We start from the raw sequence: 71,467 nt of genomic DNA, 5'->3' as shown, positions 1-71,467 counted from the left end.
ATTTCTTTTCTATCTTTTTATTTTTTTTAATGTCACTCACCCTATTGGTGTGTCGTCTATAGGGAAGACTTAAACCACAGATGGTGGCCGCACATGGACCGACAGAAGCAGCCATTTTTCTCAGGATTTCTTTGCTCCTTCTCACTCTGTTTTTTCCCTGCGTGTGCGTCAAAAAAGGAACCCACACGTTTCATGAACAGGAAGAGATTTCCTTCGCTTTGTGAAACAGTTCAAAGACGTGTGTGACAGTGCAGAGGGAGGCAGTGGGTAAAGGTTTGATGAAAAATTAAAGAGATGGAAGGTTATAAATGGAAGAATGGAGATAAAAACTGGGAGGATATTAAAAAAAAGGGTCTAAGATGTATTTGTGTGTGAGTTAAAAAAAAAAAGACTAAACATGTAACGGAAAGGCTGATAAGTGACCAAAAAAAAAAAAAAAAAAAAACCTCAAAAAAGGAGTTTGAAATCCTCTCTTGCGTGAACACAAAATCCTAATTAAAAAAACCACTCAGACACAGACACAGCCAAGGTTGCCATGAGCAGTGACCACATGAAATACACAGTTATTATTCAGTAAGTGATCCTAACACTTAGCATGCAATCAGTTCATCTGTGTGGCATTTCATGCAGGATGAAGGCCAACTAATTCACGCATGCTGCACAACCCACTGGTTTCCCTGAGAATTCACTGCTTCATGTGACAAACATGCTTGACTAATTAAATTTGTACTTGCATAAAGACAAAACTCATCAATATTTCAAATCTCTCTGCTCCACTTTCAATTTCACTACTTTAATTAAGCTGCTAAACCAAATCATATTTTTATTTTCATAAAATCATAGTGTATGCCTCTTAAATAAATGAATGGAATATTATTTACGTCAAAAAAGAAAAGGAAAAAGGGTCAAAATTGGTGCTTGAAAGTTTGTTTTAATCCACCGTAAACACCTTTTTGTTGAAAATTTCATGCATTGCATCATGGAATGTGGTACATAGAAGTGTTTTTACTTCATTCTGATATCTTGGTGGAAACTGGCAACAAACGAGAAGAACACAAATGGTGTCAAGTGCAACACTGACCTCCTTGTGTGATGAAGATAAATAAGAAAGCACAGAAAGAATAAAGCGAAAAACACTAAAAACAAACTTTCAAGCGGCGATTTTGACCTTTTTTTTATTTTGGAGTAAATTATGTTTGATTCCTTTACCTGAGAGGCATACACTATGATTGTATCTAACAAAAGCATGATTGTGGGTTGATTTTACTAAGTTTTGTGTTTAAAAAATGTTGAATTAGCTTATGTTTAATCACCATAGTCGTATCAAACACGGAATCAAAATACCTCCCTCATAATTCAAGGAAACATATTGATTTTATTTAAATAATTTTCCACTATCTGACCATGTAGAATTCCCTCCCTGCACTGGAAAACTAAATTCCTTTACTTGGAGATGTCTTATGTTGCATGATAACAGCACGTTACCTAATCTATAGGAGATGTCACGTGCTCTTTTGTCCCTATAGCAACTACATGTTCTGCTGCTAGGTGACAGGTTTCTATAGCAACTGCCAGCTGTGTGCACATAGATGACAGGTATATCAGCGAGATTGTGTTCTGTCATCATAATTCCATCTGTGTGTTGGGATTTATTTAGTAATATGTAAATGTGATGGATATGGAGTTTCCATCACAGAGAAGGGGATTGAAACAGGAAGGACATACATAAAGAAGTCAGCACGGTGTGATTAGGTGCGATCGAACAAGGATTACAATGGTAGGGCTGGGCGATATGGACCAAAATTCATATCTCAATATTTTCTTTCGCAAAATGCCGATATACTATATAAATCTGGATATTTTTAACTCAATCAAGTCTTTCCGGAAATAGTATTCTGGGTTAAATTTGCTGATGAAGCATATTTATAAACAAACAGCTGCACTTTTAGCTTTTTCTTCTGTACGGGACAGCATGTGTGAGTGAGTTCTGTAGTGTGGTTATTTTATGGGAAGGTCTGCGATAGGACGCACTCAGCTTATCATGCTGTTCTGAGAAGTACCAAAAGCAGCGACTCCTAAAACCAGTATTTTAATACAATATGAATATTTAAGCAATACAGTACTGTAATTTTGCCAAAATAGAAAACTTGATATACAGTATCTTCTCTTAAGAATTTTATAATTTGATGGCACTCTGAGATGACTATTGTTGTAATTTACGCTATATAAAGTTGAATTGAATTGAATTGAATCTTGATATATTGCCTAGGCATACACAATGGAATTATTGAGTTTGGACGTTGAAATGAAGGAAATGAAGAAAGTCCAAGGAAAAGATCTCTGTGGTTTTGTTTAGGGCAAAGTGCAATTTATTTTCTCAGTTTGCTTTAAAATCACCTAACTAAGGAAGAAAACACAAGGAAAAGTTGGTTAGATAAGAAGTAATGTGAATACTTGGGACTGCAGGAGGAAGACACACTGAAGCAGAGTCACAAAAACTTCTCTCAGGAAAATTTGCATTATTTTCATTGACCTACAGCTAAAGCAAAGGCATTTAACTTGATCTCAGAACCATGGAGGAAGACATGAACAATAACAGAGGTCCCACCAGGCTGTCAGTATGTGTTTGTCATACTGTATGTCTGTCTGCAGAGGTATACAGTATAGCCCTGGCAAACAATCATTTACCTGAAGGCATTACCTAGAAATTGTTCGTACATTCCTCCCTGACGTCTTTAAAATCTCTTTAATAACTTCACCGAGAAACATAATCATCAGAATTTTGCTCCAGTGTGCTCTATTCCCTGTTTTGAATATGAATGAAAATATTAGGCAAACCAATCCAAAAGGTGATATTTGGTCTGCTTTCCTCTAAGTGCTAATGAAAACCACCGAACGTTAAGGCAGGAACAGAACATTACGATGATTACAGTGCAACCTGTTCTTGACACTGAAATCAAGGCATTTCAAAGCTCCAGTCACGTTAGTTCTGTTTAAAACACAGACACATGCTGCAGTCAGAATAATTATTGCTGTTATTTTAATGTCTACTTTTGTCGGAATTCATTTTGTCTTTTTAAACTCAATATTCTGAGTACAAAACAGATTTTGTTTAAGGAATCACCCTAATTAGTTATGTAACAGACAAACTGAAGTCTATGCAGTCTACAACTATACAGTTACTCTATTTTAGAAATAGTCCTTCATTAATTAAGTTTACGTGATCAAAAATACTGTAAGTGACTTTTGAGAATAGTGTTATTTGGCCACTATAGACCTCTGTAACGCAATCTTATCGTGACAATTATGCATGTTTTATTCGTGCAAAGAAAAGAAAATAATACATTTATTATACTGCATAACTGTGACCACTGTCACCAGTCCTCCCTAAGGATGAATAAACTAGAATTTAGGGGGAAGATATAAAAAGAGAGGGTAGTGTAACACATGGTGAGGGGGGAAATACAAGGTTAAAGGAGCTAAGGAGGTCAGTACAAAAAAGGACAAGGAGTGTGCTGTTGGTATATTATGATAAAGGCATATATCATATTCAATGAAAAACCTCCCATTGCTCAGACACTATGAAGATAAGAGTGAACAGAGGGAGTAGATGTGTGCTTACAAGCGTGACAGAGCTATTTGGTGCAATCAATCGTTTCCAAGTTATGTCACAACGTAAGCTATCCCGAAAGCTAATAAAAATGGTTGTCAAAACTATTTGAAAACAGACTTCGATACCAAAGTGCAGCAGCATATCTCCTGATACTTAGGACTAGATGTAAGAGACACCATGGACTATATGCCAGTCCATCACAGGACAAACACAGGGAGACAAACACTGGATTAACATTGATGTAGAGACAAAACAAGCTGCAAACTTGTGTGTCCAAAAGAGACATTCCCGAGTGGTGACATTATAGATGAAAAGGGAAAAACCTTCCAAACACCTTCGAAAGAGGAACTGTTCTTGAACTGGAGGAATGCTAACAACGTCTGGCAGGGAACAAGGCCAACATGAACAACGATAGAGAGGAGGAGGAATAAAAACAAGACAACACTGACTACAGATGAGAATACACAAAAAAGGACTGTTCAGAACAACTCAAGAATGTTTGACCAGAGAGACATGTAAACCCATGTAAATTTGTGATGGTAAAACAGGGGACGGGACCCAGATAAGCAAACTGCTTCTCTCGTCTCCTTTTTCGGCATGTACAAAAAAAAAAAAAAAATGTAAAAAAAAAAAAAGTGAATGTAACCATGTCGGAAATAAACTGAATAAATAAAAAAAATAAATAAAAAACTCTTTTTCTCTGTACTGTGTACAGGCCTATGTGTGTATATATCTTACATTTTTTTTATTATTCTGTTTATGTATCTACTGCTGCTGAAACACTGCAAACGTACCCTGTGTGGGACAAATAAAGGCTATCATATCTTGTATTATCTTATCTTATATACGCATATACTCAATAAGATACTCAACATATGCTCATCATTCTGATTGTGAGAGATACAGTAACTCATACGAAATTAGAAAAAAGAACTGAATTATTTTAGAAAATGAGGTTGTGACAATTTAAAAGACGCTAACCAATGATATTACTCAAATAAGGCAGCCTGTGCTAATAACATACAACGTCAACAACATTAGTTTACCTGTTTTGTCACCATAAGTTAGTTGTGTCAAAGAGCTCTTACATAGCACATACAGCAACAAAGCAACAATGAGCGCCGAAACACGCAAACAGCGACTTAAGCACCAACCTCTCACCTGAACGATGACCCCTTTCAACCCACTGAGTCACAGCTGCAGTAAGAGTTAGAAAGAAAAGTGGTGTAATTACCTGAGATTTCTATTACTGTATATTTAAGGTCAACAGAAGGAATGCACTCATGCCCTGTGAGAACTTGTTGACTCAAGTGACACAGAACCCAGAATCTATGCACAGAGACACCAACCAATGTGTCACCAAGCCTTTAGCTTTGTGACAGGTGGAGCAAAAATAGTATGTGAAGTTCCACCTCCACCTTAAATCTGATTTCTGGCCCCAGTATTTGTGTTTTTCCAGATCATTCCACAACATTCCATCAGCTGCTTTATTGGATTCACTGGCTGGTTTTTGTCTTTGTCTTCAGTGTGGTCTTTGCTCAGGTTCTGCAGCTGCTTTGCATCACCTGTCATCTCTGAGTTTTTACAAGGAGCTCCTAATATACTGAGACATCTGAGCTTCTTCACTGAGAGTCTGTGTGGACAACCTGTGGTAACTGACAGTGACACGAGTTTGAACCATTGGCCCAATCCACTCCCGGGGAACGACTTGCCAGGTATTTGTGTTCTCCAGTGGCAAGGACTATAGTTGTCTCTTTATGGTGCAGGTGGTGCCAAATAAAATAAAAAATAAAAACAACAGAGGAGGAAGAGATTTTCCATTTCCAACAATCTGATTCTAGAGTTTGGCAAAGCTGGAAATAAGGGATGGAATTTCCAAACAAGACCAAGATGAGCAGAGCTGATTGAGGAGTAAAAGTAAACATTTCCTCAGTGTTGAGAGTGTTTTGATTTTGCCCTGGTTTAAACCTGGTGGTATTGTATATGTTTGAACTATTGCAATCTAATTTAAGCAATGCAATGGGGCGCCGATTGTAAAGTTGCGTATGCTAAAATAAACAGCAACTTTTTGCAACATTTAGCAACAAACCATGTGAATTTGTTTTATGTTACTTTGACTAGATTTACAGCAATACTTGTGAAAATATAATGTCAACGTTAAATGGAAATGTTAAATCTAAATCTAAATGTTAAATCTAAATATCACGGGTGAAACTAAATATTTAGCTAATATGCAAATTAACCAGAATGAGCTTTTATGTTGTTACTTCCGATTTAGATTTAATATTGAGATTTAGATTAACATTTAGATTTCGATTTAACTTTTAGATTTAGATTTAACATATAGATTTCGATTTTTAACATTTAGATTGAGATTTAACATTGACACTATATTTTTACGAGAAAACAAATATCACAAATTTCACAAGTACTGCTTTAAATCTGGTCAAAAGTAACATAAAAAAATGTACACATTGTTGCTGTTTATTTTAGCATGCACAACTTTACAATCGGCGCCCCATAATGCACACCTTGCTTTTCATGCATGACCAACATTTATTTTGCATTGCATACATCATATGTATGAAAAGTAGTGATTCACCTAAATAAATACCAGTGTACTTCCGACCAACATACAAGCACGACTGCCCGGCCATTTTTCACAATTAATCTGCAAAGTTTAAAGCACCAGTACAATTGTCTCAGAACTAAATGGGCCTTTAAGAATGATTAGGAACACTTTATTATTTTGCTTCTATAATTTGTGTGCACTCATTACTTGATCAGAATAAGTGGCAAAAGAGGATAAAAGGATGTGCCAGCATTTGTATTAAGAAAAATCTGGCCAAAAAGACATATTTCTCTCAATAAAATGTCAGGTGTTTATCCTATAGATCATTTTGTAGACAAAAAAAACCCTGTATTACTATAAGACATTTTCAAAAAAAATTTTTCAACTGCAGTAAAGATTCCAACTATTTATTCTGACATTGTAAATAACACTGCCGGAAAATCATTCAGGTTTTAGAGCAAATCCACCCACAATTCTCTGTATGTGGCATTCACACAGACAGCACAAACACATTCACAGCCTTCATAAACATTTGTGAAACCAGCCAATGAAAAAAGGTCCGGCCAGGACACCTGGCAAGTGAAAAAGTGCACATTCAGTATTTATGAACAAATACTCACATTACTGTAATTAAGTTGCTTTTCTGGGTACTTGTGCTTTTGTGACTATATTTATAAATTACTAATTTTACTTGTACTTAAGTACCTTTTAAAAGAACTACAATCATTTGTTACATATACCCAACCATTACTGAGTGCATTAAGATTTTTTGTGATTATTTTTTTATTTATGTTTCATGGTCAGCTGGATATGAATGCACATTGAAAATAATCCATATGTATATGTCGTGCTTTTTCTGCCACTTTTTTGGCTTCAGGTTGGGGTTTCTAAATGTTGTTACCCACATGGCACGCTTGGCATGGTACTGTTTTAGAGTTCATAAATTTAGCTTTTTTTTTTAATATATATATACAGATGTCTTTGTGGAAAATAAATGAAGGGTCACACTTTATATTAGGGAACACCTATTATCCATTAACATATTGACTCTTAATTAGTCATTATTTAGTACTTGACCTCTTTATTCTGCATGGCCTTATTATACAACCAGTTAACCATTAACTAATAGTTTTCCCTCAATAACCTCAGAATTCTTACTTATTAGTTGTAAGTAAGGAAGTTGTTGTACATGAATTAGGATCTCAATATGCTTAGGTTAGAGTTAGAGTTAGGGTTAGCGTTAGGGTTGACGTTAACATTAACCCTAACGCTAACGCTAACCCTGCTCGGACTGTGAGACTAAAGCATTAACAAGTACTTAATAATGACTAATTAAGAGCCAATATGTTATGGTTAATAGTAGCGATGTCCCAATTCGATATTGATATCGGGTATTGGTCCGATATCAGCCAGAAAACGAATATCGGATTTTATCGGACTGCGTCTAAAATCTCCGATATAAGCGCTCCGATAAAATTTTCCGCTTCCGCACTTCTATCCATAGGTGACTGTGGTTCACACTCCAACAAAGTAACCCTTTTCTTTTTAAGTTTATGCATGAGATGTTTACTGTGTGCAAGGAAGCCGTGGCAAGATTTATTACCAAAAATAAACATCGGGGGGTGAAAGTAACTAGTATCTTTTGAGTACTATTTAATTCAGCTGCTTTTTCCCTTTTACTTGAGTATTTTATGTACAGTATGACTTACTTGCACTTGTACTAGAGCAGAATTTCAATCAAGTACGATACATCAGCACTCTTTCCACCTCTGTTTAAGTGTACCTGTGGTTAGGCAGAGATAAAGCAATATTTCCTGTGGGGCTTCCTCATATTTAAAGAGTTTTCCCCATATTGCTACAAATTACTTGGAATCTGGTTCCTTGATACATGCATTGATGCTATTCCATGGAGAACATAGAGTGCAGACCCAAAGGGTAAGCATGCAGTGCTATAGGTGTTGAGTGTTTGTGCAGGGCTTTACTCCAACATGGTCAAGAGTGACTCATCTTCTGTCTGGAGAATATGTCACTTTATGTTTTTTTCACTGACCCTCCAGCACAGCAGCACAGTTTCAGATGCAGTGTCACATCCCGCTGTCTCTTCACCATCTTATTTTTTTCTCCTCATTATCTGGAGGATCTGTGCAGCAATTTTTGGTCCCTTCAGTCTTCTGTCATTCACATTGAATCATTGTCATTGCCTTCGAGAGATAAATTCAGGTCCACTGAATTGAATTAAGGTTTGAATTGAATCACTGGATGCTCATGCCATGCGTGTGTGTTTATGCAGTGCGACGAGACCCCTGTTGATTCTTGAGAAGTGACTCATTTAAGCATCTCCTCCCTGAATGCCACTCAGTCTCACATAATCAGCTAAAGGCACAAGTTGTTGCCAATTACCCTTCAGTGACGGTGCAAACTGGACGAGCATGAAAAGTCCTTTTTGTTGTCCTCTAAACTTCTCTATTAGGTCATTTGAAATCATTTATTTTTCTTTCTTTTTTATCATATAAATAAAGATTTATCAGTGTCCCTTGGTAGCGACAAAGTGAAGCTGACCTTCCAGGAGGACGTTTCCACAGGATTATCCAGTTAGCATGATTTCCATAAAGGAGGATTAGCTGAATGTCATATTAGACACAAATCCATTTATGTGAGAAGCTATACAGTAGTTTAATATGCCACTTCATCTGTCATTTGGCTCAATATTTCATGACTTTGTTCTTCACAAAGCCCTCGAGGTTAGAGTTTGCTTTGAAAGCTCTGACAGAGCTCCTTGTGTCTGGTATTTCTTCCTTTGAATGGTTTACCCTGTTTTTGCAGAGCAGTTTGTGCCACTTTTACACAGCATGGCTGATTCTCATTCCCTGTTTTCTAAGATCAGAGTAAAGAGGAAGGACAGGGAAGATTAGACAGTATTGGAACAACCACAGTGTAATAGCAGCAAACACAGCAAATAGACTTGACCAAAATTCAGTTTCCTTAAGGCATTATTTTAAGTTACACACTTAAATGATCCAAAATGGATAACATAAGTGTGAATTTGATCTGATCAAATATTCTAGTCAAAATGTTTTGGCATCTGTCTTTGTTTTTGACACAAATTATATGAAAAAACCTGCTGACAATTATTGGAAGGTCATTATTTGACGGACGTATGCTTCTATTAATATTTTAACAGCCATTTAATTATCAATGACATTAAAACTAATGAATTATCTGTCATACTTTAAAAAAAAAAAAATTGTCCTTGTCCCATAAATTATAAATATTTTCATTGTAAAATCCATTATGAACACACTTAACATGGTTTCTCAAGTTTGTGGTTTTGCCAAGTGTTTAATGTTCCCTGCTGTGTTATTTAATGCATTAAATGTATTACATTGATTTTGGAGTTAAGTGTCATAATTTTCTGCACCGACAAGAGCCAATGAATTAAGTGATATACGATTAATAGGATTCATACGTGTCTGGTTTGTTAAAACAATTCATTTTAGTTTCAAGCATTGATAAAGGTAGAACAGAGGTGGGCACAACTTGTTTATTATTGCTCTCTAGGTTGGAAGAATTGATGGATGGATGGATGGATGGATGGATGGATGGAAATAAGAAAAAATGGGGTGTGCAACTAACTATTTCAACTAATGCCACACAATATTTTAACCCCCTCCTTGCCTGTGTTGCAATAGGGAGTTTATTCCTGACCATGTACCATAAATCATTGGTCTGTTATCCTTATGACACTTCCAGGATGAACACTTCCCTGTAGAGGTTGTAAATCCTACTTTAAAGGATTGACATGAGAAAACGAGAGCTGCCAAATAATATAATGTAATATAACAAAAAATATTAATATGTAATGCAAAAACGATTAAGCACAATAAGTGGACTAAAGGCTCATATAAGTCTGAAATGAATAAATTAACAATAAACACGTGTACAATGTCTCCTATTTTAAAGGTTTATGGAAGTCAGTCAACAGCATTCCTGCAGGTATTTGTAGCTGATAGTTAACTTTCCTCTTGAAATATGGACTATTGATTTGCAAATAAAAAGTAAAAGTTCTCATGCAAAATGTCATGGGTATTGTGTGTCTTACCTTGATAAAAGGCTGATCACTCTCAGTGTGACATTAGGGTCGCAGAGGGATTAATCTGTAACATGGAGGAAAGGAAAAAGCCATCTCCCACTGCCAAGGCTACTTCTACTCAACTGTCATACTGGAGTGTAAATGAAGATGAAAAGAGGAAGTCATGCTCTTGTTCAGACTGAGGACAGCAACAGATTTTTTTTTTTAAAGCATGACAGAAGTTATGTATCCATTTGGATGGCTTGATTTACCGGGGTGCCTCTTTTACGCAGGGCTAATATAAAAAATTTAAAAAAACGCACAGCTTTGTCAGAAGGAAAATCCCTTTAACAGTAACACATGCTGTTTATATTGGAATTTTCAGTTGTAACTCCTCAGCAGAAAAATATTTCCAATTCCAGAACAAGGACGGAAAGTGCAGCTGATGTGTCGCTCCTCTGGTCAACGGGACGCGTAAAACTCCATCTCCCCAACAAAGAAATGTGTGTCCAAAACTCTCGACTTTAGATCAAAAAACAAAGAAGGAAAGGTTGTTGTTTTTTCAAAAAAATTAGATTAAATGCCTTTTATTTCACGAAGAATATAAAGATGAGTAAAGCCGCATGTAATCCTTAGAGATGGATGAAAAGATAGCAGCTCCAACGCTGCGGCGCGTCTCTGTTGTGCGTCTCTGTGTTGTGGGAATGTGTGTGTGTGTGAGAGAGAGAGAGAGAGAGAGAGAGAGAGAGAGAGAGAGAGAGAGAGAGAGCGCACAAGCGAATGTCGAGTTGGATGTGTGCGCACTTGGAGGACTGCAATGTCTCCCATGTGCGCATTGTCTCCAATGCGCATCTACAGAAGTCAGTGAGCCACGAGCAGTGTATAGCGCTGTTGGGTGACAAAAAACGACAGACTGTAACAGAAAACTGGATAATCATGTAAGTGGTTCCCAAACAGGGGTATGTGTACCCTATAGGGCAGTTAACCTGAATTCATGTACCTCCGACTCCTGAACGCTTAGAAAAACACAATGATGTAATGTCATGTACAATGTAGCCCTACAATGAAATGTATCTCTGAATTTTACCTATTCTGTTGATGAATCATATATAACTGGAATATTTGCATTTCCTAAAGAAAATGCAAGTGAGAATGTAGGTGCTGGCCCACATCATTGAACACTGCATTAGCTAGCCTTAGCCTAGCATTACTGTTAGCTAGCATTAACATATCATTAGCATTAATTTAATATTAGCATTAGCCTAGCATTAGTACTAGTACCCCCTATGACAATCTGCCTACCCCTGGGGTACCCGTACCCCACTTTGGGACCTAGGCTATAGGATTTCTATGGGTTTGATATTTGTTTCTCCAGTGAGTGACCAGGTTGTAATACAGTATATGTGAACATATCATTAAATGTAGAAACATCTTTGCTGAATTTATTGTCATAAATGGCCTGATTTGTTTGAAGTTCTGTAAATTGAACTTTATTGTATTAGCCGTGAGTTTAATGTGTTTTTTAAAGGAGAGTGTTGAATCCAGAGTGACCCCGAGATACTTGAACCCCTCAACAAGGTCAAGCTCAGTGTCTCCAAGGAACACATTGGACCGATCCAGTTTAATAGATTTTTTTGTGAACGTCATTGACACAATTTTCTTTTTATTTAATTGTTGGTGAGCCACTGCTGTATGTCTACCAGGGCTGCTGTGAGGGTAGATGATGCCTCCTCAGTTGTTATAGCAGGAGTAAAAATTACAGCATCATCTGCGTACATTTGAAAGTGGACATTTTGACAAACATTTGGATATGAAGACGGGGTGCACAGGATTTGACAAAAATGCAAAGGGGGTACATCGGACAAAAAAGATCGGGAGCCACTGCTGTAAAGGTAATAATGCATACGACATTAATGGGGACAAATGCAAAGTGAAAAATCCTGTTTTTAAAAAAAGCTTGTCTTTTTGTGGGATTCTCGTTGTTTTCCAATAACCTCCATGTCTTGTTTCAGCTCGACTATATTCTCTTTGCTTTCACTTACGGCAGCAAAAACATTACAGATGTTGGCATGTGTGTCATTTCCTGTGTTTACATGCTGGAAGTGATTCAATGAAAATCTAACAGCTGGAGCGGAGTATAAGGCTGGCTTTTTTTTTACTGTACATTCTTTTTTTTTCGGGGTTAGGGGGGGGGGGCTTGAACAATAAGCTCCAAAGTATGTCTGTGAGAAGAAAAGAAAAAAAAGGGGGCTGAGATTAAGTTTGAGGATTAAAATAAAGTGGAAGCAGCTGAGGTGAACACAGCCAATCAGCGTTCTTTAGAGAGGACCATTGTTTGTACTGCTTTGATGGTACGCCATCGTTCAACATTCATGTAAAACTGTGACCCCAAACGTACACAATGCATTTAAAGCATCAATATGAAAAAAGGACAATGTTTGTGCAGCACTTTGTTGCTTTTCTGAGCCACCAAAAACATTCCTTAATATGTCTTCACAAGCTCTACACATTTTTAACAAAATATTGGAAAACTCTAGTGGAAAAACTTGGGTTTTCAGAAATAGAAAGTACCGGATATGCATGTATATTTTCCATTACAGTCAAAACAATAGCAATGGTACAGAGCATTCTTTGTGCTACAGATTTTTCTGAAGTTAACAGTGCTTTTTTCCCCCAATAATGTATAAGACATGCATGAGTTTGGTACCCATCGGCTCACATCGTGCTCAAGACAAGGAACGCCCGCAAAATGCCAGGGAGAGACGCACAAAATCACATTCACTTTTGGCCATTAACTGACAAACATTATCACCAACATGTTCTTGGACTGTGGAAAACAAAGAAACACCCCAAACATATAGGTAAACATAAGGAGAACATGCAAACTCCATGTGTAACGGTCCCAGTTTCCCCCCCCCCCCCCCCCCCCGGAAGACAAACTGAAATAATCTCTTTGCCGTAAGACAGAAATGACTATATTATGCATAGCCATGCAGTGGCCACGATAAAGTAAATGGCATTGATTATGAACATGTTTCCATCTGTGCACGTGTGTAAAACTTATTTTGATAAACAGTCACAATTTGTGGTTCTTCTCATGCATTGCTTTAATATTTACAAGCTAATTTCAAGCCGTTATAAGCACAGACAATAAAAACCCAATGAAATACGATATAATATGAAATACCATCAAAGGAAACCCACATCAAGAAATCCTACAGTTCATGGTTTACAACTGCTGAGGCAAAGGGGATTTTCACAGTTTCAACCTGTCAAGATATGCCCACAAAGACGTTTACTTTCATTCATATAGTTTTCTTTTTATGTGGTGTGACTGTCTGGTTTTGGTGTACTGGTTTTAGACTTTATATGCACGCCAATAATAAGATCTTGGTGCAGTCGGTCATTGTATTTACAGTACATTCAATGAAGCATTGAAATAAAAACACACTGTTGGAGGGGCCGAGCTGGAGGAAATATGTGGAAAGACTGTTTGTAGGAAAAATGGGGAGAGGGAAAAACAATGCCTTACATTGTTGACTGGTTCCCATTTACAAGCCTTTTCAGGATTACGGGGCTCATAGAATGCGTTGACTTTTTTTGTTTGTTTGCTATGTTTATTGTAAGCAGCTGTGCAATTGCGTCTCATGCTAAATAATCAAGAATAATGTGTAATAGAAAGTGCTTTGGCAATCCAAGGCAGGGAGAGAGTGAGGCAAAATTAGGATCAGAAAAGCTTGAAAAAGGAATAGTTGAACACATTTTTCTCATGCAGTCAGAATGAAGGAAATGTTGATGATTTATTGTTAACATCTTCACATGCAGCACAACTTTCCAAACTGAGACAGGAACTCAGACAAAGAATGAAGACAATAGACGAAATACAGTCATATGTCATCAACATATAGATTTAGGTGTTTTTAATTTGTGGATGCACCCGTGTTTGACACACATTGTTATGACTAGGTCATAATAGCTTTGATTCTGCACCTAAAACTCCTCTGGATAGCATACGATTGATTTGCTGTTTTGGCATTTGTACCAATATCAAACTAGCACTTCCTCAAAGATTGCACCAGAAGTTATTTTCAATACATAAATTAGTCTTCTAAACTTATATGTGTACACGACTGAAGGTTTACTACATCTTTCTGTACCACCTCAACAAACAACTTACTGCTTCCATAATCTAATGAATAGTCCATTCTTTTTCTGCTTTGGGACTTTATAATTACCAGAGTTTTGGAGATGTGCAAACACACAGAAATAATTACAGCCTCTTCTCCCCTAATGCACCATGTTGACATGTAGGTCAATGAGCCACTGTACTCTCATGAGGATCGCTCTGCTCTCAGAGTTCCACAGACTGTTTGAACTCACTCATATGGTGGAAACACCCCCTCTAGACCCATATTTTCAAACTCATATCAGTCCTGGAACTGGTATCAAGCTTTAGATCAATAATAATAACGTCCTCCAGCTGTTCCATTTATCAAGTCTTGATCAACGACGGCAAGACACCAAAAAGATAATGTTATTTTCACTTGGATCTCTTAGAAAATAATTTCTCAGCTAAGGTTTAAAGGATTCGTAACAGCCTGGACTTGCTTATGAAATATCTGTAGATCTGAAATATTTTAATGTTACATATATAATTTCTATTTGGGTTTTCTGGTTGGGGCAGTAGCTCTGAGGTAGGATCCGTAGCACTGTTTGTGGTGAGTTTATAGGTTCTTTTTAACTAGGTCCAATGGGTTGTTCAGAGGAAATACCTCGACGGGTTCTACAGGCACGAACGGAGGTCCAGGCAGATCATTGGGTAGTTCAACTATAGATTACAGTGAGATACAAAAATCACTGTTGGCCGTCCATACACCCATGTTCTTCTCACTTTTGTCTTGCCACCACTGGATGGACAGGGACATGTTGAACACGTGCAACTCTACCTGACTTTAAACAAATTAATGTGTAAGTCATGACATCACCATTTACCACCTTAAAAGTAATGAAAGAAGTCGGGGTCTTCTTTGCCTCTGAAGAACAAACAATCATTACACAACAGTTTTCAGGTCTTTGTCCACCCATCCATTTTCTGACCCGCTTATTCCTTTTTCAGCATTGCGGGGGTCTGCTTGTGCCTATCCAGTTCTCATTAGGCATTAGGCGGGGGTACACCCCGAACAGGGTGCCAATCCATCACAGGGCGGTTTCAGGTCATTGTCTTTATTGTAAATACAGAATTGTCATAACTTGTGTGTCTCTGTAAGCCCTGCAGTATTTAGGAGGCAGGATTTTTACCCTATATCTACACTCAATGATTACTGAGATTGGTTTTGACTCTTGTGACCCATACAGGACCAGATTTGACTTTATTTGTGTGGAAAAACTAAGGAAAGGTAACCTCATGCATAAAACAAAAGATTACAGTGGTGTATATAAACCGCGGTGTGTTCACTTGTTTAGTTTTTTTCTTCTTTTTTCTAAAAAATAAAATATCCATGGACGTTTTGGAAGAAAAAAGCAGCAATACTTATTGACACTGAAAATGTTTTGTCGTCTAATGGCTAATTTTTGCCATATTCTGACACTTTAGTTGTTACTTTTCCGAGACATGAAGGTTTAACCTGGGGCATGCAAGTAATGTGCGTTTTGGATTTCCTGACAGACGTTACTTTTTTACTTTTTGGTTAAACTGGGTTTAATTGAAAATTTTAATTTTACATAAACAATTTAAATGAACTGTGCGAGGCAAATGTCAAGTTTATATCTATGGCACTGGATTATTACTTGAATGTCTGCAGACTTTTTGAGTTGTTGTTGGCACAGTAAGTCATTTGTAGGAGTGCTTCCGCCACTAAATGTGGAATTAACTGGCTTTGAGGCTTGGTGGTGCAGCTTATCACAAATACATCAACTTTAACATTTCAAAGAGCGCCAAACTCCAGAAAAACTACATCAAGAGTGTCTAGATAACCAGAGCAGCTTGTACACTGCCCTGTGGAATGAATTAGAAAGAACGAGCTGGACACACACACACACACACGGGGGGGGGGGGGATATGATGCCTCCCCTCCTACTTCCTCTATCACCATGGTTACACTGATGCAGGTTACCGTGGCAGCAGCATCAGTCCCACACAAAGCACACGTGCTACGGCGCTCGCGCTGACATACGCAGGTTGTGACGCTGAATATTTGAGTTGGAGTTTATTTTTGGAAGCCAGACAGGGATGTGCCACTATGGTGATTTCTCTATTTATCTCTATCCATCACTCTCAGTCTCTATGACATATGTCGTATTTCAGCCAATCCTGAACATGTATGTGATTTCACATGTTTTTAAATCAGCCATGTGGATTCAGAGGCGGCTGCTGCCACCTAGTGTTTGTGTCTATAACTCTCAGTTACATTCATTTGTAAAATAAGAAATTCAAAATTATACAAGAAAATATTTGTTGACCACTTCAGAAAGGATGAAAGGGCAAAATCCATATTTAGGTATTTTTAATAGTAGCAATTTTTTTTATGTAATAGTTATGTATGGAAGTAAATCTTTATTCATAATTTTAAAGCTGAAATTTTTTTTTAGCATCACCTGCAACAAATTCAGTGTCAAAAAAATTTCAGTGTAGATATATATTGTAATGTTAATCAGCGAGTATTCCAGGTGTCAGGTAACATTTATTGCTAATTCTTACAATGAATGTTTTTGCAGGTGAATTTTTGGACACAGAATTATTTTATGTGGAATTTTTTTTTTTTATGTTGAATTTTTTATATGTTGATTTTTTTAATATGACTTTTTTTTTTTTATTTTTTTTTTTTTACTTTTTTTAAAGTAAGTCTCAGACATTTTTGAAAATTCTAAGTCTGATTGTGATGCTAAAAATATGCAGCTTTAAAAATACGAATTCAAACTCTGATGGATGGCACAGATTTATTTCCATAGCTACAGTATGCTTCTAAATGTTTTATATAGAGATCCATTCAGTGGGTAAAAAATTAAAGCTGATTAGATATGAACATTTTTGATTCTAGAGTTGTAATGTCTGTATGCAGAGTTTTCAACCTTGCACTCTTCACGATGCTTATTTGAACACGTCTTTATTACAGTTTGCTTACCTTTATCCCTTCTGGGATCTCTTCAAACTACTTAGGAGTAATCCCATCCTTCCTAATCCAAGTCCACAGAGCCTTGGTGTATACGACACAGTTGGAGCTCTCTCAACTATGCTCACACATTCACATAGCCTGCATTTCCCTATTTAGACGAGCCATTCTTCATGTTGTTGGAATACTGCTGTCGTTGCTGTGGATACACACTCATAAAACGCCATGGACCCTTCACCTTTAAAGGCACTCCCAGTGATACCTGGGTAAGGATGGAGCAAATCTTTTGCAGTAGACAGTTCAACTGATAGGCATGCTGTTTACATGTTTTACCATAAACAGGAGCTGACTGCCTAAATGAACAGGCCTCGTTATCTGTTCATTTTTTCAGTGGCATGAGTAAAAACATAATAAATCAACATGCATTGTGTCGACCACCACTGGCACTCAATTTAAATTTACTTTTGGATATCATCTGAAATACAGATACTCTAGTAACAAGTGGGGGAAAAAAAATATGAATTAATTAAATTATTAGTTTATATTTCTGCCTTTGTAGTTACACTGCATTTGTTTTTTTAAACTATGTTGACAGTCACGCTACACCCATCCTCTGATGTCCATGGAAGCAGTGGACATAGGAACAAACAACTTAGTGCCATAACTGGGACAATTTTCTGTATTTTACTGTAACATTCATATTTGAATATATTATAGGTCATCTAAAAACAAATAAAGTTTATGTTGCTGTGGTAACTTTCATATTTTGTTTTTTTTTTTTTTAGATTTTTGAATTTACAAAACATTTCTATGGCACCAATTACAACAAAGGCATTGCATTATGTTTATCTTAGCAAATTTGACGATGTAAAAGATGTAAAATTTAAATAAAATAAATAAAAATACTAGCTAATAATAATAATAATAATAATAATAATTTCCATATTAGCAAGATTGTGTAGAGGTAAAAGTCTCTTTAAACTGGAACAAACTGTACACCCAGACTCAGCTTCATTGTTGGGTTTGATAGAAATAAATTACATTTGTATATTTTGATTGGCAGGTTAACACTAGCTTTTTGTTCTGCTAACCAAAATGGTCAATGAAAAGTTGGTATTTGGACTTATTAGCAAGACCAAGATAACAATGACCTCGATCCTTTTAGGTGTTGCGTGTAATCTTGCAGCACACTGGCTTTACCACATCTGACTGGATTGATGCCTGTTTGCGTAGTGCTTAATCCAGCCTGTGCGTGGCATACTGAAATGTTAACGTAAAAAGAGGCCTGGCACCTTCCTTTCAGGGATGTCAAAAGTACAAAAATAGCTAAGGCGCCACAAAAGGCTGCAGTCAATCATCTCTGAAAGGTTTGAGGCAGCAGACACTGGCTGCCAGTCAGAGGGATTGTGTTTTTGAGGTCATATAGGAGGAGGAAGTGGAAGAGAAAAGCAGGACATCTATTTTTGATGACACCTTTTCAGGTGAATGTCTTCCACGTATTTCTTCCAGAATAAAAATGGTTTCTGTTTCACTTGTTTTCTATAGGCTATGGTTTGAAGAAACTCAGGCAGGATCGCAGGATTCTTTATTTCTTTGACTTGAATATATTTTCCTCATAGGTTCAAGGAAAAAAAACATTTTATTCTATTATTTGAGGTCCATGTTTTCTTCTTCTCTGGTTGTTCTGTTTTAGGTTGTTCTGCAAAACTTGTTGATGTGCATGCTGTCCTTCTACTGCCTCTACTACATCGTAGTCAGTGTCTGCATTGGACTCCTCAGGTGAATGTATATAGATTTTTTCACACTTGCTGGGACAAACAAACACTTATAAACATATTTTCTTGTATTCACAGGGTTCATGAGATCAACAGTTTGTTGACTCCTTTTGACTACACAACACAACCATCATGGCACAATCCCAAATATTTGGGTGAGTGACACGTTCTCCCTGTTCTTGTGTGGGTTTTCTTTGAGTACTCCAGTTTCCTTTCACCAAAGGGTTCATAGGATTCAACAGATTATCAGTAGTGGATGGGAGTGCATTGATAAGGTTGTTGTCTGTCTATTTGTGTTTGTCCAAGATGAACTGGCATCTTGTCCAAGAGAGCTGGAGATAGACACCAGCAGACCCTTGCGACCCTGAACAGGATAAGGCAGGCAGAATTTTAATGAATGAATGAGTTCTGTGCTTCATTTTACTATTTATTTTATTTTCTCTATTTGTTTATTTATTAAGGATCCCCACTAGGTGGTACCGTAGTAACCAACTGGTCCACAGGAACAAAAAATAGAATAAAATAAAAATACAGAACAGACTTTATTGCCCCATGTACCCCTTAGCCTTTATTTCTTATCGCAAGTACCCCTTAGCTCATGTTAAACATTGTTTATTTGTGTCTGCAGGCTCGTCTAAACTATTTCCTGTGTCTTGTCCAACATTAACCTTGAATTAAGGCATTTTTATTCATTATTTCTCAAGTTTTGCCACAAATAATTATTGATGGATGAGAAACAAAAGTGTGTGTGCATGTATAAAAAAATATATAATGTTAAAAAATAAACTGACAAATGTTTTTGTGTACCTCCCGATTACCCCAAGGGGTACACCCACCCCAGTTTGGGAACCACTGAATTACAATATGTCAATTTACAAATGCAATTAATAGTATATCCAATTTTTTTGATTTCATATTTAATGTTCCTCATGAATAAGAAAAATAATTTTCTGAAAACAAAACAGAACCACTCAACATATGCTGTTTACTTTCAACACGACACAGATAGTGAGGCAGATTATTCAATTATAAAAAAGCAAGTCATTTTATTTGTTAGCAGTGAGAACGTTGTCTAATGATTCGACTAACTTGTTGGTTTACATGAATCATTATTTGGATTTCAATTAACAATTTCCATCATTTCTATCTTAACTGGGATATTGCAATGTAAATTCACTACCCTGTAGAAAAAGAGATTCTTTCATGCCTTTATGAGTTGTGTTTGGACATTGTGTTATAGCAGGAAAATAACTTATTGTTGGCAGATGAGACCAGGGACACAAAGCAGCTGAACAGTCTGAGTTTCCCGCAGGTATCAAACGTGGATGAGTCAAAAATGAGTTTCTTTTTCTACTTGGGAACATAGGGCCCTCCGGTAATCCAGAACTCTGAGCACAAATAGTTCCTTGGGGATAATGTGGCACTAACAGGTCTTTGAGGTGTAATTGAGTTTAGGCTTAGAGTGTTTAGAAGAGTGAGCCGCTGAATTGGTTCATGAACTTGTTTTTGGTCACACAGACGGAGGTAATGTCTTGATCGTAGCAATATTACTATTAGAGAAGTCATTGATATATGTCTTCGTATTTATTACATTTATTTATTTATTCAAATGTAAGGTCATGTTGCAATACAAGGACGTCACAGATGAATGACTGCTTCTGTTTGTGTTCCTTTTGTTAAAATCTAAGAGAAGGAAAACATGTTGGATCATTAACTTGTTTAGTCCCACTAAACGACCACTAACCTCAATGAAAAACTAGTTCATATAGTATTACAGTGTCAACCATCAAGAAATATAAATCTGTGATCTATAACAGTGATTCTCAACTGGTGGGTCAGGACCCAAAAGTTGGTCGCAGACCTGTACTGGGTGGGTTGCGGACAGCTGGTCAAAAATGAGTAAATAATTAATGTTGCTCATGTTGGAGTTGTCTTATTTTGAAAGAAACATTTCCTTTGTCAGGCATGCTGTGAAATGCATGTTGCACAGGAAAATATGGAGATTTGTTTTTAAAAAGATTACATATGTGTGTTTTCAACAGCTATTTTTGAAAAACTAAATTTGATTGGTTGAATTCTAAAAAAAAAAAGAAAGTGGAATGACTGTGGGTCCCAGAGTTAAACCAGTTGAGAATCCCTGTTCTATAAAATGGGAAAAAATAGGACAGTTGATCAAATATTCAGATGTCGAGAGTTAAAAAAATAAAAAATAAAAGGATACAGTAGCTATCACTTTGTTCTTACTTTTCCTTTTCTTCCCTCTCTGCATTAGTTGGAGTGATATCCACAGAAGTCACTTATGTGTTGGGCGGCCTGATATTTGCCTGGATCGTGGAGGAGTGGGTTTGGGATTACGCAATAACTGTCACACTGCTGCATATTGCCATGACAGTAGCAGGTAACACACACACACACACACACACACACACACACACACACACACACACCGCTAATACGATTAGAGGTTGATTATGTAACAGCACTTCAATCAAATATAAATGAGCAAATGAGCACATTTGTCTGCCATTATTAAATTGTTGTTGTCATTCAGTCTTAGTGAGTTTGCCTCGTCATTTAAATGAGAAGAAGATATTAAGTCAATCAAACCATTGCAGTGTGTGTGTGTGTGTGTGTGTGTGTGTGTGTGTGTGTGTGTGTGTGTGTGTGTGTGGGTGTGTGCTTACAGTGATGTCAGACTTCCCCTCAGCAGAGCACTGGTGGATTGCCCTTGGTGAGATTTTCTACCTCTCATTTCAGCATATTATTGATATGTTCATATTTTTTTTTTTACCAAGCTGTCTCCACAGGTTCAGGGCTGGTGATGATGATATTTGGAGGACAGCTTCTGGCCTACAAACTCTTCAGGAGTAACTTTGTTTATCCAGCTGACCTACAGAACTTTTAATGAAAATGAGCAAAGCCTTTAAAGTGATTACCGGCTCATCCCTGGTATCTGCTTGCCACTGGTTCACTTTCTGTTTCAACCAATGTTCTGTTTAGATTGGTTCAACCAGTTAAAATATCTATATTTTTCTATCTATACATCACGATGTGATTTTCCTTCTGTGCGAGTAGATCTCTACCTTACTGTAAATGTCATACTGTACAAATCCAATTTAACTTTTTTTTTTACACATTCTATGTAAATTGTTTGTATTTATTGTAAAAGTTTAGCAAATTCGCACTCAAGTATTGTCAATAATCAGTTTTATACAACAGCACTCATTCCTGTTTAAAGCTTCATACTAAAGTTTTTCTAGAATGAAAAATAAAGCAGATCCACCTGCTGTGTATTTATTAAAAATGTGCATAGTTAGATATGACAGTAAATATTTCATGCAAAAGAACTCTGTAACATTGTGTTTTTTCATAGGCCTGCCAGTGTGTGTGTGTCCCTGTGTGTACATATCAGACCGATGTCCAATATCAACATTGGATCAGGACACCTTTAAGTCATATCCATATATCTATACCATGTATCTGTAGATATATACAAAAATCTATTATATAACGTGAAGATTAACATTTAAAGCGATTATCCGGAAGATGAAAAGAGAGAGAAAAAATTCAAAAGCATAAGTGTCGATGTCCCTCCCTAAACAGCTCCACTTCCTCCCCCTGCCTCTGTCAATCCACCAGAAGCCACGCCTCTACTTTCGTGGACGCGCATCGCGGAACATAACAACAATGTTTAACACACGTGTAGTATTGTTTTTCACGAATAAAACATTACCTGTCCATGAGAAACGTCGCCAAATCTGTGTCCGTTTGAGAAAAATTCTGTTGTGATCACGAAGACATTTATCCACAAGCTTTGTACCTAGACTTTTCATTCTTTTTAGATTTGGCGTTTCGGAGCGCTCCTCCATGATGCTATGCTGCTCAGAGTGATACCTGTTTGCTCTTGTTTCCGTGCACAGTTTACTCACGCCCATTCACTTTGATTGACAGTCTCCGCTACAGGAAGTTGAAGCCTAGTGCGATTTTCTATTTGTATAGCGGTCTATTAGACAAAGGCTGGACTTATATACCGTACATTGACGCATATGAATGACCACCGGCAGTAGACCATAGTAAAAGACTAGTTAGGCATTTTTTTCGCATTTCAAAAGAATGATACATAAACATAGATTTCTCAGAAACTCCGGATATCAGCTTTAATGTTACGTTACCGTTTGATTTTCTCATTGAATACGATTAGCATCAGACCGAGCACTTTAAAATGATTTGAAACACAGCTGTATAATGCTTACTGTTTTAAACTGGCAAAAGACTTTAGAGCATAACATTTAAATATAAAACTGTTTCTCCCTTCTTGTGAATGAAAATGGTATAAATCACAGCACCGGTCAACATTGACCAAACACCTAAAAAGTAGGGTTGCATGATATTGGCCAATATTCAATATTTTATCAATATTTTGGCCAATACTGCTATTTCCCCCCCCACACCTAATTGCAGATATCATGTTGACCCACTGATAGTAATAATTCTCTGTGCAAAATAAGAAAAATACTTCAACCTAAGTTCTGTAAATGCTGTCATTATTTATTCATGACAATTGTGTAAATTAATAATGATAATAATCATAGTCATAATAATAAATATTAAGATACTTGCACCCTGTCCTAGTTAAAACAATTACTATTTACTGGCCTACTTACATTTTGTAGTTGAGTGGTTAAAATGGCATTTTAGAAGATCCAAGCATTCTGTCACAGATAAATGAAGAAAAAATAAAATCATTTTGAAATTGGTACGTTCAGTGATTAATTCAACTTAATTCAATACTTAATTCTAAAACTTATATCCGATTATCCAATACTGATAACGTGCTGATAATATCGTGCACCACTCCTATAAAAGATACACTGTCTTTGGACTTTAATTGTTTTTATTTATTTTTTTTAGGTACAAGTTTTCTATCAGTTTCTGCTTTTATAAAATCAGGATAACAGACCTTTTAATGGTGAAAATAGCACAGGGCCAATAAGGCCTGGGCCTTTAAGACACGTGGGACAAGGGCTTATTTGCTCTGGCCAGGTGCCAGAAAAGTTTAAATCGCGTATTTTATTTTATTTTTTTAAATAAAAATTAAGTTTTAGTTGAATTTTGTTTAGTTTTGTATGTATGTTTTAAAATCATCAAAGAAATAGTTAAATAACTTTTTTGGTAAAAGCCTCCAATCCTTCTGGTCACGTACGTCATTAGTCTGTTAACTCACTAGTTGACGGCTGGGCCACCCTTTAGTTGTACGTTTCAACCACTTTGCACCAAAAAACGAAGAACCAAAGCTGTTATTGAACTGTAACGTCACCGTAGACACATTATTAAATCGTCCAAGGAGCAAAACATGTCTCAGAACAGCTTTATTCAGGCTTCTACCCCGTCAACACGACAGGTAAGCTAGCATCATCACGGCTAAAGTGGCTGCTAAACTACGTTAATTATTAGCAATTTGACGAAAAAGACCGACAAAAATCTTAATTCTATGTTATTCAGAGTATGCTTACATACATCGGGTTTCGGTAAGTGCTTTACAACGTAAATAATTAATAGACAAACACACGTGTTGCAGATATGTGACCAAGTTTATCATATTTGTGAGATTAGTTTGATGAGACAATGATGGTCTAAGATGTGTTAATGTGTAATCATTTTCATCCGTCTATCAATATTTTATGCTTAAATTGTATGTGGTCGCACATTAAACTACACATTCAGACGGATTTTTAATGTATGGCAGCGCCCCTCATTGGCCAATTAGGTGACGCGATAGGTGCACCACGTGACTTACAGTTCCGTCAGTTTTATTTTAGCTCATATTTATTTTTCGCTACCCCGCTAAGCCTTTTATTTTAGCCCTAACCCAGGAAATACCCTAAAATGTTTTTTTTCCCCTATATGTATATTTAAAGGTGGAATTTGCTGTGTTAAGTATGTTAAAATGAAAAAAAAAAAAATAAACATGACAAAAGCGGGATTCAAACTCACGGCAGCGGAAGAAAGAGTTTTTGAGTCATACGTTTCCGTATCAATAGACACTACCTTAATATATTCAGAAACACATTCACGCTATGTGGAATGTATTCTTTTTGTGACTTATAATAAGACTATTTACAGTAAAGTGGGCAACTGGTGGCCCGTAGTCCACATTCGGCCCTCGCGCTAATTCTGTGCGCCCCCCGAAGTAAACCAAAAAATGACCTCAATAAACATACAGAATGACAGAAAAATACACTAGACAATGAAAATACAAAAAGTGAATACAATGGCACACTAAACAACAAAATTGAAAACACATGACTCCAAAAATGCACAAAATGAGAGAAAAATGTACAAAATGACAGAGAAATTTACAAAATGACAACATAAACACAGGAAACAACAACAGACGTAAACAAAATAACAACAAATTTACACATAAAAGACTCTAAAAACCTTAAATGCCAACAAAAATACACGAAATTACTCGTAACACACAAAATGACAACAAAACAAAATGACAGCAAAATGAAATTTTAAAAACACACAAACGACAACAAAAATGCACAGGTGGACAACAAAAAAAACATTAGAGGAAAGTACCCAAAGCGACCACAATATGAAACCGAAATAATAATACAGTACACAAAACAAAAACAAAAAGATCATAAATGCAGACAAAACCCTGAAAACAATCCTAAAAACAGGAAATTGTATTAAACTCAAATTAATTAGTTTCAAAATTAAATTTAATCACCTATTTGTACTTTTAGTTTTAAAAACAAGCATTTTTATGCAACTTGGTACAAGTTGCAGCAACACAGGACAATTGCTGATGCTTGCTATAGACGATAGGCTTAGACCATATATACCTGTACACTTGCAATCTTCTCATTTCTTACCTCTGCAGAGGCCTTTTGAACAACTTCGGCTGAAAATGGATGACATCCTTGGAGATGGAGGAATTTTAAAGGAAGTCGTCCACCCTGGAGAGGGTCCGCCTGTGCCCCAAAGGGCATCAGTGATAAGTATGTGACAGAAACATTATGTGAGGTATCTTACCTTACAGGTGAAGTTTATCTGATGTTGCCCTCTGCAGTGCGTTACTCTGCCTACCTGGAATATTCTGACGAGCCTTTTGAAACCACCACTCGCGTGAAGTACCCACGGATAATGAAATTGGGGAGAGGTACGTTATTCTTTGTTTTTCTTTTTTTGTTTTTTAAAGCTGTAGCTCTCATTTTTTGTGGATCTGAGTTTTTCCCAAACATTTGCCCCCCACACAGATGTGACGCTGATGGGACTAGAGCTGGCCCTGCTGACCATGCGGAAAGGGGAGTTCTCCCGTTTCCTACTGAAGCCTCAGTACGCGTACGGAGACATGGGCTGTCCTCCATTCATTCCAGCTGCTGCCACGGTTTTATACCAGGTTGAGATCCTCGACTACCTCGACTCAGGACTAGTGGATGACTTTGTTGCGATGGATGAGGTAAATGTTTAGAGTCAAGTGATTATGCTTTTCAATTATCCGCAGCTTTCTGCTACAACTCTACAGGATTCGTTTGTTTTTCTGCTGATGAGTATTTATTTCCCACAGGAGGAGCAGAAGTTGGTTAATCTGGCAAACCTTCTTCAAGTTGTCACCAACCTCCGTCACTTTGGTAACCGTTTCTTCCATCAGCACCGATATGACGACGCCAAAGATCGTTACAAACAGGTGCCTTTTCAGACGGGCCAAAATTGAAGTTAGTGGCTGTGTTCGAAATCGCATACTAATGTACTACACACTCAATGAGTACATACTGTCTACTACATACAATTAGTATAATTAGAATGGTTACCATTCCCACTGAAGTATACTTTGCCAAGATGTACTGTATTTCGAACCTACAACCACAAAAACCTGAATCACACTGAGGCTAAATATCTCTGTTGATTCGCCATCTTTAAAAGTTCTGAAAACATTTTAAATGAGGAAGTGACCAAGTAGAATATCAACATGTGGTCATTTGATCTATAAAACTCGCAGAAACACATTTCATGCCGACATTTGAGAGATTTTCGGAGACCCGCCATTGTGCTACTGACTAAACTTCTGGTTAATTTCAAAACAAGAGCCTTATTTACAAAAACGTTAAGAAACTAATGGAAAACAAGAAGAGATGCTTTTGTTTTGAAAAGGGAATGTTTGATTTTTAGCTTGTGGCCGGTCCCAGGGCGATTTTACGTTCCACTCGCAATGCATCATGGGGCTGTTGAATGTGACTAGTGTGCCCACCGTCCATACTTAATAAATGTCTCGATACTGTATACATCCGGGTATTTCTCGTGTACTCAATATTTCCATATTATCTAATGTGAACAAACTACATACTAGTGCTGGGCAATATATCAAGATTCAAGATATATCAAGTTTTCTATTTTTGAGCTATAGAAAATGACAATATTGCCTATATTGATATATTTGTATTTTATAGCTTATTTTGTATTAATATATTCATTTTAAGAGTCACTGATTTCATTACTTTTCAGAACAGTATAAAAAACACAGATGGATTTGTGTGCAGCCTAACCCAGACCTTTCCCTAAACATGCCACACTACAGAACTCACTCACACGTGCTGTCTCTTAGAGAAGAAAAAGCCAAAAGTGGCACAAATTATGAACTGTTTGTTAATAAATATGTCTGTGTGGCATTTTGCATTAGCAAATTTAACCAAGAATTATCTTTCTGGTAAGATTTGTATTAAAAATATCGAGATTCATATTGTATTGGTCCACATCACTCAACCCTACTACATACTTGTTTTGACGTATGACTCAGTACTACGGTAGTATGCCAGATCAAACACAGCCTTAGTGGGTTTTTTTTAGCATCTTGTTGTCGTTTCACAGGCGCTGAGGCTGCTGGAAAACAGGTTATCACAGAGCAAATCTGACAAAGAGACAATCAAGGCGGCCCTGCTTCCTCTTTATTTAAACCTCTCCCTCACCGAGCTGCGTCTCCAAAGCCCACTGAAAGCTCTCCAACATGGCAACAAAGCTTTGAAGATAGACTCCACCAATACAAAGGCTCTTTTTCGCTGCGGACAGGTCAGATAGAGCACAATATAGAGTAACTCTCCAACAAGGATTCAAAAATGTAACAAAATTTTGGAAAAAAATGTATGGGATATTTGATTTGGAATATATTTAATATGGCTTTATGAAGTATTTAATTACTAATCTGACTGATGTTGTCTCTAAGGCTTACCTGGAGCTGCAGGAGTATGAGAGCGCTCAAGATTGCCTCATTGCTGCACAAGCCAGGAAGCCATTCGACAGCGACATCAACGACCTCCTGAGGAAAGTGGCAATGTACGATGAGTTTATAAAGAGTTATTTTATACACTTACACTTCACTACAACCTCATTAGATATCGCAGAGTATCCAGTTAGGTTGCTGATGTGCACATGTTTGTGTTTCAGATGTCACAAAGACTGCTTGGACAAAGAGAAGGACATGTACTCAAAGATGTTCAGCAGTCTTAGGAAAATAAAAATGTAAAGATTTGCAACAAAAGGTGAGAAATCCTTACTGTGGATTATTAGTTGAGTGTTATTCTGCTCAACGTCTCACTCCAAGTGGTCTTTAAGAAGAAATGTTGACAGAAGATGTACAATTTCTTTGCACAGCTTCTGTAAAGTAACTAATTATGGATTTTGGATTTAAGATTTGCATTTGACTAACACTGATTGGATGAAAAGATAAACAACTGTTCAATGTTTGTGTTACAGGTTCCATGAGTTGGCTGCATGTCTTTGTATCAGTAGTATTATTTTAGAAAGTTTCTTTTTCAACATCATAGAGTGTTACCTTGTTTATATAATAATATTTTTGAATAGCGCAGTACTTGGATTGTTGTATAAAATGTTTTTGGCCTGTTAACATCCTTTATGGGATTGTTTTTTTTTTTTCATATAATTGTAAAATTATTGTTTCTTTCCGTTTATTTACATTTTTCTATTACTTCTATTAAAACTTTACCTTGGCCATGGAGTTGTGTAGTTAAATACATTGAATGAAAGAACAAACCATTAGTAACATTTACAGGAAAATATCAGTTTCATGTATCTGTACATCTACAATTTTCATCACAACTTGCCGAGAAGGTGAAATTGAATTGAATTATCTTTGGTTTGTTGTTTTTGTCATTCCAGCTTGAATGTTTAGGCTTTTGACTTGAATAATAAACACAGACTGTTTTTGTTCACAACTATCTAGACAGCTTTTGTTTTAATCTGAATGAAGCAGATGGAGGCGGGGGCTCAAAGAGATGAGACACACTAAGTAGTACCAAGATTCCTTCCCAGCTAAGGCCTAAATACCTCAGAATTACACCACTATGACTGTTGGAAGGGCAGTAGATCAGCTCCAGGTTGTTGTTTTTTCTTCGAAAGACTGTAGAGTGATGTGTGTGAACAGGTATGGGATGTTTATGAGCAGCCAGAGGAGATTTACAATACTAGTACAGGATAAATGAATATCAACAATGTTGTTCTATTCGGAGAAATTCAATCTTTGCTTCAGATAAAACCACATCCATCAGACTTTCTCGTTTTTTAGTCTAAATACAAAATACTACTTTGTGAACTCTGTGTCTCCAAATGCACAGTAAGGCTTCTTCTGTACTACAGGAAAGTGTAAAAACAAGGCGAGATTAAAAGGTGATGACAGCAGCAGGTAAAAGTGGTGGGATGGAGTATGTGGTGGATCAGGGAGGAGCTGGGAAAAAAAAAAAATCTCATTGACCTCCAGATAATCCACTTGTCCATTAGTGACTGGGTTGCCATCATGTCTAGTGCATGGCTGCTGGTGGGTCATGTGCTGTGAAAGACAAGGAGACACAATGGTTTCCAGGATTCCACGCTATCTATTTCTCAGGTGAGAAGCATGACCTAGTGCATTAAAATGTTAACTTATTATTCACAGAATTTTCCTTTATCTACAATAAAGGATCTTAAGTTAAACAGTTTGCGGTATTGTTTTTTGTTTTTCTGATTAATGAATACTTATAACAATTGTCATTCATTGTTCACCTGCAGAAATAAAATATTTTATACAGAAGTTGGGAATTCATCCAGAACTGGAAATTGAGCAAATGTTTGAATACAGGACTTGTACATTTAAAGTATATCTATGATATTGAAATGTAGTAGTGATATACACTATATATTAATAATAATACCAGAGGTGAAAGTAATGGATTACTAGCACTCGTTACTGTAATTGAGTTACATTTATGGGTGCTAAGTCAGTAATTTTACTTGTAGTTAAGTACGTTTTAAAAGAAGGAAAGTAATTCGTTACATTTCTACACCCAGACGTTAATGAGTAAATTATTTTTTTTTTCATTTTGACAAACCTTTTATTTTATACAGATGTCTTTGTGGAAAAGTGTGTAAGATTTGGTCTCTTCCTTTTTAAGTTTATACATGAGATGTTTAAGGTTTAAGGTATTTAATTAAATTAACCAGTGGGGGGTAAAAGTAACTAGTAACTTAAAAAATAAATGATTTTTTTTTTTTTTTTTCAAAACAATTGCTGTAACAAAAAAAAATTATATATATATATATTATGCATGTATATATACATATATATATATAATGTAGGTGTTGCGGTTGGAAACAGTCAGTACACTATTAAAGCAGCAGGTGGCGCTGTGGCCTCTTAAACTTGGACCTGTTGTTCTGGCCAATCACCGCTCGGTGTGCGCGTGTGCGTGTAATCCAGCCCTCGTCCCGCAGCGTCTCTCTCCACACACACACACACACACTCTCTCTCACACACACACACACACCGGACAGTCTGATGTCACAATGAGTGGAGCCGGGGGGAAGCCTCCACACTGAGACCCAAACAACGCGCACAGCTCAGCTATCGATCAGTGATCGAATGTCAGTGGTAAGAAAAGGAGGTGAAACATGAGCCGGCAGCAGCAGCAGCAGTCCCAGGGAGTGGTTTTAACGGGTTACCACAGCAACGCGGAACTGTTACCGAAAACCGGAGGGTGTGAACCGAGCTGTCCGCGCGTCCTGGACCAGGACTCCCCAATGCCCAGGTGTGTGTGTGTGTGTGTGTGTGTGTGTGTGTGTGTGTGTGTGTGTCTGTGTGTGTGTGTGTGTGTGTGTGTGTGTGTGTGTGTGTGTGTGTGTGTGTGTGTGTGTGTGTGTCTGTGTGTGTGTGTGTGTGTGTGTGTGTGTTAGAGCAAAGGTCGCAGTCATTAATGTTTTTTTTTTTTCCTACTTGTGCAGAATGTGTTGACTGAGCAGAAAAGTAGAATAATAAAAAAAGTCCTGCTGCTGTTGTTGTTGTCGTCACCAAGGACATGGACAGACAGACTGTCAGTCTGTAGTTCACTGACGGTCAAACTCGACCCTTGGCCTGAGGTCAAGTTTTTCCCTTCACATCAGCCTTATTAGACTTTGCTTTACTAGCTCAGATTTACAAGGTTCATCAGTAGAAGACATTGCCACAACAACAGCTCTGTGGCTCATTGGTTTTAATGAGTCCAACAAGTTTGTAGATAAAACCCTAAATACTAACGTTAACACTTTTCTTCTCCTTTCCTGGTCTATTGATGCCATTTCTATCCTTTCATCCATCTTCTAGATCTGTTTATCCTGTCCAGGGTTTCAGGATGTTGGAGCCTATCCTTGGACTGAGCTAATGTAATCACTGACTCATTTGGAAAACAAATTCAAAGAGAACATGCAAACACACACAAAAAGAAAACACTCGAACTTGAACCAACAAGAGTCTTTCAGATAGACTGTTTTTGGCCACCACCTCAACATTCAACTACAGATGATAACTGATATTTTGATCTGTTTGAACAAAAGCCCAACCGATTAATCGATATGGGTCAATAGCCTGGCCGATTAATCGGTCGAGCTATAATGTGCTTTCTGAATTATAAGTTCATTGTTTACTATTACATTTATCCATGTTTACTTTGAGATTTGAGCAACTTCATTAATGAACATTTGTTTTACCTTTATTCTGGAAATACAGTTAATCCTTAAATTGGCCTTTTCTTATTCGCCAGTGGATTATTCATACTCCTTATGTTGACAAAATTGCTAATTGAAGTTCTTTATTTTAATTTAGTAGTGTTTTTCTTCTTGTCTTGAATCCAATTTTGGTATTCTAAGAATTTGTGTCCACTCATTATTTCACATATATCGGCTGAAATATTGGCTATCAACTGATACACCGGATATCGGCTTGAAGTCCACTTTATCGATATCGGCATCCGCCAAACATTAATAGAAACATTACGATGCTTCTTGATCTTTCCAATCCCAGTGACGCAGAATTCCTCAAGCATAGATGGAAACTTGCATAATGTTCGTCTATCCAGTTTGTTAGGGTCGTGTTTAATGCTATTCTGTAGTTTGGCAGCATGAATCGAGTAGGCTTTTATTGTGAAAAAGGAAATCTATAGTCTGGCTTTGACTGTTGTGTGAAGATTGTTGATTGATGAGGTAAAAGATTGATTAATCCAGTCAACTACCCTGTAGTTTGTACATGATCCAAAGCCAAACCATTAGCTCATGCTATCTTTGAACGACTGGAAACTGTATTCATTTAATCATGAATAAGATGCTTGGTTCAACTGGTGGATTTTAAAGTCAGTGCAACTGAAAACAGCCACTCGCTCCTCCTGTTCCTCTTTTGAAATGTTCACCCAATGCATGACTTTAATCAGTTTAAAAAAAAAAAACAGAAGCAGAAGCATAATTTTCCAAACGAGACATGTAATTTAGCAGTTGTAACAAACAACAGGTTATATAATTACTTGATGTTTTTGTGCTTTACAAGCTTCAGTTGTTGTTGTAAATGGAAACCAAACGTGTGTAGTCACTGTCCAGTGGACTTGATTACCCTCTTACGTCACCAAAATACTGTCATCAACCATGGGGTGGTAAAAGTAAACACCTCAGTAGGGTTGGAAGTCTTGCAAACACACCTGTGTAGAGTGTGTGTCTGTGTGTAACACATGGATATGTGTGTGCGCGTGTGTGTGAGATCCAGATGGCTTGTCCAGCCAGGCAGAGAGGAAAAAAACAGCATCATGTTACAGCCTTACAGTCTTTGTCTAACCTCCTACAGTAGAGTGTATGTCCTGTGTGCGTTGTCTTCTCTAGATTTAGTCCAGGAAACGAGATAGAAACTTGGACGGATGGACAAAACTTCCCAAGGAGCTGCTGGCCTTGAACCAGCCTTAGGTTAATGCGTCATCTTGGATTGTGTTAGTGACGTTGTCTGTGTGATCAAATATAGGTGTAGAGAGAGGGATGTTTTTAAATATCCAGAGTGTACGTCACTTGGTGGCCTGAAAACCTATGATCTAATTTATATAGAAAAGAGGAAGCTAAAGTTAAAAGTACACATTTTCCAAAAAATACAGTCAGTAGGAATAGCATGTTGTAGTATTGTTAATTTGAAATAAATAGTTCAGTGTGTTATTGGTCTGATCAGGGAATGCAGATATGGAACACAGGCTGCTTCTGTCTTCACAATGAGCAGCTGCCACTGTTGATCTGAATGGGAATAACACACACACACACACTTCCTCTTTCTTAGGTCAGCTGCATATTCTCCCCAGCTGTTGATGGTTTAGCTTTCAGTGACAGAACCAGTGGCGCTCAACCTTTTTGTTGTTGAGGGATATCCTTTTTGTTATCCTGCTTAGACCTTTTGCCTTTGTTTTTTTTTTGTCACAAATACCCACTAGTTTTTGCGTACATGTCAGCAGGTTTTCTATAATGAGTAATCAATTTTTTCTGCTTAAAACTAATGTGAAGTAGTGTAGAAGTCTGAAGTAGTGTTGATAGATTCTTGTCCAACTCAGAATATTTCAATTTAGCATATTTTGTTGTAAAAATGTAAGAGAATGATTGCTCTTTAGGGGTTTAAACTTGGCTATTACAATGGAATTCACTATTGGCTAACAATGGTGGTTTGTTGTGACGTTTTTGGCCCCGCCCTCTTTTTAAAAAACTTGTATGGGTTGACGCAATCTGTGGCGAGTAGGTTGGATAGAGAGATACAGTAAGTAATGAGTAGCTAGTTAGCATAGAATATTGTTCTTTGGAGACTTCAGTATAAACTGGGCGTGGCTTAACTGCTCCAGGAGTCGCGCCGATAATCAAGTCATTTTCTTCCATCTAAGTGTTTAAATGTTGGCCGTGGCTATTCATAGACTGTCAGTCTATTCATGAGCACCCCACATTGGCCAGTGTCGGTGACGTGATAGATGCACCACATGACTTCATGTTCCGTCAGTTTTATTTGAGCTCATATTATTTTTAGCTACCCCGCTAACCCTTTTATTTTAGATCTAACCCTAACCCGAACCCAGGAAATACCCTAAAATGTTTATTTTTTTCGTATATGTTATTTTAAAGGTGGAATTTGCCATATTGAATATGTTAAAATGAAAAAATATATATGACGAAAGTGGGATTCGAACCCACGTTAGCTGAAGGAAGGATCCTTGAGTGTGGCGCCTTAGAGCAATAGACACTTTGTTAAATGTTTTACCCTAGTGTTTTAGATTGTTGGCTATTTTAAATTTGGGTTCACCTTTTTGGTGTCTTTCCAAAATCTTGTCACATTAGATTCAGTGAGATGGAACCCATGGGTAGACCAAAGTGGCTGGAAAGGTGAAAAGTGACGAACATTTTGACATATAGGGACTTCTGCACTTTCACAATTTTAAGTTGTGTTGTTGCAATTTAGAGGTAAAAAAAAAAAAAAAAACATTGCACCCCCATTAAAAAAAAAAGAAAAAAAAGCTTTGCCTGTTGTCTTGTGTACCCCTTTTGTCATACCATGAGTACCCCCTCGCTCGTACGTGTTCATGATTCTCCAAAAGTAGAACATAACACAACTGAATTTTCAACGAAAGTCATTTTATTTTGTCTTCCTAAATTGAACAAGTAATATTCAGTTATTATCTTCTTATTTAACTCAAATCAAACATAAAATTATGTTGCCTTCAAGGCAAAAAAAAAAAGATAAATATAAGAAATAATATTATAGTAAATGTTTCTATTATTAATACTGTATTATTAATACTAATTAATTATGATTACATTGTTATTAAAGAAAAATAATAAAGTTGAAATTAGAAGAAATAAAAAATAACAAGTAATACATAAATACAAAACAAATAATTAACCTGCCTGTGTTATTATAACTTTTATGACATTTACCACAAAAGGAGCTTCTTTGAATATCTCCCCTTTAAACAGACATTTAAACTTTAAAAACAAGCCATAGCGCACACGTGCCATTTTATTGATGGACTTATGACATAACTGCGAATATTTTTTATTATTTTGGAAATAAATTCTTCATTTTTCCACGTGCCCCCTGCAATGTGCTCACGTACCCCTAGTGGTACGCGTACCCCTGGTTGGGAAACACTGGTCTCTGAAACCACTGAGTTGTTTGTGTGTGTGTGAACGAATGCTTTGGCTCCTGCCTGGAGTGTGCTGACATGAGTTATCTGTCCAATCTCGCTGGAAGTGAGAAAGCTAATATTTGTGTTTCCCTGAATGCCCGACAGTTGTTTAACACAAAGAAGTAAATTTTCTACATTAAATCAAGTCTCTCCCTTGGAAAGAGTAAATTGGGACTTTAGTGCAGCTCCAAAGAAAAACATTTAAATGTATAATGAGCTGTGATCAAAACTTTCCATGGTGGCGTGGTTACTTCACGTTTTTAGGTCAAATCTGAAACCCTGTTAGAACATGACTAAATAATATTAGCTCTTTGACCAAATCATTATTAAATTGCTCTATAATTATGTGCTGAATGTGAATGTCAGCAGGTTTTACAGATTTCTTGTGTTTTTGCTTTTATGGCATTTTGTGCATTTTGTTTCTACCGGCTGTTTTCTGTTGTGGACACACACACACACACACACACACACACACACACACACACACGACCGCACACACTCTGTCTTTGTCAGCAGCACTTAGCAGCTGATAAAAGGTGTAGAGATAAACGTACAAAGAGTGCAACAATCACTCACTCAGCTGTGGCCCTTTCCCCCCTATAAAGGTCATTTGTATAAGGGTGGCAAAGCAAGAATGTGTTTATTGTACACACTCACCTCTGTAAGTAGAAGGAAGAAGAGTGAGGATGTAGCTGTACTTATCATTATTGACCTTGTGATTATTTTTAATTCACTTTTTGAGGTGTGTACCGTTGCTTTCCAAGTAATGGGCACACGGACCGGTTGTTCAGGATAGTCAGCAGAAAAACAGGGACTTATTTAAGAGTCAAGGTCCGATTTTAAACTAGGCTGTAAAAAAACAAGTCTTGTAATAAAAGCTGAATGGTTATGCTTTAGTTGTGTGTTAACCAATCGGATCATTCATAGGTCACAGGTTGCAAACAGCACATTCCAATCAGTGGTCACATTATTTATTTATTGTTGGGCATTGGCATCTGCGGCCTTGGAAATATCCCAAATGTATCAGCCGGGATTTAAACTGAAGTAAATATAACTTTGCAATATTATGTGGTCAAGTATTATACAATATGTAGCAGTTTTACCCAATTTGGCTTCACAGAAACACAGGAAATATGACCAAACATTTATATTTAAAAAGTGCCGTTGTTAATATTATGCATCATAATATAGTATCTGTAGAATAAAACTAAGTTTGCTTTAAAATTTTTCGCCATGAAGAAAATGTTTCGTAATATTATTGCCATCTGTATACTTTATATAAAATATATCTAAGCAGTAATAAAATACTGAAATGCTCTCTGCACAATATTTCTTCCCCCTACTGTAAGAAGCAAGATTAAATAGCACTTAAATCTCTTTCAACATTAAAACACTTTTTTTTTTTTTTTTACAAAAGCTTAAGGTCCCTCTAACAAAACAATCATAATATATGGCAAAAAGATTTAAATGCAAAAGTATTTTGTATTTTCGTCACAGTCATGGTGCTTTTCAGTCATTAGTGTCTTTCATCAGATTTAATAGAATAATAGATCTGATTATAATTAAATCTACGTAATTGAAAATTCTAACAGTGCTTCCTGATAATATTGCACTGTGAAAGCATATTTATAAAAGGTAATGGTCCTAAAACATAGCCTGGTGGAACTCTCATGCATATAACTTAGAAAAGGTTTTTCTTTCCAAATAAGGGTTTGTCTTAAAGGTGTGAGTAAAACCAACCTATTCTCATTCCATTAACAGTCTTCTTTGCTGCAATAAATCATGATTAACTGAATCAAAAGCAGCTCAGAGATCTAAAAGAACCAGAACTAAGTCTAATCTAATCCTCTGTCTATAAGGAGATCATTGGTTACTTTTACTAAGGCTGTCTTTGTGCTAATGTTGGACTCTATGTTACTGTAAGTGGTTACTATGTACAGTACATGGTCACATAATAGTCTTTCAACAATTTTCAAAAATACTTTAGTAAATGAAAACAGGGTTAGATATTGGTCTGTAATTGGTCAATTTGCTTGGGTCAAGCGTAGGCTTTTAAAGAAAAGGTTTAATTATAGCCGTGTTTAAAGGTCTGTGGAAAATAACCTGTTACTAAGAACATGTTGATCGAGTTCAACACGCCGGTGCTGATTAGTGGAAAAACATATTTAAACAATGGAGTTGGGATTGGGTATAAATGATGGGTTGTTGGTTTAGAAGAGGCTACGGTTGAGTTCAGCTTTGATAGACCAATAAAAGTGAAATGATATGAGTGATTTCATCCAATCAATACCCTAATATTAACACCAAATGATGTTCCTTTCACTAAAGCTTAACTGAAGCTATTACTACAATAGCCTACTTTGAAACATACAGTATGTTTGGGAGTAAATAAATCGATTTAGGATATTTTAACACTGGGTTGCTGAGTGGGATTGTGTGTAGCACAGCTTTAGCACTGTCAGTTTCAGTGAGTGATATTATTGCTTTATTGACGGCGGTTGTCCCATGTGTGCTTTTGCCCTTTGAAAGACCGAAAATCTTTCCTCGTTGCCAACCGCTGACATTTCTGCCTCCATGGAACTGTTGCTTTCTCTTTTGATGAATAATGAATAATTTAGTCACACCACAAACATGTCGATGTGGTCAATTTGTGATCATTTTTCCACATAGAATTTGCTTACATTCTAAACTATTTGTGGTGTATTAAGAAGGGGCCATTAGTGAAAGGAGGGTTTGGCCCGTGTGAAGATGAAGGAGCTGGTGATAAGGCTGTTTCCACTTGGAAGGAGGAAGAAAAGTCAGGAGTGGAGATGGCACCAAGGAGGGAAAAAATGTGAAGAAAAAACCATCAATCACAGGAAGGAAAAAAAAGGGCCTCCAATGGTTTAATGGGAGCTGTAGGCAGAGAGGAAGCAGAAGGAAACTAGAGCAAGCACAAAAGTTATTCTTTAACGTGTATAGAAATATAATCTATGTGGGACTCTATTCAGCAGTCAGGGTTCGACTTTTGTTAATAGAGCATGAAGAATGTGACGGTATGTAGCCTAGTGTGAAACCGTCAGTGTCATTTTGGCATCATAATACCAAATTAATTAGAGCAAAAGAAAAACAAAAGTCAATGTGAGACTAGTTTAGTTGCAGGTTAATTCATTTTCCCTGCTGGCTCATTTTGAATGTGCATACCTTGAGCCATCCAGTGTAATAATCAAAATGTTAATCAATATTTCCCCACCTCAATTATATTTAAACGTGTTTAAATAATTTGAACAAAGCTAGCTATTCTTTAGCTGTAAAGTTCAGGTTTTCTCCTCTCAAAACATTTATTTTAAGTGTTTTATGCAAGTTTTTTTCTACTCTAGACTGAATTGAGATAAGAATCAATCCATATGTAGACCCTCTGGTAGACACCTCTTGTTTAACAGCATGGTAAACACCATTAAGGTAGAAAGTGAAGTCCAAAGTGTTAGGCAGCTGCTATTCTTGGGCCCAGCAGATGTTGATCTCATTAGTTGCTAGGTTGGGAATTCAACAGGCCATCTTAAGTTTAGTCAGAGGGTTTGGCGGACTTTAGTTCATCTGACTCATTCACAGCGATGGATTATTTTTGGTCACTGAAGGCAACTAAAATCATCACTACACCCAGGATTATTGGCACGGAGCAACAATCCCAGATAATCTCCTTTTATGACAACAAATATCAAAACTAATGTTAAATTGTATGGTTTTGATGATAAAATCCACATCTGATCCCAGGCTGCTTTATCTTCCCATATGTTTGAATCTTACATTTCTATTTGCAGTCGCAAAACCGGCCAGTACGCCCTCCATCAGGGTCCTCAACATGGACTTCCTGTTCCCATCAGCAGCACCAAGGCCTGCAGCACTGAGCCATCACTGGTGCTCCATCCAAGCCCAACTGCCTCTGCCAGACGCAAATCCTCCTCCAGCCCCCGGCACAGCCCAAGGCACAGCCCCAATGCCAAGACAAGAACACGACTCGCATACCAGCGCTGTGGCTCTCAGGTAAGCTGTGTGACAAATAGCCATACCTGTGGATGGATATATTGCTGTAAGGAGAGTTTCTTTCATTTGAGTGAGAAAATATTATTCGAAAAAGGAAAATTAACTACAGGTATGTAGACTGCATTAAAGTTTGATTTTAGTGATATTAGGACTTATCCCAGAAGCAAATGTACAAACAGGCTTGTTTATTTATATATATATATATATATATATATATATATATATATATATATATATATATTTTTTTTTTTTTAATTGCTGCATCACACATGATGAAAACGTTCTTGCGCCCCTGTTCAACTTGAGCACTGAATTATTAATTAATCATATTTTACTTCATAAATCCAAACACTATTATGAAGTTTTCTTAAATTTAACTTAATAAACTGTTGATAAATTGACATGTGCAAAGTAAAACAAGATCCATCATGGCGGAGCTTACTTGATCATTTCCTTTATGAAAGTAAATGATGAACAAAATAGTGTGAGCCTACGGTATGATTTTTACAAAAGGAACAGCCAGATTAACATTAATTGACCAACGCAGATCTTCCTAGTAGATCTTTTAAGTGACAACAAAAGTATTGATACATCCATGGCTACCAACTCCATGAAATTAGCTACATTCTTAAAAATGCTTTGACTGAACTTGAGAACACATTTAAGCGCAGGATGGAAATAAAAGCAAGAAAACAGTTGAATAATGAATCCCCATCTTTGTGCGTGTGCCCATCCCGCAGGACTCGCTGGATGAGCTAGAGATGGATGATTTCTGGAAGGAGGTGGAGCATATCAAGAGAGGGGATGGTGGGGCAGATGGAGACGTTCAAGAGGAGGAGCAGCACAAAATTCCTGAGGGTACGAAACACAGTTACTATGGATGGACCTGCAAAGGACAGGAATTTTTGTATCCATTCTGAATGGGGGGGGGGTTCTGTTCCACCTCGTAAAAATGTGTGTTTCAAGACCAAAACTTTGTAGAATCAGATACTGCTGTGGGTGACACAATGAGTTCTGCTTTATCTCAGAGGGCCTTAGCTTCTTATCACACTGACTATGTCTGCACGTTCAGACTTGAGCATCAATGAGAGCAGAGTTAAGATAGAGCAGCTACACCATTCAGGACAGGAGAAAGAAACTAGGGTTGGAATCTGGAAACATTTATTGTTTTGGCCACATATTTATGTGATGTAAGAGTCATGCACTGATTCTGAGATGCAGATTCTCTTTAGTTGTTAAAAGTCGCTTAAGAAGATGAGCTAACTTGGCAGTTTAAAGTGTAAGTACACCCCCAGTTTTTTTGCTGATCTGCCACGAGGGGGAAAAAAGTGTCTCGATTATGAAGTTCCGCAGTTCGGGGCGGAGCTCAATGCGGCATGCTGTTGTGCTGTGTGATTCTTATACAGTTAAAAATAATTATATGTTACGTAATTCTATAGGCATACAAAACAGATATGGGTTAGGGTTAGAGTAAGTCTGAACGGGATTGGTTTATTGAACATTGAATGACAACAGTGAATGTCAAAATGGCCCAGTCCATTCATGTTTTTAAGTCATTGTTGAAAACCCATCTTTTTGCTTTGGCTTTCAACACAAGTTGAGCAGATCCCATGTATTTTATTATTATTGTTTTATGCTGTATATCTTGTGACTGCTTTTACATTGTATTTTATAATGTTTGCTGTACAGCACTTTGGGCAGTTGTAGCTGTTTTGAAATGTGCTATATAAATAAAGTTGACATTGACATTGAGCGCCGCAACTGCAGGCTGCAGTCAGTGGCTTCTCTCGATTATGGGCGTTGCTCCTAGAGGAGTTAAGACATGCCCAGTCACAGTAGCCCCACCCCCACAGCAGCGCTGCACAGTTCCAGATGGAGCTGTCAATCAATGCTCACTGATGGCTGTGAGAGGAGGAAACAAGTCCCTCCTCCCATCTTTTATAGATGGGGAGGGACCAACAGTGACGGTTAGTGACATCACGGATCCAAAAAGTTATGTATTAGTTAATGTCATGTATCATGTATGCTTTGGTTATTGTGTTTTATTTTGGTTATATTTTCTATTCTGTATGTACATCTTATCTGTCTGTTTGTTGCACTGTCATGCATATATAGTCTGTGATGTAGACACTGGGAAAAATTGCTCCTGCTTTCTTTTCTTTTTTTTTGTGTTTTTTAATCTAGTGCAGACTAACAATACAAGACAATAAACAAGTCCATGGACGTGTAATAACAATACACTCTATATGACAAAAATGCAAATGTCAACAAGAAACAAGTGCTATCTCAAGTGTTATTTACATAGTGTGTGTGTGTGTGTGTGTGTGTGTGCGCGTGTGCGTGTGCTTTCTAAATAAAACAAATTAAATTAAATTAAATTAAATTTTCATGTTTAACAAAAGTTTCCAGTTCAGGGTTTTTGTTTTTTAACTTCCTTGCAACAATAGATTTTATTACAATGAAACACATTATTTAGTTGTGCCTCATCTCAATGATTATTATAAAATTTATTACACTGAAACTTTGTGTATCTCTCATTGACTCTTTCAGAGGGAGAGCAGGAGGAAGCGTGGCTCACGGAGGCGGGGCTGGCACGTCTGTTCGATGATTCATTGGCAGCTGATCAGGAACAGGTGTCAATCATTCATCTTTTATTTAATGAGTAACCTCAGAGTACAGATGGAGTCGTGCTTTATCAGTGTTATATTTTTAGATCACTATACGTAATCTAAGATACATGAGGTTCGGATCTAATAAATCAGATACGGTCCCAACAGGAAGAGGACAGTGCAGCATTCCTGTCCACACTCACCAGGACTCAGGCTGCGGCTGTGGAACGCCGTGTGACGTCATTACAACAAACGCTACGGAGACGCAACCGGCAACACCTGCCTGATGTTCGGGATATATTCAGGCCTCCTGAAAAGGTTCAAGGCCATACACATTCATGAACACAGACACTTGATTATCACTTTAGGTTTATTTTTAGTCACAAATTTCCTTGGTAAACACATTATATATGTAAAAAACAAAAGTAGGCCAGCTGTATTCATTTATCCTCTCTGTATATTGGCTTCCCAATTTATTTTTGCTTTTTAAATCAGATTACAAAAAAACCTAACACCACAAGTCAATTTTAACCATTTTAACATGCTGATTAATTCCAAGCCTATATATATATATATATATATATAAGGTGCTGCATGCTAAAATAAACACGTGTGAAATTTTTTGACCAGATTTACAGCAATGTTTGAGAAATTTGTGATAATTAATTTTTTCTTAATATAATGTCAATGTTAAATCTAAGTATAAATGCTAAATGTTAAATCTAAATATTAAATGTTACATGTAATATTTCACATTTAGATACATTTAACATATAGCATTTAATATTTAGATTTACATTATCTAAATCTAAATGTTAAATCAAAATAGCATTGTTAAATCTTAATGTGCGATCACTGTCTGAATAGACTGTGGATAGCGCTCGTTCACGTCAATGAGATTTTATTTTGGTATTTGGTTTATTTCCGGTGAATTTGCATATTAGCTAAATATTTAGTTTCACCCGTGACGTATAGATTTAACATTTAACATTTACCATTTAAACTTAGATTTAACTATTAACATTTAGATTTAACATTTAGATTTAACATTTAACTTTAACATTTAACATTTACATTAACATTTACATTTAACATTTACATTATGTTTTACAAGAAAAGTAATTTTTTCAATTAACATTCCTGTAAATCTGGCCAAAAGTAAAATTAAATAAAAAATTCCCATATGATTTATAAACATGGTTTGTTGCTAAATGTTGCAAAGAGTCGCTCTTTATTTTAACATGGGCAACTTTACAGTCTATTCCCATTGATATAGAGTTGCTATTTTCTTCAACTTTGTCCTACATTTTTGTCCACTAATTAACAGACAAGATAATGTGTAACATGGTCTTCTGTAAATTTGTGACTATTAAGTCTGTGTGTCAGCAGGCCGAGGAGCCTCTCAAGCTAAAGAAGGGAAGTGAGAATGGACAAAGGGACGTGTCTTCGGCTGGTATGAATGACAAACCGCTACAGAAAGACAGGCATTGTGCATGAGTCAGGACAAACTGGGACGGAGAGGAACCTCCAGTGCCCAGAAACTCTGAGAATCAAATATAGAATTTTTTTTTTTACCCATTCCACAGAATGGGTTAAAAATAAACTTTACATATTTCTAACATCATGAAAATCATTTAATAGTGCTGAAAGGCATTTAAACAGAGGTGTAAAGAATACTGATATATCCTACTCAAGTAGAAGTACTGTTACTTGATTGAAATTGTACTAAGTACAAGTAAGTCATACATAAAATACTGAAGTACAAGTAAAACGTAGCTCAATTAAATAGTACTTAAAGTAAAAGCTACTACTTTCACCCCCACATTTATTTGTGGTAATAAATCTTGCCACGGTTCCCTTGCATACAGTAAACATCTCATGTATAAACTTAAAAAGAGATGAAATTTTGCACAATTGGAACTTCATTTATTTTTCGCAAAGGCATCTGTATAAAATAAAAGGTTTGTCAAAATGTACAATTCTTTTTTAAAAAATAACACCAATGAATTCAATTCAAAATTAAAAAAAAAAAAATTCCCAGGCTTTAAGTATAGCTACATTTATGAACTTTAAAACTGAGAAAAGTATTTCATGTTGTTTTGCCGTGGTGCATTACGTTTAACCTGATTTGTCAGCTATAATGTGATGCATTTGATTGTTGCCTGGTCAATTCATTTTTGTAGTTTCACAATGTCCGTTGATTATTTTAAACCAAAAAATATTAATTTACTCAGTAACGGTTGTGTGTAGAAATTTAACAAATTACTTATTTTAAAACATATTTAAGATTTAGAAATATACTCAAAAAAGTACAAGTACCCATAAAAGCTACTCAGTTACAGTAACGTACTTGTAATCCATTACTTTTCAGTAAACAAAAGTAATGGATTCCTTTTGAAAGGAATTATTTTATCGTTTCCCTGCAGTGACTCACCCATTCTGAAGAATAAACTAAAGTAAATACGTTCAGTGTGCTGTCTCTTTTTGTTTAGATGTCTGCACTTAAACGCCATAAAAACATTTATCCTCTGTGGTCATTCCTATCATTTCTGTCTCTTGCACTCACTTGTTTTTTTAAACAGAGACCGAGACTGAGCTCAACGTTGAAGTGGCCTTTTCAGAGCAGGCGCTCTCTTACAGGGACAACCACCAAAGGATAAAGGTCACCGCCACCCTCAACTCACCTGACGACAAACTACCTGTGAGTCACTAGCTTGTGTACTGTGGATCATTCAATCTGCTGTATGTGTAACCATTTCACATAGTTATTCTGATATAAATTTGTGTGTAAGTGCCTGAGTTTTCCTAATCTATACTGACGTCTGGTGGTTCAAAGCGGTACTGCATGTGCAAGTAAAACTACAAACCTCCGTCACTATTCCCTATATATTGAATACATTATTTATTTATTTTATTATTTATTGGTTTATTTAACAGGGACAGTATACATAATAATAATAATATTTATGGGTGCCTTTTAAAAAACCCAAGGACACCTTACAAGCAGAGTTAAAAAGATAACAATATAAAACATAGAATTACAAAGCAGCCTGTTAAAAACTAACAATAAAAGACATAAAAATTAGAGACTTAAAAGAAGGTACAGTAATTAACAGTTTTACATTAAAAAAAAAAATGTGATTTGAAGACGGTCAGAGAGTCAACATTTTGGATGTCAAGTGAGAGGTAGTTCCAGAGGTGGGGGGGGGAGCTGCTGTAGGCTCTGGAACCCTTGGTGGTCATGCGGGCAGGAGGGAGGAAGGTGGTTAATGTTTTGAAGATGGAATTATGCTGACCGAGTGATGTTATTGATGTGGGTTTAGAATGACAAAGTGTCGTCGAGGACGACACCCAGACTCTTGACCTGAGGGGAGGGGGAGACGGAAGAGCTGTCGATGGTAATGGTGAAGATGTTTGCTTTTGAGAGAGTAGATTTGGAACCAATGAGGAGAAGCTCAGTTTTGTCACTGTTTGAAAAAGTTGGAAGAGAACCAGGATTTGATTTCCTGTAGACAATCACAGAGGGAGGTGGGAGGAAGGGTGGGGGTGGGTTTGGTGGAGAGGTAGAGCTGGGTGTCATCCGCATAGCAGTGAACTTGAATGTTGTGTTTCCGGAATATATGGCAGAGGGGGGAAGATAGATGATGAAGAGGATTGAACCAAGGACAGAGCCTTGGGGAACACCGGAGGAGAGTGGAGAAGGCTGGGATGTGAATGTTTTTAACTGAAGAGATACAAAGAAAAACCAGTCCAGGGGTGTGCCTGATGAACCAATAGATGCCAGTCTATGGAGGAGGATGGAATGGGAGATGGTGTCAAAAGCTGCACTCAGGTCAAGGAGGATGAGCATTATTATCAATATAGAAAATGCACCAGATTGAGCCAGAAGGCTATTTTTCATCTGTAGTCCCTGGACAGAAGTGTCAATTGTCACCCTAAAAAAATAAAAATTACAGGAAATATATTATATATATGTGTTATAAAAATAACGTTTCCTTTGTTTATATATTTTTAGAATTTCAAGCTTCTTCGTGATAAAACGGGTCAAACGAAAACCGGAGATTTGTCTCCTCTGGATATGAAAAAGGTATTTTAAAATTTTACAAAAGAAGTTTACAAGTTACTGAGGTTCTATCCATAAATGTCATATCCATGCTTACACTTTATTATTATGCTCGTTGTATTTTTCAGGTGCATCGTATGGTGCTTGTGGAGATGACTGCTTTATTTGATACTGCTGGGATAGACCTCAAGGCAGACAAAGCTGTTAAAGTTAAGACTAAAGGTACACACACACACACACACACACACACACACACACACACACACACATTATTACTGAGTCTAGTTTTGTGCATTGTTTGTGCTGATGTGTGTTTTCCAGAAAGTGGGCTGTTTGGAGTATCTCTTTCCACTTTATTGGAGCAGGATCAGAGGCGAGCTCCTGGGACCAAAGTGCCTTTCATACTTCAGAGGGTGAGCAGCCTGTGTAGTGTTACACTGAGAGTCAGACTTCTCACTCCCAGCATTGTGGAGAGGAACTTTTTTTTTTTCTCTACAAAGTCACAATCTGATTCAACTGATAGCTGCAGTAAATGGAGAATCATTTTTGTATCTCAGTCTCCATACAACCCAGTGATAAAGCCATAAACAAACATTACGCTTATAGCCTTTACACTTTGGTGCAGTGTCTGACCCAAATCTTTCTAACTTGCATCATCAGCTTATTAATCACATTGAAGAGGAGGGATTAGACAGTGAAGGACTGCTTCGGATTCCTGGTGCAGCAGCAAGAATCAAGGTTGGCTTAACTCTTTCATTTCTACTAACAGAGTGTCTAATAGTTTAAAAACAAGTCTGGTTTGATACTTCGGTATATAAGACAATAAACTTGTTTAGTCTACACACTTACCCCAAATTATCATAACAAACATACAAATAGCAACATCAACAAGAGAAAAGCATTTAAATACATTTTGACATCAAACATAATGATCACAATCTACACATATTTATATATATATATATATTATATTGGTGTTTATGATATATTAATTCTAAATATTTACCTACAGCTAATGTCATTTGCATATTTCTGTATTTTGAATATCTGCAGACTAGCAGCACTTTTCAGGTTTTCATTTAAACTATTCCAGGTTGACACCTTTTTTTGTGATGCGTTGAGTGTTCAGGGTAGTACCAGCATACTGTGCCCTCAGATTAAGCGTTCCCCTTAGATAGTATCTCCACTCTCTATTTGCAAACTTTTGTTGCATGTTTAGAGGACGTTGGTCATTTCTGGCCTTATATACTGTATTAATAACAAATATTTCATTCTTATCAAGTCGTCAAGTTTTAGAGTGTTAGATTTTAAGAACAGTGAGTTCATATGGTCTCTATAGCCTACGTTGTGCACAATTCGAATAGCTTTTTTTTTTTTAAAGTCTATATAAGATTTGCAGATGACTGCTATCGATATTACCCCAGACCTCCAAGCAATAGTTGATATAAGGTTGGATTGGAGAGTTTAAAACAGTTACATCTGTATCTTCTTGTGTGTCTCCTGAATCCAGTCACTGTGCCAGGAGCTCGAGTCCTCTTTCTATGATGGGTTGTTTCCGTGGCAACAGTTGAAACCGCACGATGCCGCCAGCCTTTTGAAGATGTTCATCAGGGAGTTGCCCCATCCATTGTTGACCGTGGAGTATCTCAACGCCTTTATTGCTGTCAACAGTGTGTATATGTTTTCTGCTACTGCCATGTTCCGTTTATTCACTTGTTTTCTGTTTGAGAGCATCTGATCACAGTGTGTGTGTGTGTGCACGCAGATCTTCCCACAAAGAAGCAGCAGCTACAAGCTTTGAATCTGTTGGTGCTTTTATTACCCGAGGCCAATCGAGACACTTTGAAGGTAGACACGTGTTAAAGAGGGTTAAAGATGTATCCTCTGCACTGTCATTTCTTTTTTTAATATAATGTTTTGTTCTGTTTTGCGTTTGCAGGCTCTGGTGGAGTTTTTCCAGCGAGTGATTGACCATCAGGCCAAAAATAAAATGACCTTGAACAATGTGTCTGTTATTATGGCGCCCAACATCTTTATGTTTAAAGGCTTTCGATCTAAGATCACTGAACAACAGGAGTTCTCCATCTCAACCAGCACGGCCAATATCGTACGACTGCTGATCAGATACCAGAATCTTCTTTGGACTGTAAGACCACACGCAGTTTACCTGCTTGAATTTAGACCTTGCATTTGTGTCCAATAAGGCAAATATTCCTGCACAGAATGATCAAACCATTATTTATTTTTCCAGTCATCACTTTCTTTTGTGTCTCATCCAGATTCCCAAGTTTATTATGAACCAGGTCAGGCAGCAAAACATGGAAAGTCATCGAAAGCAACACAAAGAGAGAGCAGTACGAAAGCTGCTGAAGAAAATGACCACTGAAAAATCATCATCTGATAAAGCTCTCCCTGAGGTTGGAGCTCCCATATTCATATATTACATGACAATGGTAGTAATCAGTTCTCATCTGATGGCTTAACATGCAAAAGCAGGTCAAGGACCTATTTTGAATGCATTGTTACGATTTTTGAAGGTAGATAAAAGTAACAAGGTTTTTATTTTGAAAGGGACTCATTTGTCCAAGCTGTAGTTTCCAATGCCATCACTAGGTGGCGACAGATTGGTACTTTTGATTGTGTTTAACAAAGGAAAATATAATCAAGATATCTATTGTTATTATTATTAATATTATGTTTGCAAATTTTAGTGTTTAGATTAAAAAAGCTGCTTCTTTAACGAACTGTCTTAAAATCTGGATAGACTAATTTACTCCACAGTTAAGTTCTGATTAAAATTGTGTTCCCAAACGTTAACTCTATCATGTTGTTTTATTTTATCTTATATTTTTAAAGAATGTGTAACTACAGAAACATCTGACCCTATACCTATAAACTCAGACAATGATTTCAGTGTTTAAACAGTTCAGGCCTTTCGGTAAGCACAGTGTTTCCAATGCTTTATTCTTCATAAGTGTAAGACATTTTAATTAATAATGAGTATTTCCTTACTGTGCACATTTCTTTCAATCTTCTAACAACCAGGAAAGCCCACATGGCTTCATCAGAGTTCAAGCCCCCCAGTTTAACAAAGTTTCAATGGCTGTTCAGTTGACAGAGGATCTGCAAGCTGCCGATGTGTTAACGCGCTTTCTCAGCCAAGACGGGTAATGTGTAAAGTCTTTGTATTTCTGTCATTCTCCTGTTAGTGGTGCAGGACTTATCTTGTTGTCATCTCACTCAATTATTCTCCCTTTTTATACTTTTGACTCTTTATTTCAGTTCTGTGGCAATGAACCGGGAAGAATTGTGTCTCTATGAGATCGGTGGAAACATCAGTAAGTTTTTTTTTTTTTTTTTTTACATTATAGCTGCTGCACAGCAGTGGTCGGGGGCCAGACAATTTTAGGCAAAACAAGCAGCTGTTGGCGTGTAAAGCCAGATTTCAAACAGTTGAGTTTTTAGTCCAAAAATACACATAAACAGCATGGAGATGTTGGAAATTAGTTTTTATCAATGATTTATTGGCTCCGTTTGTTAAAAACTGATGTTTAAAAATGCAATTTTGGCATTGGATACGATTGTTCGCATGAGATCAAAATTGATAATGCTGTAGAAAACTTCTAATTTTGAGATAAAATTTTGATAATTTCTAAACATCATCCACCGTGACTCCAAATGTTGTCTTTTTAAATAAAATCTGAATCAGAAAAAGTTTTATTACCAAGTACATTTTTCACAATACAAGTAATTTATAATATAATATAATTACACTTTTTATAACGAAACAGACGCAACAAAAAGGAAACTGTAACAATGAAATAAAACAAGTGATCTGAAACACTTTAACTCAATTTAAGATGGCACTCCTGGCATAATTAAAATTAATATTTTTGAATATTAATTACACTTTGTTCCCCCTACATTAGTTTACATTACTGTTTACAGTCAAACATTGTGATGCACTTTAAGATTAGTTTTTTGAGGAGATAGTTTTAATGATTTGTATAATTTAAAAAAATGACAGAGTGATGGACTTCATAATTTTTCATAATATTTTCATCAGTATTGGGATTACATTTTGGTGAACTTTTGAAGCTTGCTGGAGTGACACCTTTAACATTATTTGCCTGTTTTTGCAGCTGAGGCCATTTGGCACATGACCGCAGCTTTGTGCAAAGTTTGGTGATTGTTCGCACATTGGAAATATGATTCCTCATTAGGAACATGCAGGATAACTACTAATAAATGATATGGTATACATGTGTTTACGGAACTGCTAATTAGGCCATTGCCTCTGTTTATTGTCTCACTCTATCCATCTGTATTGTATATCATACCATATCTATCCATCTGTCTACTGTAGAGGAGCGGTGCCTCGATGGAGAGACTTTCATGAAAGACCTCTTCCAGCTTAACCCAACAGCAGAGTGGGTCATCAAAGTTGTACAGCGATGAAGTCCAGCCCTCCATCATCATCATCATCATCATCATCATCATCATCATCATCATCATCATCCGCTGTAGGAGACTCGACAGAACTTCACATTCTCACAAAACATCCCTCGTAGTTCCTGCTGCTTCTGAATGATCTGGAACCTTTCAGGTTTAGCTGCTGTTGATCCACATTTCTCTCTTTTTTTTAATGCCTACTAATGTATACACTTACTAAGGTTAAAAAGTGGGAAATCCTCATTGGTGGATAACACAGTAATGCATTTATTTAATTTTTTATTATTTGTGTTATTTTAAGGGAACCCGCACAGTGATATTTTGGCCTTCACTACAACTCTCCCAAAATACAAAATGAAAAACCAGAAAACCACTACTTTTTATTTTTTATATTTTATTTTATGAGACCGTTCATTTTTTTGCACACTGATTATTTTTTTCAATTTTATTAATATAACCACTCTACTGTATTTACAGTACTATAGACACACACACACACACATGTAACCTTGTTGAATTAATTACAAACATTTTAAGCTTTTTAGGTTTATCCAATTCTTTGTTTGTTTTTATTTAAATATTGTCCACTTATGAGTACTGTAAATCACATGATTTCACTTGGAACTGTTAGGATGCCTTTGGGAAATTCCGAGGTTCTTTACAGAAAGCAATAAAGCACCTGTTACATTTTTAATAGCTGGGGGCAAGCAAAGTTAAAAACTCCTCAATTCTTCTGGGTTTCTATGATCCCGCCACATCTGACTGGTCAGGGCGTGTGAGAATAACCTCATTGTTTAAATGGTACATTATTGGTATGGATGTTGGACATTTTAAACAGACAACAGCAAGTGTGTTAATGTTTGAATCCATCTTTATAGGATCCATGTACGAATGTGAATGAACAGTATTAAATTGTAAACACATTGTAGTGTACAGTATGTGTGTGTGTGTGCAAATTCACAGAGAATATGTAAAGTTTGAAATAAACGCCAGATGTATGAGAGGCATTGTGTACGGATGCGTTTGCACTTGGTTTTAATGATCTGAACAATGACACGTTCTGCTTTGTTGTTTGGATTTTTTTTTTTTTTTTTGGCACTGTAAGCCTCAGTCTTTAACCATTCTGTCAGTTTTCAGTTTTAAAAGCCTTAAGGAAAAATCTGCACTGCAAAGTGTTTCTGTGGAGTCCTCTTAGAAAGTGAAAAACCAACTATTTTTAACAGTCATGTTTTTAAGCCGTTACTGTTGTGTACAATGTAGTTTACTCTGGATTTTATTTTACAAACTTTAATGCCTTCTAACTGCCTCCTATAAGAACACTGAATCTGTAAATAAACATGCTTTTAATAAGGCCCAAATCCTCGGTGTGACTGTTTATGTATTCAAACAATTTATCACACAGTGCATGCAAGATATTTCACAGAATAAAACATGTTTATTTCACACATAGTGTACCTATTTAGCTGGGTGTAAATGACAGGTGGCTTGTTTTAAAACACAGAGGGACTTGGACACACATTCAGTACAACGTAGAAAACAGAAACCACTTAAATCTAAATTCACTGTCAACATTACCACTGCATTGCTACCTTTTACTTTTACCATCTGGTAATTTTACATGTGTATAGCTTTCATGATCAAAGAACATATATACGTTGATTTGCAATCTTAAATTATTTAGATTTGTCAATGTATGTTTACAATTACCTCTGTTTTAACATGAATAAAATAGTGTTTTTGAGTACTTTAATGTAACTCCATTATATAATTTAATACCAATATAATCTAAATTAAATGTAGTCCAAACATATAGTTGTTTTTGTATGTAATTTGTTACTTTGTATTTTATTTTATTAATTAACCAGTAATGTTCTTAGTATGACGTTATCAGCTGAGGTCCTGTTCACTGCATGCTTCTGTGACGCGTACACGTCTGTCCGCTGCAAAAATAATTGTGTACGCGCCTGATTCGCTGACACGTCTATGACCGTCCTTATTGGCTACTGTTGAACCAAACGGATTGTGATTGGTCTAATTACGGAAACAGGAAGTGTCGTTTGTAGTAAAGGATAATCATTGGCAGCGTCGGACCAGTGAACTGCGTTAGTTTAGAAACTATAATATAAAACTGCTACATTAATTCGCCTACCAGGATGTTATTTTCTGTCGCGTAAGAATAGTTTATAAAACCAGGCAATTTAGGTATTGGTAGAGCAATGTAGGAAATTCTTAGGTGGTCGTCGGTTGTGTTTAGTTTATAACAGGTGCTTGTTTGCTAGCTTTAGCTCTCTGATAATTTGTTAGCTTGTTAAACAATTGGTATCCATAGCTAAACGGACTCGGTCTTGCATGGACAAATACTTTATTTTGTAATAGTCGTCGGAACTTAATGTTCCACCTTGGAGTCAGAAGCAGCTACAGCTAACACTGTTAGCTTGTCGTCAGCAACAATGGACTTTCAAAGGTCTTATATACGCTTGTTTTTTGCTTTCCTTCTCCTGGCATTTATCAACGGTTTATCGGCTGGTGTGTACACACGGTGCAGTGTTGTTAATCATCATCCTTCATCACAAAACGAATTGATTTGTGTTGTATTGACAGCTGCATTTTTTAAAACACTTTTCAGACGAAGAACAGTTCAACGATGATGGGCCAGAGTTAAAGGTGAGCTCAGAGCATTATTTGTTATGATCATGGCTAGAGGATGAGATCCTACTGAATAAACATCAGTGAGAAAGTCCCTGGTTCTCAAAGTGTGGGGCACGCCCCGCAGGGAAAGGAGGTATTAATTGTGGTCTGTAAACACCAGGTATACATTACTCAATTTGACCACAAGACAGCCAGCTTGGCGTACAACCTTTATTTTATTTTTCATTTCATTTTTGATAATTAAAGTGACTTAGGTTTGCAGTTCCCTGACATTCCGATCATGGGAAAGAGTTTCTGTCGTCACAGCCACTAAAATTGCTCCAAAATAAATAATATAATATAAAAATAATAATAAGAAACCTAACCATTTCATACTGTAGCTATAACATAACTTCAGTATTATAGTATTAAATAATTATTCTTACTCAGTGACCTGCCGTGAGCACTAGGGTTGGGTAGGCAGGGCGTTCCAAATCGAGACCACCAATGTCAACACAAATGAAAATTTCATGTTTCTGCTGGTAAGTGTTAATTCAATTCAATTAAATTAAATTCAACTTTATTTGTATAGTGCAATTTACAACAAAGTCATCTCAATGCGCTTATCAAAATAAAATTCATAATAAGAAAGAAAAAAACCCAACAAGATCCACATCAACAAGTATTTAGCCATCTAACAAAGTCAACGTCGTAAAACACCATTAAAGAAACATAAACAATTATTTAATATAGCCTCCATACTCTCCCAACAAGATATATATCATGACACGACAGCGCATCCGTTGTTTGTGTTGGAAACACGGCAAAAATGACAACAACTCGGAACAGCCTCAGTGAGGCGCATCCACAAAGCCAGTCCTTTCTCTTGTACCATTCACAGTGGAAAATACGAAACATTTTCAGACTTTACCTTTGCTGAAGGTCTGGTAGCTCAGGTGTTGGTCTCCCATCTTTTAAAAGCTGTTGTTTTTCCTCAAAAAAAAAGTTTCTTCATCGTCTCTAGCGCTGTCATCCTGCCTGTAGTGTTATCGCGCCCACTAGCTAGAGAACGTAGCAGCAGCGGTCACGTGATATCAATTCACTAATGCACTGTGATCTTAGGTATAGCATTTAACATAGCACGGTTACGTCCAAAGGCAGCGTAGAGAGCTGCCTTTGGACGTAAATGATTGTCATCGTGGGGAACTGACTGCGCATGCGCAAACACATAAAAACACGCTATGGGAACAGAGGCAGAGCAGCAACGTGCTTTTGAGAAGGGGTGTGGCCTCCTCCTGCCTTACAGCGGTTAGGAAACAGGAACATTTGGGATATGAAAAGCGCAAAATGCTGACACTTTTAAACTTATTGGTACTGTAGGCTATCTGTAATTGAAAAATATACAATTTATAATTATATTATAATTAAAACAAATAATCAAAATATCAATTCACCCTTGGGTAGGCACTGCCTACCTTGCCTACCCTGACTGCACATCACTGTTCTTACTCCATAATGACCTAAAACATTCAGATTGTTCATCTCATCATATGAAACCTTTCTATAGATATATTGTTTATTTTGGTGGCTGTGACGAAACGAACTATTACCGTAAACACCAAGTATGCATTACTTAATTTGACCACAACACAACCTGCTTGGCATTTCACTTTTATTTAATTTTTTTTCAGTTTTGTAGTTCCATAACATTAGAATCTTGTTTTGCATTCCTTTAGAGTTACCATGACCCAAACTCTGAAGAAGAGGATGTGCGCGAGGCGTCAGAAATCGTGGCTAGTGCTGTGTTATCAAAACATGAAGAACCTCAGTTGGAAGATGAAAAACAATCAGAGGGAGAGGAAAAAGAGGATCTTCCTGATCAGCCTCCACCAATTGAAGACAAACCGAAAGAGGGTAAGGAATGGCATCTTCACTTCTCACATATCAATGACAAACTAATATTTTTTGACTATTTATGTATTTAACCCAATTTGAACTATTTGAGATACTTCACCGTATCATTTCTATAACCTTGTTCATGACACGGGAACCGTTTCATGTTGATCAGAAAGTATGTCTGTTATATTTTCTGTCTTATACTATCATTATGCTATTTACTCTTTGTGTGATGTATTTTGAAATGGAAAGAAATCACTTAAAAATTTAAAAGAAAATCATAAATCTTATGTTTTATAATGCTGCAAGTAGTTATGATAGCACTCTGATTTATGTCAATTTGATGGGACCAAACTTGGTGTTCTCCTCTTCTTTGTTTTTTCTTTTAAGCGCTGTTTTAATTCTATGTTGAGTTGTTCATTGTTTACAGTGAATTTGTTCAGTTTTTGGGCCGTACAAGTTACCATACCATGCAAATCAACCATGCTTTGCACCTGTGGTTTCTCTTGCACACTGTTGCATCATTTATCTTGTGAATTTTAGCAGTTAATGCTGCACACACACAATGGCATCACCATTGAGCTATTGGCCTGGAACTGGTTTGGAATGAAGAATAGACATTTATTAATCCAAGGTCTAATATGGAAAATTCTTGGGTGTGGTTTTAATTTCAATCGCAGTACCTGTTGTGAACGGAGGCACAGCCGACGGAGAGCCCTGCATCTTCCCATTCCTCTTCCAAAAGAAAGAATACTCGGACTGTACCACTGACGGGCGGGGGGATGGACGGCTGTGGTGTGCCACGACCTACGACTATGACCAGGATAAGAAATGGGGTTTCTGTGAGAGTAAGTTATTCATTAATGCAGACATTTTGACAAGTGGGGATAAATGGAATATTGGTAAAGTTGGCGTTGTGTATTTATTGTATTTATTTAAATGATTGCATTTGAATCGTAACGGCCTTTTTTTAATGGGGTTTTTTTATTTAAAAAAAAAAGTTTTGTAATAACTCCATTGGCTGCAGTGAAAAGGATAAAGAGAAATGTGCTAAAATACACCACACTTACCATTATTTCTATCATTTATTTAACATCCTTTCTCTCTCTTTAAGCGGAGGAACAGGCCCATCAGAGAATGTTGGCTGAGGAGGCTGAGGAGCAGTATCACACCATTCTGCGCATGCTCAACATAACCACCAGAAAAACTCAGAAAAAGGAGTGAGTTTTTAGATTTTTCTCATTTTTGAAGAAGCTGTAGTCATTGCAGAGCAGTGAAAATGGTTTGACTCGACTCTTATGCAGACCCTTGTTAGTCGTAACTCCCTATTTGTTCCAAAGCTTGAGCATTATCAGAGGTTTTTTTTAATCTTTAACAACCTTTTCAGTTCAAAACACACTAGCAAACAAAGATTTGAACAGTCTCTCACCCTCAGAATCATCCAGTCTTCTTGTAAGCTTGCCAACAGCATCTAATATTGTTTGTAAATGAGTGTAACCATGACCTGTGCACTTTATCTACACTCTGTTTGTGTGCTCTTACCTAACACACCAGTATTAAGTTTGTATGTCGCAGTGCTGTTTGCTTTGCACACAAATAACCGTCTTTACTACTTGTGCTTATGTAACCGACCATCAGATTATATGAGAAGCTGCTGAAAGTGGCAGAAAAAGGCCACCATAAGGCAATGGAGAAGGTGGCCTATGCCATGCTGTTTGGTGACTACATTAACCAAAATGTAACCAGGGCTAAAGAGATGTTTGAGAAGCTCGCCATAGAGGGCTCACCTAAAGCGCAGACGGTAATGATTTATGCCCTAAAATGTCTCAACAAACCATTCTGGCCAATAACATCCAACTTTATTGGAGGAATAGAATCAACTGGTTTTCTTTTGCTCCTCCACAGGCTCTTGGCTTTCTGTACGCAGCAGGACTTGGAGTTAACTCCAGCCAGGCTAAGGTACATTCTTTTTTAGTTATAGCAAAAAAGCATTTACACTAACTTGGCAGTATGTGATGGTAACAGCTATATTTTGTCTTCAAGGCATTGGTTTACTACACTTTTGGTGCATTGGGTGGAAATTTGGTCGCTCACATGATTCTGGTGAGTAAATATAATGTTGGTCATGTTGTTTTAAAAACACAAACTACTAATGGCTTTGTGTTACTTTACCTCCTTAGGGGTACAGATACTTGGGAGGAGTGGGTGTTCCTCAAAGCTGTGAGTCAGCACTAACACACTACAGGCTTGTGGCTAATCAGGGTAAGCAGTTATACATTGATAATATTAGCATTTGAGGTTTTTGGCCAAAAAAAAGCTTGCTCACACACTCTTTTCTCTTCCGCCTCCTTCCAGTGGCTAGCGATGTGTCCCTGACAGGGGGCTCAGCAGTGCAAAGGATCCGGCTCCTCGATGAGCTGGAGAACCCGGGATCCACCAGTGGAATGTTGGAGGAGGACCTGATCCAGTACTACCAGTTTCTTGCTGAAAAAGGAGATGTCCAGGCTCAGGTGAAATAATCATCATTTAATTTGCAATTGAACACAATCCCTTAACAATTTTTTCTGTGCAGACCAGTTTTCCTATAAGCGTTAGTTACACTTATATCTTAAACTTGTTCATAGAAACAGCATTTTACAAAAAATTACATTTACTTTTATTTGTACTTATCTTTTAGGTTCAATATGCAGCTTTGTAAAAACTTTATTTTTGTTTTACATATTTCTGTAAAAAATAAAGATAAAAAAATTACAGAATAATAATTGTGTTAAAAAATGCTGCAAATCTGAGATGGTACAAAAATTGACAAACTTACTTCAAATACTACTAGATTGAGGATTTATAAAACCTTTGTTTCTGTATATTTTGTTTTTTACAAACTCGTTACTCACACTGATGTTCCTGAGATAATTTGTAATGAATACTGACTTGATTATTGATAGGTGGGTCTTGGTCAGCTGCATCTGCATGGAGGTAGAGGAGTTGAACAGAATCACCAGGTAACAGTGTTTTCAGGGCTACTATGGATTTGTTTTTGTTTATGTGGATTCGCTCTGGTAATAACCTCAATCGATCCAACAGAGGGCGTACGACTACTTCAACCAGGCGGCAAACGCAGGAAACACACATGCCATGGCTTTCCTCGGCAAGGTGAAACACTGATTATCTACTACACTGTTATTCACTGCCTAGTTACACCAAATTCTTTCTACTCTGCAGTGGTTTTAAACAAAGTCATTATGTAGATTATACAGGTTGTAAAGTTTCAGTGTGACTCGTTTTTAGTGATTGGTTGAAATGGAAATAAACGCTGTGATTTTTATGCAACTGCTTTTATAAAGTTTTTGAAAGCTGAAACATTTTAAAAGAGTTATTAATTAACCTCTGACTTTGTTGTTCAGATGTTTTCAGAAGGCAGCGATTTTATTCCTCAGAACAATGAGACGGCCCTGCAGTATTTCAAGAAAGCATCTGATTTGGTAAGCTAGAAATAAAGGGAAGTCTGAATTAAGTAGTTGTAAACCTATATTTATTTTTGTTTTGGTTTCTTTTTATGATTGACAGAAACATGTAGCACACCGTGGTAGTAATATGTTTGTGTGCAGTCCACTTTGTGTTTTTCACTTGTGATTATTTTATATTTTGTCCAGGGTAATCCAGTGGGACAGAGTGGCCTCGGCATGGCTTATCTCTATGGAAGAGGTGTTCCAGTGGTAAGGAATCCTCATATTGTGTTTAAATACTTCACCTCCTGCAGAGAAAATGTCATGTCATCTAATATAAAATGTTAATTAGACCCAAAATAAACTTGTTCAGAAGTCATGCCTTTTTTAGGCTGTTCTGTAATGTTGCCGTGTGTGTGTTTTATGTTCAGAATTACGAACTTGCACTGAAATACTTCCAGAAGGCAGCAGAGCAAGGGTGGGTGGATGGACAACTCCAGTTGGGCACCATGTATTACAGTGAGTCTTCACAATCTTTATTGGATGCGTCTGCGCCGACTGTTGCAGCTTTACGAGGCCCAGTTATTTTTATTTTTTTTTGTCACTTTTGATTTTAACACTTATTTCCTTTGTATCCTGAATTGTCGCACAGATGGTATTGGCGTAAAGCGCGACTACAAACAGGCTCTCAAATTCTTCAACCTGGCGTCTCAGTCTGGCCACATCCTAGCTTTCTACAACCTGGCACAGATGCATGCGACGGGTACTGGGGTCATGCGCTCCTGCCAAACTGCTGTGGAGGTGAGCTAGCTTTTTTTTAATTCTTAATATGTCACGTCATGCTTTGTCTCTGATTTGTCTTTGTGTGTTTGATTTGAAGCTTTTCAAAAACGTGTGTGAACGAGGTCGCTGGTCAGAACGGCTCATGACCGCCTATGGAAGCTTTAAGGAGGGCGAGGCGGACGCAGCGCTAGTTCAGTACCTGCTGTTAGCTGAGCAGGGCTATGAGGTGGCACAGAGCAACGTGGCCTTCATTCTGGATCAGAGTAAGTCAAGTCCATCAACTGACAAAGACATTAAATGTGCACCAGCTGATGAAAAATAGACATTGAATTTTTCTTTTTTTCTTCTATATTTGCCATTTTTTTTCACTAAGAAGGAGCATCGCTTTTCAGTGAAAATGAGACGTATCCTCGAGCTTTGCTTCATTGGACGAGAGCCGCAGCCCAAGGTGAGCTCCCTCCCCTCCCCCCCTCTCCTTTATGTGCATCACAAAACCCAAGTGCTGCATTTGCTCAAAGTTATGATGATGTAACACATGCTAACTGGGGTTGATGTCATTTTTACATCATCAGATTGAAACATTGCCACTGAGCAAAGATCTGGCATTTAACACGCGTCGCACATGCATTTATTATTCATTACCCCCTGTGTAGTGTCTTGCTGTGCTTGTTTATGCACAATAGAAATCATCATGTTTATTGTTGGATTTCATGCCACATTTGTGTTGGAATCTCTTTTGCAACTCTTTAAGTTTTCTATTATCCTTGGGGTCAATTTGACCCCATTCAATATTTATCATTAAAAAGAAAAAGTTTGCTTCATATTTCATGACTTTTCCTACTTTGATGGGAACAATTGATTAAGCATAAAATTATGACAATTTTCTTTTTCTTCAATGTGCTGAACACATTGTGTGTTACTCAGGGGTCAATTTGACCCCAACCTGTCTTAGCTGTCAAGTAAAATGTGTGAGAATCTGATAATAATAGGACAGTTAAAGCTCTTGATATCTTTATGTTCTATAAAACCAAAGTGTTTGACACATGGATCAATAAATTGAACATCATTTTCTCTGTAAAGTAAGAAAAAAGGTTAAAATTGCCCCTTGAAAACAAAAGCATTTCAAATTCTAATGCAGTCACAGCCTTTTCTGAAAATCAGATGAAACCAACCATAATGTAAGTTCTAAATGTTTCCTACATTGGAGCTCACGGCTGTTATTCCTTTTCCTTAGGTTATACTGTTGCACGCATCAAACTCGGAGACTACCACTTCTATGGCTACGGGACTGACGTGGACTACGAGACGGCCGTCATACACTACAGACTGGCTTCTGAGCAGCAGCACAGTGCACAGGCCATGTTTAACCTGGGCTACATGCACGAGAAAGGCCTGGGAATCAAACAGGTGTGTTTGTGGCAGCCACTTTTTCTTACTTTGTCTTATCTTCATGCTGCTTATCTGCTCTGTGGCAGTAGCAAGGTTGGGGGTCAATTATAATTGGTAATTAAATACAACTATGATGTAATTATAACTGTAATCATAATTGAAAAATATATGTTGCTATTGTAATCGCAATTTAATTGTAATTGAGTTCAGAATATTGGCAAATATAAACTGTCATTTACAATTTATTGAAACACAAAACTGGGGAATTATGTTACAATTTTATGGCTTACACATATGTCGTTAAAATGATTAAAATATGTTTCATATCAAGTTTACCTGTCAGTTCTCTTAAGGATCATTTTACCATTTAACAATAAATGAATCGAGGGGTATACAGACAGGAAAAAAAGGCTAGAATATTATTACCAATATTTTCATGGATTAGAAAGCCTAACAAGGTAACCAAGATTTTAAATTAGAAAATTATTGGATGATAGATGATTTGTTTTTGTGTATTTTACTCCTGGCTTAAGATGTGGGTCAAAACTGATCCATTATCATAAGAGATGCTAACAGAAAGCTAACATTTTATGGGGTTATTCATTAAAGACAGTCATTCTAAATGAATTGGAATAATTGAGAATGTAAATTTAATTGACTATCAGGGGAAAATAATAATTGTAATTCTGGTTGTAATTGAACATGGATAATTTAATGTGTAATTGTAATTGGAAACATTTTTCTGGGTTGTTGGTATTCATGATATGCATGGACGTCCAAGACAAATTATTCAAGAAAATTACAAATTTTTAATTTATAAAACTACTGAAAGTAAATGTATTAACAAAACAACTCTAGATGCCTAATGATGTATAATCAAAGCTACTGACTACAGTTAATTAGGGTAGGTTTGATTAGTTTTACGTGATCTGTAAATGTATATGTATATTGATAAATAACTGTAAATGTTGATCCAACCCTCAGCAGTAGCAGTATTTTTAATCTGAGAATGTCTTTCCTACAGGACATTCATTTAGCCAAGAGATTCTACGATATGGCAGGTGAAGCCAGCCCTGATGCTCAGGTCCCAGTTTTCCTGGCTCTGTGTAAACTGGGCCTGGTTTACACTCTGCAGTATTTACAGGATCTTAATGTAAGTCATTTTTCCCAAATGGGCAGGAAATATGCAATTTGATTATGAGAGCATTGAATGTATTTCACTCCATGTTTGTCTTCTTGCAGCTGGATGAGTTGATGTCCCAGGTGGACCTGGACCAGCTCCTGGGCCCAGAGTGGGACCTCTACCTGATGACAGTCATCGCCCTGCTGCTGGGCACCGTCATCGCCTACCGACAGCGCCAACACCAAATCATCGTGCCACCTCGTGCACCGGCCCCTGCGCCCCCTCCCAGGCCACCTCAGGCACCGCCTTCACCCCCTGCTGAGCCTCAGCCTCAGGAAGACACCCCAGCCCAGGACCCAGAGCCGGACCCTGCCCAGGAGGATGAGGAGCAGGAGGAGCAGCAGTGAGAGACACAAAAGAGGCTCTAACAGCTCTGCATGAAGCAGCCATGAGTGAACATTAGTGCCACACGGCTTTGCTCCTCCTACATGTGATCAAAGGTTTGATCTGCTGCTGAACTGTTTGGCCTGGCAGCTCCTCTCTCTCCCTTTTTAGATATGATGCTGGTCCTGTGCTGAGTTCAAGGCACAGTGTGTGTTTATAGACGAGGCGGAGAACAGAGCAGATGATCAGTCTATGACTGAGTACGCTGCCAGCAGCTCTGTGTCCTCTTTGTGGAAATAGTCCTGCTGCTGCTGCCACATCAAAGGCTCTTTCAACTCCACTCTTTAGCAGGGTGTAATGATAATTAATCTGGGTCCTCATTCTCCCCACTTTTTTGTTTAAATATCCTCCTCATCTGAGCAGCTTCAGTCTGTAGGCTTAAAAAGAGACAGAGATTAAAACGAAGCTCATTGTGATTTTCCCCCCAGCAGCTTTTTAAGTCTTGATCTTTGGGACTTTCTCCAACTTCACTTTCTCCATTTGAGTGATTCAATGTTTAGCTTTTATTTTTTTTTTATTTGAAAACTTTAGTTGAGACAATGTCACATCAGAATCATTTCACTGCCACAATGTTCTGAAGCCATAGTGTGTCGTTAGTGAAGAACAAAATAACACTCAGAGTCTGCAGAACAGAAGGACTGTGGAAATGAATAATTAAAGTTAAAGCGAGATGCTGGAGCTGTCACCAAAGTCCCTGATGGGGGTTCTCGTCTGAAATCTCAAAAAGACGTCTCTCACTCTGTGGGCAGAATGAATACTGGTTTAAGAGAAATGTAAAAAGCAATTGTGCTGGAAACATGAGAACTATAGATGACGAGGAGTATCCTCCACCTTCCTGAAGTCTTCTCTAATAATTTTCCACAACCAGAGAGAAAACTTACCTTTTCACCATGTTCAGGATTTTTATTCTTTCACTTCTAAGATGTTTATTTGTTTGTTTAGTGAAAAGATGTTCACTGAAGTCTATTTGCCAATCTGCATGAGGTGTAGAAGCTAAAAAAAAGTGTGTGAAAGCTACTTCCTGTTTTCAGCAATGACCCACACAACCCACGATTGGTCGACAATGTAACACTGGTCCACATTGTTTAATGGATCACATTTTTACCACTGCAAATACAGGTTTCTATGTAAGTTAATAAAAAGCTAGTGGATATTTATTTTATTGTCTTTGTTGTTACTTCATTACTGCTCCACTCGGAAGTGTTTAAAGATTACTGCAAACAAACAAAATCTTTATTCTAACAGGTTTTATCATCCAAAAAATATTAATAAATAATCCCAAAAAAGCTTAGCCTTCCTCTTGTGTTAGCTTTCTGTTAGCATCACTAATGATAACGGGTCAGTTTTGACCCTTGTCATAAATCAGCTGTAAAATAATCTGAAAAATATTATCTGTGATCTGATTTGTTTTTCATCTCTTGGATACCTTATTAGACTACTTAATATTGGTATTATTTTCTTGGTGTGGTCATCTGAGCCATTTTTCTGACGGTATACGCTTGCATTTAATTGTATTTATTTTTATTATCCCCTGCCACAAAATGTGGAAGGGGGATATAGGTTTGCGCAGCGTCTTTCCGTCCGAGTTAAAGAGGACAGCTTTTCTCAGAAACCGTTTAGATAGTATAACCAAATGGAGTTCAAAAATGAGAAATTCTTTTTCCGCATTTATTGCCATTGTGCCATTTTTTTTTTTTTTTTTTACTACTCTGTTGGAGTTTTCTTTAAAGGGGACAGTTTTTCTTACAAACCGTTTAAGATGGTAATTTTATATTCTGATGTAATAATATTTTCTTATGTATACATCTAAGATTTAGGAAAAGGTTGTGAGTTATAATGATCCTTAAGAGAACTGACAGGTAGTGGGTAAAGTTATTATGAAACATTTTAATGATTGTTACCTACATGTGTGTAAACCATAGAACTGCAACATTTTCAACCCAGTTTAAGTGTGCTCATCATATTTGCACTAGTTTATAGGGTCTTGTCTTGCCTTACATTGGAAAAAAATTCCAAAGTTTTTCTTATTTTTATGCCTTACCATAGCTTTAACTGGCGCATTATTCCAATAGATAGCCTTATCTTAGGAAAACATATTTCCAATGCATTTCAAATTTTTCTGCCTTACTATAGCTTTAACTCTGATTTGGGTTGTCACTTTAGTCTCAATATTCATTTTGCAATGTTTTTCTCATTTTTTTATTACCATCACTGGGGGGGTGTAGCTCAGTGGTAGAGTGCATGTTTATACGAGGCCCAGTGTTCAATCCCTGGCATCTCTGAGAAACAAAGGTTCCAAATGAATTCAGTTTTTATGCATTATCATTGCCTTACCTCTATATTGGGGTGCATGTCATTTTTCATTCCTTACTCCATTTTCATCCCAGTTCAGAATCAGAAAGGATTTTATTCGCCAAGTACAGTTTAATAACAGCACAAAAAATTTAACTTGGCGTACCTCTGATTTTGAGTTTGTTTTTTTTCTGAGGTAAGGCTATCACAAAACCCTAAGAACTTGTCTAAATAAGATGTGCATACTTGAAATTGGATGAAAATTCAGTAAGACATGAAAATGAGAAAAAGTAGAAAATGAGGAAAAAATTGACAATCATCCCAAATCAGAGGTAAATCTATAGAAAGGCATAAAAATTGAAAAATTTTGGATGTTTTTTTTCTGAGATAAGGCTATCACAACACCCTAATAACTAGTCAAAATACGATGTGCATACTTGAACTGGGATGAAATTTCAGTAAGGCATGAAATTGAGAAAAAGTAGAAAATGACAAACACCCCAAAACAGAGGTAAGGCTATAGTAAGGCATAACAATTGAAAAACTTTGGATTTTTTTTTTTTTAGATAAAGCTATCACAACACTCTTAAAACTACTCCAAATATGATGTGCATACTTATACTGGGATGAAAATTCAGGAAAGCATGAAATTTAGGAAAAGTAGAAAATGACAAACACCCCAAAACAGAGGTAAGGCTATAGTAAGGCATAAAAATGGAAAAACTTTGGATTATTTTTTTTTTAGATAAAGCCATCACAACACTCTTAAAACTACTCCAAATATGATGTGCATACTTATACTAGGATGAAAATGCAGTAAGGCATGAAAAATGAGAAAAATGACAAAAACCCCAAAACAGAGGTTAGGCTATAGTAAGGCACAAAAATTGAAAAACTTTGGATTTTTTTTTTTTTTTAGATAAAGCCATCACAACACTCTTAAAACTACTCCAAATATGATGTGCATACTTATACTGGGATGAAAATGCAGTAAGGCATGAAAAATGAGAAAAATGACAAAAACCCCAAATCAAAGGTAAGGCTATAGTAAGGCATAAAAATTGAAAAAAAAATTAGATTTTGTTTTTTTCTGAGATAAGGCTATCACAATACCCTAAGAACTAGTCTAAATATGATATGCATACTTAAACTGGGATGAAAATTCAGTAAGGCATGAAATTTAGAAAAAGTAGAAAATGACAAACACCCCAAAACAGAGGTAAGGCTATAGTAAGGCATAAAAATTGAAAAACTTTGGATTATTTTTTTTTTAGATAAAGCCATCACAACACTCTTAAAACTACTCCAAATATGATGTGCATACTTATACTGGGATGAAAATGCAGTAAGGCATGAAAAATGAGAAAAATGACAAAAACCCCAAAACAGAGGTAAGGCTATAGTAAGGCATAAAAATTGAAAAACTTTGTATTTTTTTTTTTTTTTTTAGATAAAGCTATCACAACACTCTTAAAACTACTCCAAATATGATGTGCATACTTATACTGGGATGAAAATGCAGTAAGGCATGAAAAATGAGAAAAATGACAAAAACCCCAAATCAAAGGTAAGGCTATAGTAAGGCATAAAAATTGAAAAAAAAATTAGATTTTTTTTTTCTGAGATAAGGCTATCACAACACCCTAAGATCTAGTCTAAATAAGATGTGCATACTTGAACTGGGATGAAAATTCAGTAAGGCATGAAATTGAGAAAAATGAGAAAAATGACAAAAACCCCAAATTAAAGGTAAAGCTATAGTAAGGCATAAAAATTGAAATAAAAATTAGATTTTTTTTTTCTGAGATAAGGCTATCACAACACCCTAATAACTAGTCTAAATATGATGTGCATACTTGAACTGGGATGAAATTTCAGTAAAGCATGAAATTGAGAAAAAGTAGAAAATGACAAACACCCCAAAACAGAGGTAAGGCTATAGTAAGGCACAAAAATTGAAAAACTTTGGATTTTTTTTTTTTTTAGATAAAGCCATCACAACACTCTTAAAACTACTCCAAATATGATGTGCATACTTATACTGGGATGAAAATGCAGTAAGGCATGAAAAATGAGAAAAATGACAAAAACCCCATATCAAAGGTAAGGCTATAGTAAGGCATAAAAATTGAAAAAAAAATTAGATTTTGTTTTTTTCTGAGATAAGGCTATCACAATACCCTAAGAACTAGTCTAAATATGATATGCATACTTAAACTGGGATGAAAATTCAGTAAGGCATGAAATTTAGAAAAAGTAGAAAATGACAAACACCCCAAAACAGAGGTAAGGCTATAGTAAGGCATAAAAATTGAAAAACTTTGGATTATTTTTTTTTTAGATAAAGCCATCACAACACTCTTAAAACTACTCCAAATATGATGTGCATACTTATACTGGGATGAAAATGCAGTAAAGGCATGAAAAATGAGAAAAATGACAAAACACCCCAAAACAGAGGTAAGGCTATAGTAAGGCATAAAAATTGAAAAACTTTGTATTTTTTTTTTTTTTTTAGATAAAGCTATCACAACACTCTTAAAAACTACTCCAAATATGATGTGCATACTTATACTGGGATGAAAATGCAGTAAGGCATGAAAAATGAGAAAAATGACAAAAACCCCAAATCAAAGGTAAGGCTATAGTAAGGCATAAAAATTGAAAAAAAAAATTAGATTTTTTTTTTCTGAGATAAGGCTATCACAACACCCTAAGATCTAGTCTAAATAAGATGTGCATACTTGAACTGGGATGAAAATTCAGTAAGGCATGAAATTGAGAAAAATGAGAAAAATGACAAAAACCCCAAATTAAAGGTAAAGCTATAGTAAGGCATAAAAATTGAAATAAAAATTAGATTTTTTTTTTCTGAGATAAGGCTATCACAACACCCTAATAACTAGTCTAAATATGATGTGCATACTTGAACTGGGATGAAATTTCAGTAAAGCATGAAATTGAGAAAAAGTAGAAAATGACAAACACCCCAAAACAGAGGTAAGGCTCTATAGTAAGGCAGAAAATTGAAAAACTTTGGATTTTGTTTTTTTTTAGATAAAGCCATCACAACACTCTTAAAACTACTCCAAATATGATGTGTATACTTATACTGGGATGAAAATGCAGTAAGGCATGAAAAATGAGAAAAATGACAAAAACCCCATATCAAAGGTAAGGCTATAGTAAGGCATAAAAATTGAAAAAAAAATTAGCTTTTTTTTTTTTGCTGAGATAAGGCTATCACAATACCCTAATAACTAGTCTAAATATGATGTGCATACTTGAACTGGGATTAAAATTCAGTAAGGCATTAAATTGAGAAAAAGTAGAAAATGACAAACACCCTAAAACAGAGGTAAGGCTATAGTAAGGCATAAAAATTGAAAAACTTTGGATTTTTTTTTTTTTTTTTTTTAAATAAAGCCATCACAACACTCTTAAAACTACTCCAAATATGATGTGCATACTTATACTGGGATGAGAATGCAGTAAGGCATGAAAAATGAGAAAAATTACAAAAACCCCAAATCAAAGGTAAGGCTATAGTAAGGCATAAAAATTGAAAAAAAAAATTAGATTTTTTTTTTCTGAGATAAGGCTATCACAACACCCTAATAACTAGTCTAAATATGATGTGCATACTTGAACTGGGATGAAAATTCAGTAAGGCATGAAATTGAAAAAAATGAGAAAAATGACAAAAACCCCAAATTAGAGGTAAGGCTATATAGTAAGGCATAAAAATTGAAATAAAAATTAGATTTTTTTTTTCTGAGATAAGTCTATCACAACACCCTAATAACTAGTCTAAATATGATGTGCATACTTGAACTGGGATGAAATTTCAGTAAGGCATGAAATTGAGAAAAAGTAGAAAATGACAAACACCCCAAAACAGAGGTAAGGCTATAGTAAGGCATAAAAGTTGAAAAACATTGGATTTTTTTTTTTTTTTGATAAAGCCATCACAACACTCTTAAAACTACTCCAAATATGATGTGCATACTTATACTGGGATGAAAATGCAGTAAGGCATGAAAAATGAGAAAAATGACAAACACCCCAAAACAGAGGTAAGGCTATAGCAAGGCATAAAAATTGAAAAACTTTGTATTTTTTTTTTTTTTTAGATAAAGCTATCACAACACTCTTAAAACTACTCCAAATATGATGTGCATACTTATACTGCGATGAAAATGCAGTAAGGCATGAAAAATGAGAAAAATGACAAAAACCCCAAAACAGAGGTAAGGCTATAGTAAGGCATAAAAATTGAAAAACTTTGGATTTTTTTTTTTTTTAATTAAAGCTATCACAACACTCTTAAAACTACTCCAAATATGATGTGCATACTTATACTGGGATGAAAATGAAGTAAGGCATGAAAAATGAGAAAAATGACAAAAACGCCAAATCAAAGGTAAGGCTATAGTAAGGCATAAAAATTGAAAAAAAAATTAGATTTTTTTTTTCTGAAATAAGGCTATCACAATACCCTAAGATCTAGTCTAAATAAGATGTGCATACTTGAACTGGGATGAAAATTCAGTAAGGCATGAAAAATGAGAAAAATGACAAAATGACAAAAACCCCAAATTGAAAAAAAATTAGATTTTTTTTTTCTGAGATAAGGCTATCACAACACCCTAAGATCTAGTCTAAATAAGATGTGCATACTTGAACTGGGATGAAAATTCAGTAAGGCATGAAATTGAGAAAAATGAGAAAAATGACAAAAACCCCAAATTAAAGGTAAAGCTATAGTAAGGCATAAAAATTGAAAAAAAAATTAGCTTTTTTTTTTTTGCTGAGATAAGGCTATCACAATACCCTAATAACTAGTCTAAATATGATGTGCATACTTGAACTGGGATTAAAATTCAGTAAGGCATTAAATTGAGAAAAAGTAGAAAATGACAAACACCCCAAAACAGAGGTAAGGCTATAGTAAGGCATAAAAATTGAAAAACTTTGGATTTTTTTTTTTTTAGATAAAGCTATCACAACACTCTTAAAACTACTCCAAATAAGATGTGCATACTTATACTGGGATGAAAATGCAGTAAGGCATGAAAAATGAGAAAAATTACAAAAACCCCAAATCAAAGGTAAGGCTATAGTAAGGCATAAAAATTGAAAAAAAAAAATTAGATTTTTTTTTTCTGAGATAAGGCTATCACAATACCCTAAGAACTAGTCTAAATATGATGTGCATACTTAAACTGGGATGAAAATTCAGTAAGGCATGAAATTTAGAAAAAGTAGAAAATGACAAACACCCCAAAACAGAGGTAAGGCTATAGTAAGGCATAACAATTGAAAAACTTTGGATTTTTTTTTTTTTAGATAAAGCTATCACAACATTCTTAAAACTACTCCAAATATGATGTGCATACTTATACTGGGATGAAAATGCAGTAAGGCATGAAAAATGAGAAAAATGACAAAAACCCCAAATCAAAGGTAAGGCATAAAAATTGAAAAAAAAAATTAGATTTTTTTTTTCTGAGATAAGGCTATCACAACACCCTAAGATCTAGTCTAAATAAGATGTGCATACTTGAACTGGGATGAAAATTCAGTAAGGCATGAAATTGAGAAAAATGAGAAAAATGACAAAAACCCCAAATTAGAGGTAAGGCTATAGTAAGGCATAAAAATTGAAAAACTTTGGATTTTTTTTTTTTTTAGATAAAGCTATCACAACACTCTTAAAACTACTCCAAATATGATGTGCATACTTATACTGGGATGAAAATGCAGTAAGGCATGAAAAATGAGAAAAATGACAAAAACCCCAATTCAAAGGTAAGGCTATAGTAAGGCATAAAAATTGAAAAAAAAATTAGATTTTTTTTTCTGAAATAAGGCTATTACAACACCCTAAGATCTAGTCTAAATAAGATGTGCATACTTGAACTGGGATGAAAATTCAGTAAGGCATGAAATTGAGAAAAATGACAAAAACCCCAAATTAGAGGTAAGGCTATAGTAAGGCATAAAAATTGAAATAAAAATTAGATTTTTTTTTTATGAGATAGGTTTATCACAACACCCTAATAACTAGTCTAAATATGATGTGCATACTTGAACTGGGATGAAATTTCAGTAAGGCATGAAATTGAGAAAAAGTAGAAAATGACAAACACCCCAAAACAGAGGTAAGGCTATAGTAAGGCAGAAAAATTGAAAAACTTTGGATTTTTTTTTTTTTTAGATAAAGCCATCACAACACTCTTAAAACTACTCCAAATATGATGTGCATACTTATACTGGGATGAAAATGCAGTAAGGCATGAAAAATTAGAAAAATGACAAAAACCCCAAATCAAAGGTTAGGCTATAGTAAGGCATAAAAATTGAAAAAAAAATTAGATTTTTTTTTCTGAGATAAGGCTATCACAATACCCTAAGATCTAGTCTAAATATGATGTGCATACTTAAACTGGGATGAAAATTCAGTAAGGCATGAAATTTAGAAAAAGTAGAAAATGACAAACACCCCAAAACAGAGGTAAGGCTATAGTAAGGCATAAAAATTGAAAAAGTTTGGATTATTTTTTTTTTTAGATAAAGCCATCACAACACTCTTAAAACTACTCCAAATATGATGTGCATACTTATACTGGGATGAAAATGCAGTAAGGCATGAAAAATGAGAAAAATGACAAAAACCCCAAAT

At 36.3% G+C, this 71,467-nt stretch overlaps 5 protein-coding genes across 9 annotated transcripts in view; 4 read left to right on the top strand and 1 right to left on the bottom strand.

Moving 5' to 3' along the window:
* The window catches only part of tmem200a (transmembrane protein 200A), an 18,134-nt gene extending 7,198 nt beyond the window's left edge, over positions 1–10,936 (bottom strand). For 2 of the 3 annotated variants that reach the window (XR_003672954.1, XM_028439722.1), the window contains exon 1: positions 10,285–10,936. The gene's annotated coding sequence lies outside the window, so the exon portion shown is untranslated. The remainder of the gene's footprint in view (positions 1–10,284) is intronic. The other variant, XM_028439724.1, reaches the window with a different exon arrangement.
* A 6,579-nt stretch (positions 10,937–17,515) lies between these two features.
* tmem244 (transmembrane protein 244) lies at positions 17,516–22,059 on the top strand. Its single transcript, XM_028440061.1, has 6 exons — positions 17,516–17,629; positions 19,057–19,142; positions 19,217–19,293; positions 21,411–21,536; positions 21,825–21,869; positions 21,946–22,059. Exons 1-6 carry the CDS (start codon positions 17,537–17,539, stop codon positions 22,041–22,043), a joined length of 525 nt encoding a protein of 174 aa, XP_028295862.1. The 5' UTR covers positions 17,516–17,536; the 3' UTR covers positions 22,044–22,059.
* A 2,259-nt stretch (positions 22,060–24,318) lies between these two features.
* Positions 24,319–29,007, top strand: fkbp6 (FKBP prolyl isomerase 6). The gene is made up of 9 exons (XM_028439981.1): positions 24,319–24,539; positions 26,034–26,151; positions 26,223–26,312; positions 26,410–26,612; positions 26,721–26,840; positions 28,019–28,216; positions 28,371–28,480; positions 28,592–28,686; positions 28,901–29,007. Exons 1-8 carry the CDS (start codon positions 24,492–24,494, stop codon positions 28,668–28,670), a joined length of 966 nt encoding a protein of 321 aa, XP_028295782.1. The 5' UTR covers positions 24,319–24,491; the 3' UTR covers positions 28,671–28,686; positions 28,901–29,007.
* Positions 29,008–30,920: 1,913 nt separating this feature from the next.
* Positions 30,921–52,142, top strand: arhgap18 (Rho GTPase activating protein 18). Of its 2 annotated transcripts, none has more exons than XM_028439332.1 (18): positions 30,921–31,224; positions 39,438–39,660; positions 40,401–40,518; positions 42,211–42,293; positions 42,438–42,587; positions 43,656–43,722; positions 44,852–44,970; positions 46,285–46,356; positions 46,461–46,554; positions 46,654–46,745; positions 46,993–47,070; positions 47,843–48,002; positions 48,098–48,180; positions 48,272–48,478; positions 48,612–48,749; positions 49,378–49,499; positions 49,615–49,670; positions 50,699–52,142. In XM_028439332.1, exons 1-18 carry the CDS (start codon positions 31,088–31,090, stop codon positions 50,788–50,790), a joined length of 2,091 nt encoding a protein of 696 aa, XP_028295133.1. In that variant the 5' UTR covers positions 30,921–31,087; the 3' UTR covers positions 50,791–52,142. The 2 variants fall into 2 exon arrangements, with proteins under 2 accessions (XP_028295133.1, XP_028295134.1); XM_028439333.1 differs by having other exon boundaries at positions 30,922–31,224; positions 43,659–43,722.
* A 683-nt stretch (positions 52,143–52,825) lies between these two features.
* On the top strand, positions 52,826–63,647 carry LOC114457482 (SEL1L adaptor subunit of SYVN1 ubiquitin ligase). 2 transcript variants are annotated; one of them, XM_028439331.1, is made up of 21 exons: positions 52,826–53,310; positions 53,411–53,448; positions 55,149–55,326; positions 55,989–56,156; positions 56,423–56,528; positions 56,947–57,109; positions 57,214–57,267; positions 57,352–57,411; positions 57,489–57,570; positions 57,664–57,818; positions 58,251–58,307; positions 58,390–58,458; positions 58,710–58,787; positions 58,959–59,021; positions 59,183–59,270; positions 59,404–59,552; positions 59,632–59,797; positions 59,911–59,982; positions 60,769–60,941; positions 61,948–62,076; positions 62,166–63,647. In XM_028439331.1, the coding sequence occupies exons 1-21, from the start codon at positions 53,235–53,237 to the stop codon at positions 62,451–62,453; spliced, it is 2,412 nt and encodes an 803-aa protein (XP_028295132.1). In that variant the 5' UTR covers positions 52,826–53,234; the 3' UTR covers positions 62,454–63,647. The 2 variants fall into 2 exon arrangements, with proteins under 2 accessions (XP_028295132.1, XP_028295130.1); XM_028439329.1 differs by having other exon boundaries at positions 59,908–59,982.
* The last annotated feature ends 7,820 nt before the right edge of the window (positions 63,648–71,467 follow it).

The sequence above is a fragment of the Gouania willdenowi genome, chromosome 24 (assembly GCF_900634775.1).
Source record: "Gouania willdenowi chromosome 24, fGouWil2.1, whole genome shotgun sequence".
Lineage (NCBI taxonomy): Eukaryota > Metazoa > Chordata > Actinopteri > Blenniiformes > Gobiesocidae > Gouania > Gouania willdenowi.
This window is presented reverse-complemented; position numbering and strand designations above follow the sequence as displayed.

What these genes read in the sequence shown, in the direction of transcription:
- LOC114457482 (XM_028439329.1), top strand. Translation starts at nt 53,235, where the DNA reads ATGGACTTTCAAAGGTCTTATATACGCTTGTTTTTTGCTTTCCTTCTC. An exon ending in CAGGCTTGTGGCTAATCAGG is followed by an intron (nt 57,571 to 57,663) that starts GTAAGCAGTTAT and finishes GCCTCCTTCCAG; the next exon opens with TGGCTAGCGATGTGTCCCTG. An exon ending in AAGGAGATGTCCAGGCTCAG is followed by an intron (nt 57,819 to 58,250) that starts GTGAAATAATCA and finishes GATTATTGATAG; the next exon opens with GTGGGTCTTGGTCAGCTGCA.
- arhgap18 (XM_028439332.1), top strand. Translation starts at nt 31,088, where the DNA reads ATGAGCCGGCAGCAGCAGCAGCAGTCCCAGGGAGTGGTTTTAACGGGT. An exon ending in ACCAGCGCTGTGGCTCTCAG is followed by an intron (nt 39,661 to 40,400) that starts GTAAGCTGTGTG and finishes CCCATCCCGCAG; the next exon opens with GACTCGCTGGATGAGCTAGA. An exon ending in GCAGCACAAAATTCCTGAGG is followed by an intron (nt 40,519 to 42,210) that starts GTACGAAACACA and finishes TGACTCTTTCAG; the next exon opens with AGGGAGAGCAGGAGGAAGCG.
- fkbp6 (XM_028439981.1), top strand. Translation starts at nt 24,492, where the DNA reads ATGTCTCAGAACAGCTTTATTCAGGCTTCTACCCCGTCAACACGACAG. An exon ending in CCAAAGATCGTTACAAACAG is followed by an intron (nt 26,841 to 28,018) that starts GTGCCTTTTCAG and finishes GTCGTTTCACAG; the next exon opens with GCGCTGAGGCTGCTGGAAAA. An exon ending in CTCTTTTTCGCTGCGGACAG is followed by an intron (nt 28,217 to 28,370) that starts GTCAGATAGAGC and finishes GTTGTCTCTAAG; the next exon opens with GCTTACCTGGAGCTGCAGGA.
- tmem244 (XM_028440061.1), top strand. Translation starts at nt 17,537, where the DNA reads ATGTTGTTGGAATACTGCTGTCGTTGCTGTGGATACACACTCATAAAA. An exon ending in GCACAATCCCAAATATTTGG is followed by an intron (nt 19,294 to 21,410) that starts GTGAGTGACACG and finishes TCTCTGCATTAG; the next exon opens with TTGGAGTGATATCCACAGAA. An exon ending in TATTGCCATGACAGTAGCAG is followed by an intron (nt 21,537 to 21,824) that starts GTAACACACACA and finishes GTGTGCTTACAG; the next exon opens with TGATGTCAGACTTCCCCTCA.